General features: G+C 47.0%; 1 protein-coding gene across 6 annotated transcripts; it reads left to right on the top strand.

Moving 5' to 3' along the window:
• Positions 1 to 8,509: 8,509 nt before the first annotated feature.
• On the top strand, positions 8,510 to 58,822 carry LOC121670984 (interleukin 1 receptor accessory protein). Of its 6 annotated transcripts, none has more exons than XM_042042051.1 (11): positions 8,510 to 8,634; positions 25,629 to 25,696; positions 37,290 to 37,575; positions 38,318 to 38,510; positions 40,233 to 40,398; positions 41,325 to 41,396; positions 42,555 to 42,684; positions 43,598 to 43,746; positions 46,296 to 46,445; positions 47,302 to 47,445; positions 57,542 to 58,822. In XM_042042051.1, the coding sequence occupies exons 2-11, from the start codon at positions 25,630 to 25,632 to the stop codon at positions 58,264 to 58,266; spliced, it is 2,082 nt and encodes a 693-aa protein (XP_041897985.1). In that variant the 5' UTR covers positions 8,510 to 8,634; position 25,629; the 3' UTR covers positions 58,267 to 58,822. The 6 variants fall into 6 exon arrangements, with proteins under 6 accessions (XP_041897985.1, XP_041897983.1, XP_041897987.1 ...); XM_042042049.1 differs by having other exon boundaries at positions 37,254 to 37,575; XM_042042053.1 differs by lacking the exon at positions 57,542 to 58,822 and adding an exon at positions 50,102 to 54,771 and having other exon boundaries at positions 37,254 to 37,575.
• Positions 58,823 to 62,579: the final 3,757 nt, after the last annotated feature.

The raw sequence follows: 62,579 nt of genomic DNA, 5'->3' as shown, positions 1-62,579 counted from the left end.
TGAGCACCAAAGAAGTAGTAAAAAAGGTCTGTAAAAGTATCTTGCCGTTCCTATGAGGACATGCTTATGTGTGAGCACCTCAGTGTAGTATTCAAACACGTATAATGGAATATATAGTGCAATACGTCCAAAGATTTATATCAAGGTGTTGGAAATGGCTGAAGGTCAAGGGCATACCAAAAGCAATGGAATTAATTATTAATGCAAGACAGAAGAAAATAAGCCAGAGACAGCTGCATGAAGTGATTTGGGAGACAGATTAAAAATATAAAAAGGGAAGCCAGTGGGAGGCAACACTGGGAAATGATCAACATGCACCACAATATTGGTCCCATCGGCTGAAACCAGCTCCCTCCATGTTCTGATTGATGAAATACACCAGAGTCCGATATTTTTTCTTGCCTAAATGACCAGCTCTAATCATGAGCTCTACACATTGCTGCTTTCTTCATCATTCAGCTGGTCAGGAAAGAAAAGATAATTACAGAATGTTTGTTTAGTAATTGTCTGCTTCTATTTTGGAGTTTGCTTCTGGTGCTAACGAATGCGACTCCATTATGTCATTTATCATGTGAACAGTCAGGTTGAGGAACATTTTAAATCAGGAACTATTTTGGTTTGCATGAGAAATAACCCCACAGAACAACTGACAGCATGTGTGAGCAGAAAAATTCCATGCCTGAAAAGGATAGGTGAGGTGATTTCACCGGATAAAAAGCTTAAGGAAATATCTCTTCACCAGCAGAGCAGTGTTCATGGAGAAGGGAAGAGTTGTAGCCCCATATTTTTCCTCACAATGAAGTCCAGATTTGAATTTATTTACCTGGCTTGCTAGGTAATGTTTGTTTTCCATTACCTTTTCTCCTATCACCCTTTGCAAGGGAGAGCTTTCATTTCATTGGATGTGTTAAAAATTGTACTTTAAACCTGACTTAAGTACAGGTAACACAGGTTTTAATTACATCTGAGGTGTGGCAAGAGCAGAAAAGTGGAGCTAAAGGGAAGAACCAACCAGATATTACCCACAGATATATCTGGAAAGTGATGGGGAGTCACAGCTTTCTATAAACAGCTCCCTCCCTATGTTTATATCCAAAACATTAAATTTCCTGTTATACTGTAACACCAGGTACCTGACTTCTTCCTGACTTAATGCAGCCCAACTCAATGCACTTGTCCATTAGGGTGGGATCCCACACATATTCCCCATCCTATGGACAGGTGTAATTCTTGGTGAACCTGAACATGGTGGCTTGGGCTCAGTCAAAAGGCTACTGGGAGCACACAACCGTGTGAGAACAAACTGGAAATTTCCTCCAAGCATATTCTTCATCCTCAATTTGCGAGCTCATTTCACAACTGTGGGTTGAGAAACCTGTCTGAAGTGACTGGCCAAAGAAAAAAAACATCCCTTTAATAGGGTATCCTCCCAGTAATAGTGGAACAGAAGTTGTTTGACAATACTTTGGGTAATGTCTTGAAGACTGTAGATGACTAATAATAGCAGTGCCTTTTTTTCCAGAAATATGAAAGTCACAAAAATGATGGTTTAGAGGGACCAAAACTATTTATAAACTGAAGAAGAATTCAGTGAAGAGTTTTGACTAAAAAGGAGTGGAGGGGAGAATTTTAATGTGCTTGAAATAGAAATGAAATCTTAAGGAAAAAAATGCAAATCTGAAGTATTTTAAGTGGTTTTAAAAAAAGTTGAGTGGCTCAAACATGAAAGGACACCTTTTGTTTCAGATCAGATTAAGATTTTATGTTTACCAGGATGAACAACCTTGATTTGAAACGTCCTCTAACTTCAGCCTTCTAAAGATGGGCAGAGGACTCCAGTTCACCCAGGATCTTTCATCCATGCTACATACAGAGAAAGAGTAATACAGAGAATGTTAACTGAAAAAAATTAAAAGTTCTCAGGAGCATTGACTTACATCATGGGGTTTATTGTTCATTTCCTTTTGGCCAATTACTCTCTTCAGAAGTGTCTCCCGCATATTATGAAGACTAAGTGTTAAACCTGGGAGGTCGTTTCACTTGCAGCCTGTCGAGAACATCTTTACATTGCTGGTTAACGACTTGTGAACTTCATTGTCAGATGCTGCTCTGCGACTTTGCATCTCCCAGCTGATGGCTCCGTGCCATGAGCCGAGCAATTGCCGGGGTTCGAGGGCGCCTCTCGCCCTTGTGAAATTCGAGTTCATTCTTTTTCTGCTCCCCGCGCTTTCTTCCTGCAAATTTATGACTTGCTAACAAATGCGTTGCTCTTGATTCCCTCCTCTTCAGTGATCTTTAAGATCTCTCATTTCATAAGGAAGAGGCAGGTGGGTGATCTGCTTCCAAAAAAAAGAAGTTTCCATAAGCATGACTTGTGGAGTAAGGCTGCTTGTATATCCATCCAATTTCCATTGACTTAATTCAGTCTTTTTTTGTCAAATTGCATAGCAGTAATTAACTGCCCTAACCAAAGTGTTTTCCTCAAGATGCCCACATTCCTGTGAGAGCTGAAGGTTTTACCCACACAACCAGGCAGCAGCCTTTCATCATTCTTCATATAAATTGAATACTTCCTCTGCTTGCCTTTACAGCTGTTGTCTGAACACCATCTACAAAACTAATGAAATACTCCTGTGGCTCACCCATTCCTTCAAAAACCTTTGTCCAAGCTTGTTACATCCTGGGAGGTTAATATTTTTTGCACCTTTGCAGTGGCAGAGGGCTGCATTGTGCTGATCTGGCACCTGGGAGTCAATAGGAGTAGGAGGAATTACAGCACATTCCTAGTAATTGTGCAAATGCAAATATATTACTCCAAAATCCTCTCTAATGTAAATCCAGTGAGGTCAATAGAGGTAGGGCAAAACTGGCCATTCTGCTTCGTCTGTTATCCTCAGGATATAAGGATTGATAGCAGCTATTAAGAGAAAGGAGCTCTCAAATGTCTGGAAATACACCTGGGAAAAGAGCTGCAAGGATGCCAGAAATCACTCTTGGTGAAGATGGGTATTCTGCCTAACCAGAACAATCAGCACTGCCAAACACCTCCACCAGTGTGAACTGCTACATCTCCATTAGCAGGGCTGATTAACAGCAGCAGAGAGTCCTGCCCTTTGGTTAAAAAGAGCCAGCCTGTTACGGAGGAATTCCTGATTTTGGCAAGTAACAGCATCTCCCTACATCAAGGTCTTGCTAACCTGCAGCTGCGCTTTCCAGCGATTGTGTAAGGTTTTCTGCAGTTTCTTGAGTTTCTTCCTAAAATCTTCTGTTGCTTGTGCAACATTTTTATGAGCTACACAAAAGAATTGTTTTCCTTAAGAAGTGCGTAACATATGCACAGATAAACTCAGAGTCTAAAGGTTAATATTGCTTCATCACCGCTGAAGTGAAATCAAAGATTTCAAAAGTCATTCTGCAGAATGATCTTGCATCTTTAGGGGAAAATAAACTGTTATTGACTATAATAATAATATTTTGGAATATGCTAATGGAATTTTTTTTTCATTTACCTTGATGCTCTCTTTTTTCCCATAACCACTGCAGTTCATCATCAGACAGTTATCCAGAGAAGTTGGGTTTTGTTCAGAAAAAAAGACTGTTGCAAAATTATTAAAGCATCAAAACATCGGTACAAACTTACGTCAAGACAGGAGGAGCTCTTACAAATAAGTATGATAAAAATACACTGTATTAAGCCTTTTCTTGCTTTCTTAAGATCTTTTAATTGGCTCCATTTAGCCAGGAAAGACAGTGTGTTAATTCAGTGCCTTTTCCCTTCTGCAATGGTGTCAGCAAACCATCAGCCAGAGAAGCCAGGAGTCTGAAATCATCTCCAGAGACCACTCCCTGTAGAAATACCCATCAGTAGGGAATTGCCTCGATGCCAAGGCTGTATTCAGCCTATCTAGCTTTATTAATCTGCTGACAGCCTGCTGCTTCTCACTGGCATCACTGGGCAAGCGAGGTAAACTGCAGCCTAATTAATGGCCAGGCTAGAGGCTTTCTTCAAAGACTGTCTGAGACAGATGCTGGCCTTGCCCAACAGAAATGCCAACCCAGTTTTAGTGTTCCTGCAACCTCTATGGTCAGGCAATTTATACAAATTTGGTGTGTTTGAATGCATTGTGCAAAAGGATGTTCAGGCATCCTAAACACAAACGGTGTCCAACGTGCATGTACTTGTGGGTCAGATACCTGCCAAAAGCCAAAGCCTTTAGCAGGATGAGAAGATATTCCTCTCCATCACTGATTTGAAATAGCTTTAGTTTTATGAAACACAGACTCATAGGACTGGAAATATCTCCGGCCTTAGGCTGTATCAAAACATGTGTGATGGAGATTTAAAGGGACTTGGATGCAAGTCATGTAAGGTCAAGTTTCCATTTAAGAACCATTTGCATTAGCAGTCCTACCACCGTGGTAACACAGGGGAAGAGACAGTAATGGTATTTAGCACATTAACATGGACAAAAGCTATTTGCTACATCCTCAGGAATAAACACAGACGAACTCATAACAAAGCTGTGCTTCCAATCCCTCCTCATTGTGCAGGGCTCTTATAGAGGTTCACACAAAAGGCTTCACTGGGTAGTGAGATTTGAGATCTGGTTTGGACACAGTCAGTACAGCAGAGAATACACAATCTGTGTCAGTCAGGCTCACCTGACACATACAGTTGTGACTCCTCATGCATTTTGGTGAACAAGCAGTTCATACCTGTCTGAAAGCCATGCTTGCCTGCTCAGCCAGGCACAGGTTCCTTGCTGGAAAATGGTCTCAGCAGAAAATGTTCAGCCCCATGTGTGGGTAACATCAGCTGCCTTGACAGAAGCAGATGGAAGGTCCATGTGCTGCTATGTCAGAAATGTCTGTCATTCTCCTGTTTTCCCTGTGTCCTGTATCTTAGGTTATCAGGCATGCTTCTCTCAATGCCAGTTAAAAGGTAGGTGTCAAACAGAGAAGGCACGTTCATTTATAACTACACAGACTATAATTATATGTAGTCTAGGGCTTATTTCCTGAACTAGGAAGGAGGAAAAATGGGTTAGGTGGGTGTGAATAACAAGCAAGAACATATCTTTTAGAGGTTATGAGACTACCTTGATCTCCCAGTATCAGAAATGCTGGCTAAGAACAAACAAATGAGAAAACCCTGTGCAGGCTGAGAGTTGGGACAAAAACAAGGGAATTTGGAACTGACAAGGGAATAGTAACAAGTTTCTGATCGAGGCTGGGAACTTAGTATTGCAAGCAAAAATGGAGGAGAAATATGAGGTCACCACTACAGCTTATTTGCAGAAAGATAAATGCAATCTTGGGATTACCAGGTGAGGTATTTCAGTGAGAAATGGGGACTTTAATGTCATTGTATGAAGCATTAGTGAGACCTCCTCCCATTTAATACTCTAACTACTTTTGGTAATCCATATGAACTTTAAGATTAATTGAAACCACAGCAGATGGAGGGAAGAGGTCTGAGGTGAACTGAGAGTCATTTAGGAAAGAAGATTGAAAAGCCAGTCCTGTGTAGCTCAGCGAGAAAGGGAGATGAGAGCCATCTCCATAAAAATACCTGAGTAAGGAGAAGTGAGCAAAAGAGCTACTGAAATGAGAGCCAGTGCTGGTGCCAGAACATGTGGGAAAAGGCTCCTGACCAGCAGGGACATGGACAGCCTGGGAGAATCTCACAGAGGAGTAACAGGAAAAAACACAAAATTGTTTTAAGTCCGAGCATGGTCCTTTCATGAAAAGGACCATAAACAACATTATTCCTGGCACAGCAGACAGCTGGGCTCTGTGATCCAGGATCCTCCTGTGCTTGTAACTTTAAATTGCCGAACGGGACTAGAACAGCAGCAAAACAAAGCCTTTGGCCACTTGTTACTGGAGGTCTGTGGAATATTTTCACAGCTCTTGCAATGCCAGAAGCTCCAGTGTCCTGGCTCAACACCAACACATTCCTCTGCTACTTAAGTCCCCCCTGTGGTTTCACTTAGTAATGCTACTCTTTGCTGCCTGTCCAAAAATTGTGGAACAATGCTGCCTTTTTGAGCTTAAAAATGTTTTCATTTTACTGAATTGCTCTTCAAAACGTAGTATAATTCACTCTAGGGTGTAACTGTGTTGCATTTCAACCTGCACAGAAATAGCATGTGCAAGTGTGGAGAGAGGATGGGAGAAAAAATAGCAATACAAAAATATCCTTATGACAGCACTGAGCCCAAGTGAGCAATATTGCCCTTATTTTACAGTAGGAAATTGTTGATTCTTTTAATCCATAAACAGAAGGGGTTGAAACATTTCCCATGAAAACAAAATAAGCAGGTCTAGGGCTTTGCTATCAGCTGTAGCTTTTAACCAGTCTCTGGAAACTTGGTCTTGAATCTTATTTTATAAGCCTTTCAATGAAGTCTAAAGCCGAATTCCGGCTTTTCATCAAAATCAGAGGAAATTAATGACCGTGGCCTAAAGACCCTAATTTGCACTGGCAGGCTTGGGGTTTGGAACCGTATGAATTTCCCAGGGTGTGTGTTAACCTTCATTACCAGTATTGCAACAGTGCCTGTATCCTCCCAAACAAGAATAATGACATGTCCTATCCCAGATCTGTATCTATGGATGGCAGATACTTTGCAGAACAAGGAATCATTATTATTATTATTTAATTCTTATAACAATCACCAGAAGAGATGAGCTACTCCCACAGCTGCATTAAGTATCATGACTAAAATATGCAACCATTTTGTTATTTCATCTTCTATGGGAAAAGTGGACTGTCGTATTTCAACAGATGATTTTAAGCACATATTTCTCAGTAAGTATGTTGGAAAATACAGCTCATAAAATGTGCCTTGCTATTCCAATTTTGTCTATATTCAGTAATGCAGCCAAGTTACACAGATACCTAAAGTAGCTCCAGACAAGATTAAGTCCTGGAGCAGTGCAGGTAGCATGGAGCAAAATATGCACTAATCTGCCCTTCGAGTGGGGTAAATTAGTCTTCACAGAGCTCTGCCTTAACAAGTTACTTTAATATTTGGATGGAATTGTGTTAGAGATGGCTTGAGTAGAGCTGATTCTAAGCACAAGCCAAATAGGCAGATTTTCAAGGGCATTCACCACCAGGACACAAAAGCTGCTGAGATAAGAAACTTTCTGCCTAATTTTGCTGTGCCAGAACCCTGGGAAGGGAAGGAGAGAGAGGTACAGGAGGAAGAGTTTTCCTGCTGGAGCTGCGGGAACAGCACTGGCTTCCCACCACAGCCCCTTCACAGCCAGTGGCGCAGCCAGGCTGCAGCTCCTCTTCCTCAGGGTGGGAGGGAGCTTTAGATGTGCCCTCTTTGGTGAGCTGGAGGGGCTACTGAGGGCAGGGACCCCCTTTCACAGCAGCCATGTGTGTGGCGGTGCCTCATGTGGCAGAGGGATGGGGAGCTGGGTGCTAACAATGGCTATGATGCCTTGGTCAGACCCTGCTCCTCAGGACAGGTTTGTTACAGAGGAGCTTCATGGGGTGGGGTGAAATTTGGCCTCCTAGATATCCTGGGATCACCTTCTGAGGATAACAACTGAGGTGTTGAACTCAGTCCAGGTGTTGCAGCCAATAGTGCTAAGAAGTGCTGCAGCACTTTGAGCAGACAGGAGTTTCCTTAGCACTACAGGCTTTGTGTCCAGCCACTTCATTCTGCTGTCAGCCTGCCAAGATGTGATAAAAGTACCAATAAGGGCAGGTTCCTCACTGCCAGGATGGAAGAGACTCCAGGCCAACCTGAGAGGACAATGAGCTTTCCTCACGGACTGGGGCAAGGGCACTCCTAAGCTAGCAGCTGCACTGATAATCGCTGGCCACATTCTCCAGGAGCAGGTGCTAGCCCAAACCTCGGCAGGTTTTTACTCCACTCCTCAGACTCCCCGACTCTGCCCTTGCAGCCTGTTTCAGGTGCCCATTCCTCATCCATCAACAATTTCAGCCTCATCCAGGCTGCATCTGCGATACAGTAAAAACGGTGCCACTTCTCTGGGACGAGGTGGCATCAGAATGTCCAGGGAGCCCTGGGAGAAAATTAATGGGAAGGAATCGCAGCACACCAGAGGGGAGAATGGGAAACTTTATTTTCCGGGGGGGCAGGTGGCCCGCAAAGCGCGCAGGGGCTGCGGCAGCGGCAGGGCTGTGTGCGCCAGCCCGCTCCACTCAGAAAGAGGCAGCGGGCCGGCTCCGAGGGCTCCGGGCCAGCTCCGAGGGCTCCGGGCGCCTCTCGGCCCCCGGCAGCTAGCGCCGGCAGGACGGCTCCGGCCAGGAGAGGGAGCCGTGGCCCCGCGCACCCCGCCTCGCACCCCGCCTCGCACCCCGCCTCCCCCGGCCGGAGCCGCCAGCTGCGGGAGGGACGGAGCCGTGCCTTCCCCGGCACCGCGCCCGGCGGCTCCGACCCCGCTGCCCCGCAGTGACCGCCGCGGGCGGTGGGACCGCCCCGAGCGCGCACGGAGCGCGGCCGCGGGGAAAGGGGCGGGCGGGGCGGAGCGGAGCCCGGGGGCGCGGATCGGGGACGACGGCGAGAAGGCAGAAGAGGAGGAAGAAGAGGGGGAAGAAGAGGAGAACGCGGCGCGCCGGGCACAGCTGTACGCTCCGCTCGTCCTCAGGTGAGCCGCGCTGCGCGGGGCTGCGCGGGGGACGCCCGTGTTCCTATAGGCGTGGGCGGGGGCAGGGACAAGGGACAAGGGAGCCTGTCCCGCCCCGCCCCGCCCGTGAACTTCCCGCACGCGAAGGGAAAGTTTGAGTCGGAGGAGGCGGATTCCAGCTCCGGCGCGGGGTGCGCGGGCGGAGACGGGCGGCGGCAGCGCGCAGCCGGCAGCGGCCCCCGCTCCTCGGCTGGCACGGGGGGGAGATAGGAGAGAAAGAAGAGAAACCGCTCGGGAGAGCCCGAGGAGCAGCGCCCGGCGGCCACGGGCGAGGGAAGACGGGTGGGCACGGTGAGAGCGAGCGTGCGAGGCCGGGGCTGCGGGAGCGGAGCGGGGGCGGCAGCGGACGCGGTGGTGCCGGTGTCGCCGCGGGACCGGGGACCCCCGCGGACCTCGGGGACCTCGGGGACCCTCGGCGATCCCTCGGTGTGCGGGGGCCGAGCCGAGCTGCGGGACCGCGGGTTTGTCTCCGCTTCTCCTGCAGCCGCGCTGGCCGTGCCCCCGGTCCCCGACATGCGGAGGGGTTTGCTTTAATTCGCTCCCCTGGCCATGGAGATCTGTGTATTCCTGGCTGGAGCGCTACAGGCACTGAGAAATGCAACTTTAATTTTCACCCGTATTGCAAATTCGTGAGCCTCTGATACCTGCTCTCTGCTGTCAAAGGGTCTCTGAAATGGAAGTGGGGAGAGGAAGGGATCAGGCTTCAGCCGTAGCAGGGAAATAAAGTGGAAGAGACATGTCCAAGAAAATAGACTGGAAGCGATTAGATGCTGGCAGCAAGATGGCCTTTGCTGTGCTTGTTGGGGGCAGCTGCCCCCTTACGTGAAACAGTTTGGGGGGGTATCTGGAGGGAAACTGGATGGTAGGAGTTGTTTCCTGAAAAAGAAGGGGAAAAAGGAAACCATCAGGGCTTCACTGCTTTTCTGTGCCAATGTCGCTTTTCCCTGTTACAGTGGCAGTGCTTGTTCCTCGCTCTGGGCTGGTTTCTTGGAGTGTGCCTGTACAGTGCTTGGCACAACAGAACCCTGATCTTGGGGCCTTAGGATGTCACAGTAAACTGGATTATAAATGCCCTCTCACATGCACACACTCTCTTTTCCTCCTGACCTCTGTTTTGTGAATAGCTGGTTATAATGCTTGGATAAAATTCTGGTTGGCTTTACAGATCTTTTTTTTCTTATAAAATGATGGATTTTGTTCCATGCATTCAGTTTTTTGTCCTAGGAAAGGCTTTTCACTTCTGGATTTGGGAGATTGCAGCAAGCTCCTTATATTTTAAAAAACCCTATCTCCTTTGTAATTAAAAAGTATTATTTTCCTGACACTCCATTTTTAACCATGCCCCTCTCGGGCATGCAGAACTGTCACCCAACATATGCTTCCATACTTAGAAGGATTGTGAGCTGTTATTTATTAACTGTACTGTGGAGAGTCTATATCTCATAACTTAGAGGGTCATTTATAACAGGTTGTATTTGGCAGCTCTGGAAGATTTACTTGCTGTCTTGTATTCCTTGCAGGAAAGGCATCCCTTGTTTTCATGGAGAGCATCACTCCAACCCCACAGGCTCTCAGGTGGGCAGGCTTGATGCTGGAAAGGGTCCTGCTTTCTGTCTCCATTGCCTGCCTGTGGTGAGCAGGAGAGGCCAAGCAGAGAGGATTAAACTCAAATACCCAGATACTCTTCTTCCCTGGAAGTAGGCATGGTGTTGTTGCTGGGATCACCTTGTCTGGAGGAGCAGTTAAGGATGTAGGATAATGAGGGACATGGAGAGTAAGCCTGTGAGGACTTGGGGTGGTGGAAGGCTGCAGGGCACTGCAGTGACCGGGAAATGTTGAGCTGGGAAGGTGGTGCTGGAGGAAGGAAGCTGCTGCATGGAGCTGAAGGAAGGGCTGTGGGGTGAGAGGTTATGTTTCTCACTCAATGCCTCCATGCAGGGCTTGCATGGGGCAGGGCTGCATCCACACAGCCCTGGGATTGCTTTCCACGTCTCTGCTTCTAGCTTGAGTTCAAAGTGTCTGCATATGATATGATGCTTGCTGCTGTCTGTCCATGCCTCCCCAGAGTCCAGAAGGTCCTCTGATCCCTCCACAGTGTGGAAGGAAAGCTTGTGTCTGAACACTTCTGGGCTCTCCCCTTCCAGACTCTGTTGATTTGTGCAGGTATTGTGCATTTGAGCATGAATGCATGAGCACATGCAGTGGGGATGAGTACTGCCCTGTTCTGGGCTCCAGCAGCCTCATCCCCTGGGTCAGGTAGCACTATCCCAAAAACACCTGACGCCCCAAAGCACGCATAGATAAGAGAGACTTCAGAGGGTAGGGAGAGTGGTGTGGCAGTAGGTTGGATGGTGCCTGGATACTAGGAGGTGTGGGAAATGCCTCCTTGCTGGCTTCAGAGCTGTAATTTTAAGCTCTGAAATAAGCATATAGGAAGAATGAGGCAGAGGGATTTTGTCCCAGCCTTATTCCTTTAAGACCTGCATGAGCTCTAGGGAGGAAGCATTGTACTCCTTCAGAATAAGAGGCCAACATTTGTGGTTTTATTCCTTCTTCTCACTTACGTTTTGATTTCTCTGTTGATTATTTTGGCAGGCACATGATCCATATTTCTTTCCCCATCTGTCCTGGGTCCCATCTCTTGTCAAGTGTCCTCCCATTTCAGCAAGACTCTGACTTGCAAAAACTTGCCACAAAGCCCTTGTGGCTAGTGGTGTGGAAGAGAAGGTGCCCCAGCTTGGCTCTCAGGTTGCATTAGCCAGGTGGACAGTTAGGAAGATGATATCAGCATGTGAATGCATTCATATCTTTTTTTTTTTTATTTTTTTATTTTTTTTTTTTTTATCATCCAGTAACGGGGAGTGCTTTGGGAATAAAAATAGAAATAGGGAAAAGCCTATATAAGCTGAAATCTGTGAACAGCGCCACGTTATCTTGGAGCTGAAACACGTTCTACAGCAGAGCTCACAGTTCAGACATTGCCTGCTCTCCTCATTCCTCCCCTCGCTTTCTCTTGACACAGCTCATGGATTTCGCTGCCCCTGTGAGCAGAGCCTGTCTCCTCTGTGCTGCCAGGCTGATGCAGCCTGGCCAGTGGCATCTCTGTACCCAGTGAGTGAGAGCTGGAGCTTCTCTGGTTGGGCGAAGTGGGACAGATACAAAGGCAGAAGGAAGGCAGAGCTGCCTGTCGGGTGTGCCATGCTTGAGCTGACCCTTCTCCACAGCCTGCGTGTGCTCGGGGGCTGTGTGCAGGTGGGGCTCTTGCATCCACGGTTTGTAGCTGCTTTGTTCTGCTCCACCGTCAGTGTGGCTGAGATTCACTGCTCAACTGGAACAAAGCAGCTTCTTTTGGGAGGTATTTTAGGATTTCTCCCCCCCACACCAGTGCTTTTGCCAGGCAGAGGGCTAATCTGACGTTTCTTAGCCACAGCGCTGGTCCGTGTGGGGCTTTTGCACGCAGCTGAGCCAGATGAGCTCAGAGAGTGCAGGAAGGGAACTGATTTGGGGAAATTACTTCAAATGGTGCCTACGCTTTAGGGAATTTCGATCTTGGCCAGAGTGTTTACTGTGTTCAGCCTCAGAGGTTCCAATAAGACACATGCACAGAACATGATATTCATAAACTCGGAGTCTTATTTTGCAGAAAATGCAGGAAAATGAGTGTATAAGTGTATGTATTTTGTTAGAGGGTTCTCTAAAATTAGTTGCTTGTTAAACAGTATTTTCACTACAAGTGAGGAATCATGTCTTTAGTCAGTCCTTTGTCAATTTAACAACTCTCAGTTTCATCAAATGGGAATATATCCCCAGGAATTCCTCTGACACAGGTTTCCCCTGAGTCTGGATGATTATCCAATTACAATTTAAAGAAAATTACAGCAGGGATAATTGGCTAAAGATAGAAGTATCTGAGAGCATTAGGGAAAGAGAAGGAGAGAGTGTGAGAGAGTGAGAGCTTCACTTTCTCATATGAATAAATGAGAATTATTTCAGTCCTTAACTTTTGCAGTGAGTGGATTCAAGGTCCCTGGTGTCTGGATCTCCCTCCTTCTTCTCTCCCTCCTCTTCTCTCCCTCCCTCTTCTCTGTCTTGTTATGTGTCGACTTGATATTTATATGAAAAAGTTACATTGATTCTTATGGAGTCTTTTTACATTTACATGTGTTAACAGAAAGAGACTGTTAACTTAAACGCTCTATTTGCAGCAGAGAGTATGAGATTTCCATGTATCCTGGGCTCATTCAGGGAAGTGGTAGGTGGCTCCTTCTCCTGGGAGCACTAGGAAGGTGCCAGAGAGCCATTAGTTTGGAAATCCCACGCAGAGTAGGGCCATCAAGAGCTACCAGCTCTTCCCATCTCTCTCTAGGTGCCCACAGAAGGAGACCCATTACCGTGCCTGGCAGGAGCACTGGATGCTCCAGCACTCCTGTCCCATGTCCATCATGGGAATTGAGACCCCTGAGATGCCATGGCCAAGTCTCCAGTCGGTTCAGAAGCATTTGAGGCTGTCTTCAGGCCCACTCACTCTTTTTTTTCGTTGCTAACAGCTTGTTTAGGCAAGGCTGGGCAAGCTCTGCTGTTTAACCCTTGCAGTGTTGGCTGTGGCCACGGGTCAGGGGCTCTCTGGGTGCAGGTCCATGGTGCAGGTCCGAGGCTGGAGTTGGACTCCCCATGCAGCTCCCTGGACAGCTTTGCTGTGCTGCAGCTGAAACATGATGCAACGTGAATCATGCACTTACACAAACACTTAGGAAACCTCTTCAGCTTTACTAAGCTGAGGTGTTATCAGAATTAGAAGAGGGTTTTGAAAAAAGAGTAAAGAAAAAAAGAGTAAGTTTTAATACCTCTCTGTTTATCTGGGAAAGCTGCTGGGTTTGCTTTTGTTTGTTTCTTTTCCTCACAGTTTTGTTTAACCCCTTGCGTGACTGAAATAAAAGTGGAGTATCTTGCCTCTCTTAGGCCTGATGCTGCTCATTTAGAGGGATGTGAGATTTTTCCAGTGTTCCAAGGATGATTCTTAGGTATTTGATCAATTTGTGTGTAAAAGCTTGCAAAACTGTGACTTAAATGTTTATCCTTAGTGCTGACAGGATGCTGTGGAGTTGTTTAACTGTATATTTGTAACAATTATGCTGCTTGGCGAGAAAGACATGTTTTCCTCTCAGAGGGAATTTTTGTTGGTTTTTGGTTTTGGCCTTTTTCTGCCTGTGAGTTGTGGTTATGCTTGCCTTTCTTTATCATTTTACTTTTTGTCTTAAATGTAAATAAAGAGCTAATTACAGTTAATCTCGGTGCAAAGGAATGAAATTTTGAAGAGTGAAAAATAACTCCCATCTGTTGGATTTGCAGTAACGTTTTGGGGTTTGCCTTCTACTTGGAAAGATGCCAAAACTTATCTTGCTCAATTTAAGGTTTTCTTTGCACTATTTAAACTGGATTTTTAATAATTTATAAAAACAAACAGAAATGGAAATAGCTTTTCAAATTGTGTTTGGCCGTGTTCTTTATGTGGTCGTTGCTAAAATGTGAACAGCTCTAGCTGAAACGAGTTTAAATCCCACCGCCAAATTCTATAGGAACAGGTTGAAGACCTTCTGGAAAAGCATCTATTTTTTGTAGTAGTATATTGCATTTCTCTGTTTCCTGCCTGCTGCGGCTCCATGTGCCCAACTAACCGGTCCCAAAACGACTTGTTCCAAGGGAACTGTTGCTTAAGTAGTTACTATATAAGACAGGCTCAGAACCCCAGTTTTTTTGTGGTGGATATGTGTTTCTTTTAGCCCCATCAGCTCCACTGACTGCTGAGCTCAGGGAATTAATCCATACTTTGCACTCATATGTTATCTTTCATCTCAGCATCTCTAAGCACTTTAGAGACTTTTAAGATGCACTGCTGTGGTGTGAGGTGGGGGGAGGCTGTTCTAAATGCGGCTGGGGAAACAGAGGCACAGATTTCAGAAGCCTCTACTAATGCACTCGGTTCAGGGGACAGCCGTTTAGAAGTTTTCTAATGCCTGATTATCAGGGAGGTACTACAGTTTTTCATGCACTGCATTTGATGATTGATGCCTACATATGGGTTTCATGTGCATTAGCCAGAAACTCATATTTCTACCCTAAACTAGAGAAACTAGAGATTTTTTTAAAATCTTCAACCTTAGAGACTTACAGGAGCCTAGTAAATGGCAGTGTAAGGATATGATATAACTAATTTCTAGTTATTTTTTTTCAGTGCAAGGAGTCCAAATTTCTAGTTATTTTTCTCAGGTTAGTCCTGTTGCAAGAAGTAAAACCTCACCTCCCTCCCACCATAGTAACATCCAGGGCCCCACCTACATGAATTTATTAGCAGTCTGTTGAGTCAAAGCTCTGAGATATGTAAAAAAAGTACTTGTTTTGACAGTAAGACCCATGCAAATTCACTCTAATACAAATAATGGGATTTGTTCTGTTGAGAAATAGCCCCTCTTCCTTCAAGCACAGATACCTCCCAGTCCTTGTTTTTAAGAGGGATCTGGTTAGTGGGAGGAGGATACTGCTGCCCAGCTGGCAGGCTGTGGGGGTCTTGAGGGCACCCCTCCTCTCTGAATGAGCATGGATGGGCTGCTGGATCCCAAAATGTTTTGTTCTAGCAAATTGTGTTGGTTGCATTTGAGCTGATGTATTGGCGTGACTGAAGGGCAGAACTCAGACTCCACTGGAATAACATCCCTGTGGACTGGGATGGTATTTCCTCCATATCCATTCTCCTGAAAAAATTGCCACAGTTTCAGTGCATTTACCTTTCTCCTCCTTCCTTGTCCTCTCTCATGTTGCTCGGTGGAATTTAGGGAGGCCGTTTGTCTCCTTGGGAGGCTTCGCACATACAGACTCCCTGACCCCAGGCCATGGAGAGATAGAAACACTTTTCTCCAGGCTGGTTGTGTCATCCTTTTCTCCCATTGCACAGGGGAGCTGTACCTTGCATTTCATAGTCAGGAGGGTAATGTTTCCCTCTTATAAACTTTTTTTCCCCTCTTATCTGACAGGTTCAATGACTCTGTAGTTGCTGACATGAAGTGTCAAAGAGCAGGAGGGAAACTCAACCAAACTGTGTTGGTTTGCACAGCCTGGTTTTTGGTGGCGGGGGGCCACAGAGGTGGCTTCTGTGGGAGGCTGCTAGAGGCTTCCACCATGTCCAGCAGAGCCAATCCCTGATGGACGTGCTGCTGGCCAAGGCTGGGCCAGTTGGAGAGGTTGGTGGTGCCTCTGTGATAACATGTTTGGGAGGAGGATCAAGACAAAGTGGGGCACATGCAGTTTTAATTCCAGCCAGAGAAGAGAAGGAGGTGAGAACATGTGAGGGAAAACAACCTGGCGACACCAAGGTCAGTGGAGAAGGAGGGGCAGGAGGTGCTCCAGGCACTGGAGCTGAGGTTCCTCTGCAGGCCGTGGTGAGGACCATGGTGAAGCAGCTGTGCCCCTGCAGCCCGTGGGGATCCACGGGGGATGCAGAGATCCACCCACAGCCCGTGGGGATCCACGGGGGATGCAGAGATCCACCCACAGCCCGTGGGGGAGGTGCCCACACCTGGAGGAGGCTGTGATCCAGTGGGAGACCCAGTGGGAGACCCAGTGGAGAGAGAGGGCCCCTGCTTCCAGGCTGGAACAGCCTGTCCCTGGGGGACTGCACCCCGTGGATAGAGAGACCCATGGCACAGCAGGTTTGGGAGGGCTGTGTGCCCGTAGGAGGGGCTCAGGCTGCAGCAGGTGCGGTGTGGCTGCTGCTCCTGAGAGTGGAGCCACATTAGAGAAGTTCATGGAGAACTGTCTCCCGTGGGAGAGACCCCACGGTGCAGCAGGGGAGGGACTCCTCTCCCAGAGCAGCAGGAGAAAATCTCGGTGATGAACTGACCAAACCCCCATGCCCTGTCTCCCTGCACTGTCAGTGGGAAGGAGGGAGAGCTTGGAGGAAGAAAGGTGTTTTTTAAGGGCTTGTTTTACTTCTCATTATCCTCCTCTGACTCTGTTAGCAATAAATTCACTATGTACTTCTAAGCTGAGCCTGTTTTGCCCTTGGAGTGTTTTTTCCCAGTCCTTATCTCAACTCATGAACCCTTCATTAATTTTTCTCTCCTCTGCCCAGCTGTAGCAGGGGAGGGTGAGCGAGTGGCTTTTATGGGTGCCTGGCGTTGGGCCAGTGTCAAACTACGACACCCAACTTTCCAAAGACACTCAGTGATTACTTCCTCTCAAAGCAAAGAGGTGAGCCAGCCCAGGGCTGGGGTCCGCACAGATTTGAGAATATGAAGGCATCCACTTCCTGGCACTGAAAGTGCTCAGAAGTGAAAATTTCAGAGGCTTCTCAGATTTTTGGCCCTTTGCAGCGGGACTTTAGTGCATAGCAGTATTTCCTTGTGTCTCTGCTCCTTGTAGCCTTTGGAAATGTCAGCAGTGCATGTATTGCCTTTTGTTTGTCATTCAGCTGAAGAAATGAATTCATTGCCCTTGTGAGATCAATCATATTCTCCCCAAATAATTAATATTGATGACAATCACAGCATACTGCTGCCTTCAGCTCTGTCTCAGCATTCCCACTGTGTAGGTGCTGTGGGTCACAGAGCAGACTTTCTCAAAGGAGGCTCCTGGACTTCAAATTTCAGGGTGCTGTTCTTTGAAGATTGAATTTCAAGCTGCACTGAGGGGGCCACTGCAGGCAGAGCCTGAGAAGTTCCCTGTGATGGTGCAACAGAATATTTGCAGAGGGAAATGTTAGAGACATGCAAAAGCAATAGATGGGGGGAAGGATTGTCTCATTTCTGTTTCTCTTTTCCTCCTTTTTTGTGTGTGTACACAGCTTTTTCTAGTCCCCTTTGCAGAATGCAGCCATCCTGTGCTGACCAGAAAGGGACAGGTATGCAAAAGAAAGCTGCTCTGATAGTCACCAGGAGGACCGAGTGGGTGGGTTGGGAATGTGGAGGGCTGGAAGAATATCAGGAGAACTGTTTTTAAGTGGGGTGCTGTCCTGGGGGAGGCTGGTAGCTCCTGGCCTTTCTATTTTTATATTGCTTTAAATCGATTGATGTGTAAAGCACACTTGGAGCAGCCTGTCTGAGCTGCCTGACAGGGATTGAGGCATCTTGATGTCTTACTCTTGTTTGCTTTTACTTATAAGGTTAAATGGGATTAAATTAACATGATTAATATAAGTACCAGGTGTGGAAATGCTGTGTGGCCCAAACTTGAAAAACTCCTCTGATTTGATTTTACCCTTGAATATGTTGCTCATCCCAGGATACCCAGAGTCACTTGAGGAGATCATTCTCTTATGCATTAGGAAGAGCTGGGGCTTCCTCGCTGGCAGCAGCATGGGTAAACCTGATAGTGGTGCTGGAGACACTGCAGCTGCCTGAGGAATTTGTGGCACCAGAGGAAAGCAGATTGTTGGGAGGGGAAGACAGTGATGATGTGCTCTGGAGCGTGGTGGTGCTTGGAGGATTTATGCCTGTTGTGTCTCTCTCTGGAGGAACAGGAAGGGAAAGATGTTGTCTGAATATATAGCAGCTATCCTGGGAATCTGGTCCTCAAGCCCGTAGTGATGTAAGGGGGGGGAGATGAAGTGAAGGAGCAGGTATGTAGCTGGCAGCAAGGGCTTGAACTTAAGGAAAAAAGCTTTTGGAGTGTTTTTTACTCTGAGAGCCTGTTCCAGGTGGTGCTGAGCAGGCCTGGGTGCAGCCCCTGGTGTGACAGGGAGGATGCGGAGTGGGACTGCAGGGCACTGGCTGGACCGGGCTGGGCTTGCAAGGAGACATCTCTTCTGGGAAAGCTGTTCTGGGGTTTGAGAGTCCTGGACCTGTCCTGAAAAAGGCATTAAGCCCATCAGAAAACCTGCTTGAAGCTGCATTGTATTCTCTGGATTTAGAGACTTGTGCTGAGCGAGCTTGAGGCTGCTGCTGTGCAGTCTGTTGCACAGTGTGGATGTGCTGCTGTGTCCACTGGGGCAGTGGGACAACCTCCTAGGGAGGGTAGTGGAGCTGCTTACGCTGTAAAACCATTAAAAAGGTCAGTAGGCAGAATGAGTATTTAAATGCTCGTTGTCAGATGTCTCCAAGTGCTCCATGACAGTTAATTGGAGCTTTTCCAGTGAGGGAGGGATCTATCTCCCTTTGGATTCCTTAAGTCTTCTCTGGTCTTTGAGCCATGCTGATTGCAGATTTCTTTTTTTCTGTGTAAAGATTAGTTTGTCAGTTTATTTTGTGGTAGCACAATATGTGCATGTTTCTCAGAACTCTCCTTTCACTATTAACAGAGCTGTCCAAAATAGAAGCATTGTGTCTGGCTTCATGGAAGATCTCAGCTCTCTTTGAAGCACTGTTGGGAACTTTTCATTCCCTGGCTATTCACACTCAAAAAATAGACTATCTTAGCTGGATACCTTTTGCTTGAGCACAGAAGTGCTCTTGTAGCTTAGTGTTTGAACTGCTCAGTGGCCAGCATGGATCCATTTGTAATCCATGCTGTTTGATTTTATAGCTGTGGCTCTACCTGCCCCTCTCCAGCCCACTCCACAGATCTCTAGGCAGTAGTCCCAGCTGCTTATTTGACTTGTCCAGGTGTGCATATTTTTTAGAGGTGACAGGGAGCTCATTTATTTTCTGTGTATGAAATGCAGTGTGCTCTGCCTGTTAAATTGGTGGCAGAGTATAATCAGTGGCACCCTGGATTCCAGCAGAGCAGTGTGCAAGATCTGTAGCATTTCTGCTTTTCCGAGTCCTTAGAGGACCCCAGGAGAACTGCAAAGGGAAGCAGGGGATGCCAAATCTCTTCAGGTACATTTTCAAGCCCCCCCTCCACTTCTCTCTGCATGCCTAGATTGCACTTTTTTTCTTTTGAGAGGGAGAAAAAAGGCTTCTTCCTCTGAATTCTCATTGTTAGCATTAAATCTGTTGAGCCGAAAGGGTGCCAGGAAATGGTATCTAAATGCCAATAGCAACTCACAAATTCCCTGCCTGGAAATCTCACCTCCATGTCCCAAACATTGGCACTGGCAGAGGCAAATCTTGCACTACCAAGGAAGCTCCCAGGAATGACTCACTGTGAGTGAAAGTCTCCACACTTCTCCCCGAGCCTCTGAGCTTGAGGGGAGGCTGCTGCCAGCTCTGCCCTCAGGAGCTCTTGGTGCTCTTGGAAGGGCAGTCTTGCTTCTGCAATTTGTGCTGCTCCGTTGAAGGAGAAATGGCTTGGGATCACCTCCCATGGTGACTCTAGAGCATCACACTGCTGAGCTTGTTCATCTCCATGTTGGGGATTTCATAAAAAGTAATTATTAAAAAGCCATCAGGCTGCAGCCCTTGGCCTGGATGTGCAGGTAGGAAGCCAGGGAGGGGCTGTGGTGGGTAACAAGCAAATGGAGCCACCTTGGATGCCTGGTGTCATGTCCTTGGCTGGCAGTGAGCTGGTTGAGCTGCTGATTAAGGAGACTATTTCCAGATTTCCTTGTTGTGTGTTTGGTTTTGGTTTGTTTTTTCTTCCTTCAGGGTACTCAGTAGCCCTGGGTGTAAAGCTGTGTGTGAGCACTGTAACTGCCCAGTGCTGGGAGCCAGTGCTTCCAGGTTCTGTGTGCCAATGGCCAAGTCTGGCCAAGCAAGCCAGAAAATCCTTTGTACTAGTGACAGGAGACACCTCTCACCAGGGCAACTTTCCATCTGATTCCCACTAGTTTAATTTTTTTTTTCCCCTCTGCAAAAGCAGGTGTGTAATATCTGCTGTGATTCTAGCCGGTGAAAAGCTTTCAGGCTGCTCAAATTTCAGCATTTCCTTTGGTTCTGATGACATAAATTACTTTTGTAATAGAAACATTTCAGAACAGATTTCTTTCAGCCCTCTCTGCTGTCAGGCGTGCAGTGGCCTGGTGACCTGGCAGCTACCCTGGCACAGGTGGGACTCCAGCACTGATTTTGCAGGTCCCTGCCTTGGATGTGTCACCAGCAGATACAGTGACTGGGTCACACCTATGGCTCTTGTGATATCCCTGATAGCAGGGCAGCTTCAGCCCTGCTTATTCCTGCTGAAATGTGCCTGGGAGCTGCTGCCAAGACAAATTGGGCTCCCTGCCCTCAGGAGAGATGCGAATGTTTTTTCTGAGGACAGCACTGGGGGCCCTCTGGTCAATGTGCCTGTGTTTGAAGTGATGAGTGTGGTGTAGCATGCATGAGAGCAGGGAGAGTGCTGCGTGCTGCTTACGGTGCTCATCGTCAGCCTGCTGCTGGATTCCTCCCTGCTCCGTTCCTGGGAGCCATCTGCAGATGAAAATTGTAACGAATGTGGTTATTCCTCCTGGGGAGTAAAGGCTGGACTTCCAAAACCCATGGCCTGTCTTTCTGCCCAGGTCTCCAGAGATTTCGGTGTCACATTTGGTTCCTCTGGAGGGCTGTCCCTGGGACTGACCAGTTCTCTGCAGGAGAGGCTCCCCTTTGGGCAGGACAGAGTGGGACAGTGCCAGGCAGTGCCCACGTGGCCTCTGGGGGAGAAGTAGGGTAAGAGAGACACTGTGCAAACCCTGGATAAGTGGCACCAAGATGGTTTATGCTACAGTAATTCCTCCTTTTGTCTGACTTACTCCTGCGCATGCTGAAAAGCAAAAGTGTTTCCTGGAGGGCTGAAGGGCCTTTTCCCATTTTCCATTAGTGTTTTTGCTGTTACTTTTCTGCAGCTGCTTTTTCAGGCTGCCCTTTTCTGCCTTTTGGATTCTTTGAATTTACTTGAACTTTACGTCTGGTTTTTTCCCCATAAGAAAACCCAGCAAACTCATCGAGCAGCCTTCTCTAAAGCTGCTGTGTGATGATGCAGGGACCCAGGGCTCGTGGGCACGCTGTGACTGGGAGCAGAGAGCTGTGCCCCTTTCCTGGGCACCAGCTCTGCTCTGCAGCCCATCAATCAACCTTCATCTCCGAGTCCGTGTGGCATAGAACCAAAGCATTTCCTAAGCTAGCCCACTCTGGATTTTGCTAGCCTTCCTGTGTCTGCATCCTATTTTTTGGGGCTCTCAAATTCTTTTGAGTTGGGACAGAATTACAGAAGGAAAATAGCGTGTAAAACCTGCTTTGGCTGAAGTTATTTATTTCCTCTTTCAGAAACTGCTTTATTTTAAATGCCCTTTCAGTCAGAGCACTTAGTGGCAAGGTTCTGAAGAGCGCTTTTGTTCTGCAGGCCATAGTGTGAGTTCTCAGTGAAAAGCAAAAAACCTATCAGCTCTCCCTAGAGGCCTATGGTTAGGAGGGACAAAGGCGTTTTTCTTGGAAAATGCAGCATTGTTCTGAGGAATTGGTACAGTGTCTTTGAGAATAGGTGTGCAGTACTTCGACTGAGTGCAGTTCTCTTCGTTAAGTACTTGACGTCTGTCTTTTGTTTTATAATTGTTTGGAAAGTGCGTGGGCTTTGTGGGGTCCATGCTGCTAGAGGCAGGAGGAATGATGCCTTGCTAAGGTCTGTTTGGCAAGGATGTTTTATTAAGGGCTGTTTTATATGAAAATATTAATGTTGTTTCTGACATAAAAACCACTTTTGACCAGTATCAAATGAAAAAACCAAACCTTTCCACCCGCTTAGCTTTTAAGAGCAGGAGACACTTCCATGATTGTGTTTTTCGCCATCCCACTTTTCTTTGCTCCTCGGTAGACAGAAGGTTAAAGTTTGAAGAAAAAAGTGCTCAGGAAGGAAAAGGGAACAATTTCTGATTTGAAAGAAAGTGAACATTTCAAGTTAAGTTATTTAAAAAAAAATTCTAGCAAGGGCTGTGATGGATCATTTTCCCTAACCACTCTATGAATTATTATCAAAATGTTAATTTATGGAGACATTAAGAACACCTCAGAGTATATTGGTCTCGTGAGAAGTTCCTGGAGTGCTGAGGATGTATCAGAGCTCTCCAGCTGCCTTCTGGCTGCTCTGATTGCCTGCTTCCTAGCTGCAGTGTGATTTCTGAGCTGGTAAGCTCTCCTGCTCACTGATTTTATTCCTGGCTCCCTTTAGCATTTCCTTTTACTTTTATTTGCACTGGGTGGATGCAGTTGGGTGGAGCGCTCTGCTGCAGCCTGGGTTTGCACTCCCTGGCCTCTGGCTCATTTGGTTGCAGCCACAGACGCTGGCATTTTGTTGCAGTGCTACGGAATTGCACAAGAAGTTCATCAGACAGCACTGGAATTGCATTACAGCAGGAAAAATGGCAACATGCTCTGTCCTGTTACGAAACACAGAAGCAGGTTGCTGGGAAAGGCTGAGAAAACTCTTCCAGTTCCTGGCAAGACCAGAGTGGGTTGTAGTCCTGTGATGTCAGGTTCTTAAGGGCATTACAAAACCCACCCCTCTCTGCAACAGAATGCAATGCTCTTCTCCTGTGTCACCACAGGACTGCTGTGGGAAGACCTTTTTATTAGGGGGATATCACAGCTTTGGGGCTATTTGGTTTTGGGGTTTTTTTTGAGTAATCATGTGTCACAGGAATGGAGCTGGACTGGCAAATGCTGGCATGGTCAGGGCATCCAGGAGGTTGTGATGCCTCCCCTTGACCAGCCCTTGACTCTGTGCGTGTCCCTTCCATGGCCCCTTGCATTTTGTATAGAGTGAGAGCAGCCAGGGCTGTGGTCAACTGTGTCCCTTTTCTGTAATGGAGAAATTGCTGTAATCTGACAGGCTCAGTGTCCATCTGTCTCCACTGCTAAGATCTCTGGAACGCCTGGAATGAACCAGAAGTAAATCACTCTGTGTGTAAGGCTTCTGATTTTATAGCTGGGTAGAGCAAGAAAAAAAGGATTTTCCCACTAGCAGACAGAGCATGGAAATCTTGGATACCTTGCTCACGGGAACAGAAACCTGGTGGCTCTGGGAGACAGTTGAAAGGAGCATGTTCCTGTGAGCATAGCTAATGGATGTAAATATTAGCTCGCTGCAGAGTTCATGTATCACCGAGTGAAATGTAGTAGTTTATTTTGGCCTCAGGCCACACAAATGGCCTTGCTCAATACAAGGGAAGCTCATCCAAAGTCAGTAGTTGTTCCTGCTTGCTTCAGGGCTGAATTCAGTCTTATCTGAGTGAAATGCAGGAGAGACTCACTGGAAAATAAGGGTGAGTTAGGACACGCTGTGCATTTTAGCTAATGACAAATGGAGAGGAAACCATGAGGGATCTTTATTATGGGAATGATTCCCCACCACTGTTTACACACCCTCTCTTCAAGCATCTCAATTACCAAAAGTTCCTAAATTCCTACCAGAGGTGCAGCATGTTGGATCTCTCTGTCCAATCTGATGGTGTAAAGATGTTTTATCTTTCTTCAGCATTTCCAAGGAGTAGGAGTACTTAATGTTGTTTCTTCCCTATGGAGTCTTAAAGTAACATTGGGAGCTGGTTGTAGGTGGCAATAGAGAGGGGTTTGATAAGCAGCTGGCATTTTAATTTGGAGGAGGGTGGTAAGGGATGGTCAACTCTCTCAGCTGGACCCCAGGGGAAAAAAATCTCACTTTCTTTCCTGCTTCTTGACCATTTTTGAAAGCCTGATGGCTTCAGAGGCAGTGTGCAGCCCTTCCCATGGGCTGTGCAGGGAAGAACAGGCATGCTTCAGATTTCCTTTGTCTCTTTGAGATGAGCCCAGCAGAGGGAAGGCATCGCACAAAGGCTTTTCAGATGTAAGCACTGAAAAGGAGGGATTCAATATCCGCTGCTGGGTTTTGAGTAGTGTAGTTCACGTGTCGCATTCTTGTTAATCTCTGCAATCTGTACAATCTTAGGTGTTCTCTGCTTATGCTCAAAGCCCTTCTGTGTACTGCATGTATTCTGGACAGGTTTTTGAGGGACATGTTTAAGGGAGCTCTGTGGCTTCTCCCCCCACACTTTTAACACACCCTGATGGAGCAGGTTTCTCTGTCATCTCATGAGCACATTCCTGACAGTATCACCATGCTCTCTCCTGCATCTGCCTGGCAGAGCTGAGATGCTTTGATGAAGTTCAGCCTTTTAACCATCTCTTCTCCCTTTGTGATCTGACAGCACCCAGGAATATCAAATGTGACCTTAACCCCTTTAATGAGAGCATCCAGTAGATGTCAGTTTTCATGACTACCAGCTTATAAATTGCTGAAAGACCTAGAAACAGAGGGAAATTTAATTCCAGTGAGTGAGCAGCTCTGAGAGCCGAATGCCAAATACTGGAGCGGGCAGCCAGTGAAACTCTGGCAGTGTACATTTATCTCAAATTACAGGAAATTGTGTTCTGTAGTGGGAATGGAAAAGTTTGGGATTGTTTTTTGCTGTCTCTGCTGCTTAGAAAGTGTAAGCTTTTGTTTAGATTATTTCTGAAAAGCGTACAAACCTGGCTCTTGTTTACTCCTGCAAGTTCCAAGGAGGGTTTGACTGGGAAGAGCTGGTGAGGCCTTGTCTTGCCTCCACTGCCTGCAGGAACAGGCTGAAGCAGTCTCTGGCAGCCAGCCCCTTTGCAGGTCACTGGCAGCAGACCCTGCCAATTTGGACTGCGCTGGTGTGGCCGTCCTGTCAAATTGTCGAACACGTGCTCAGTGTAGATGTGCCACAGCCACTGCGAGTGCTCTCTGCACTTGTTCTTAGAGATGAGCAGAAGGAGGTCTTGGCAAAGGACCTTCTTTAGGGAGTCAAAGCTTGGGATTTCTGGCCTACAAGTGTCCATTTAACTCCTTGTGCTCCTGGATGTAGACTATTCGGGTGACTTAAGTCAGTGAGCTGGGCTGTCTTCTTCAGAGCCATCACCTCCCCAGCTTGTCGAGCTGCCTGCAGGCTGCCACGTGGGTGCTGTTGTTAAGGAATCTTAATGAAATAAAACAGGGACATGCCAGAATTAAAGGATCACTGGGTGGGTGGAGGGATAAGCACATATATTCAGAGTTAAAAACATGGCCTGCAGTGGTAAAAGTGTCAAATAACCAGGTCTGTGTGCTTTGTCTCCCAGGATGAAGATGGTCAGTATCCTGCTGGTTTCACTCTGGCTGTCCATGGTCACCCTCGGCAGAGGCTCAGGTAAGGACATGGCATGTGATGGACCTGCCCACTTACTGTGCAGAGAGGAAAGCTATCTGCAGTGAGCTTTAAGCATTTGCAGTATTTCTGGATTAAATGGTTGTGTGTAAAATACTTTAGCAAAATGCACGAACACAATGTTAGTTCTGGTTGGGTGTTGTGCAGTGCTCTGTGTAGAGACGACCAGTGTGGTGTGAACAGGTGCCTTAGCAAATAGCAGCATCACCTCGACCTAAAAGTGCTTTGCAAACTCATTCTGTGCCCTTGGTCAGTATCGTTACTGCCCTTCTGTGAGGGACGAAACCAGGGCTCGGCCCATGGAGCTGCCTTGTCACTGAGTTGCTGGAAGAGCCCGGGCTTGAACCTGAACTCTGTTATTCCTGGTTGGATCTGAAGGGGACTGAGATTCAGCTCTCCAATTCTGACTCGTGTCTCAGCAATGCAAGGGGAGAGGGGAACTTCTAGAGTAAGAGGAGCTCTGATACCCATCTCACTGACTCACTTTCCTGACAGGAAATATGTTGTCATGCTCGAAGCTCCTCTGGCACTCGTTCAGCCCGGCTCTTGTGAAGAGGCAGATTGTGCATGTCTCGTCTCCGGACTTCCTATTTGGGGGTGGAAGGAGACAGCATGATTTGCAGGAGGCGAGTGGAAGGGGGGAGGGAAGAAAGAACAGGAGCTGGTTTTATGGGGGAAATGTTCAGAAATAAAGGCTGTGCAGGGGTTTGACAAGTCCCCCCATGAACCCTTGTCCCTCTGCAGTGCTGGCAAACAAGCAGTTACAATATACCCCGAGCAGATGAACAGCTCTTGTGTCGTTCTCTCTTGGACCACACTGAATTATTGTGGCCGGATTCACAACGTGCACTCTGGCAAGGTTCATTTCAGTGCAGTGGCTGAAGCCTGGGAGGTTCTTCTCCTTGGGCTGCCCAAGGGCTGCAGGCACTCACAGTAGGCTGTGATCTTCAGCAGGGGATGTCCCATCCTGGCTAACAGGGGCTGGGTAGAAGTGGTGAGCAAAGGGGAAACAGCAAAGGAAAAAGAATACACAGCCTAGGTCTCCTTCACTAAGCCCTAGGTAGTAGGAGTGCCTGGGGAAGGCATGGATCTCTGCTGCTCGCTGGGAAAATCCCTGCTTTGCTTGTGCTTCTGGACGAGCTGTTCTGCTCTCCACCAACGCAACATCCTCCTCCTGCTGAGGCAGCATTACAGCACCCCACGTGCAGTCATCTTGGGCTTTTGCAGAAATGAGAGGTAGGTGCAATTGAATCAGGATTGCCCAGGAAATGTTACAGCAACTCTAAAAGCTGACGCAGTCGGCTGGGAGGATGCTGATTTCACTCAGCTGGAATGAGCACCCTGGCATTTGGGTCACACAGGCTCATGCCAATTGATCTGGCAGAACCAGAACCCTCCATGCATTTCTGCAGGGTATTTGGTACTTTTAAAATATTTCTCCTTTAGCAGAGATTTGCTGTACAGGGTGGTCAGAACCCTTGTAAAGTGCTGCAAGGATGTGAGTCAGGGGGTGATACATGAGTCTCGTGATCAGTTAAAATACACTTCTCCTGCAAATCCACTGCAGGTCTGTGAGTGTCAGACACACTCTTCAGTTCAAAGCTTCCTTTTTGGGCCATGGACTTCATAAACCGGTTTTGGCTGTCAGAATGTCCTTTGTTATTCATGATGGGCTTGGATGGCTGTACTTGGATGGAGGGGCAGCCGTCTGTGCAGCCCTCTGTTTCACTGCGGGGGTTTCCTGGGACTGGCACCAAAAGGAGACTGGAGCTGGTTTCACCCTTGCAAAGTCATAAATACAGAGCAGTTTGGGAGACTGGCCCTGTTCTGGGAATGTTACAGCATTTGCACTTGCTTTTCCTTCTCGAAGCAGGGAGTGTAGGTAGGAGGATCAGAGCTGAGCTTATCTGGAGTGAATGCAGAAGGGCTGTGCACAGTCTACAGCTGCCCTGGTGGTCCCCTAACACCAAGCACGGCCATGGAGATGGGTAGCTCTCACTGGGGAACCTGGCTCCTGGGATATTTAACATGTGTAACATGGTAGGGATTTGTCATTTCAGCTGAGTCCTTTTCGTGCTTTGACTATTAAGTCATGTATTGCTGTATTGTTGGGACCAGCTCTCTCTCCAGCCAAGTTCTGTTGTGGTTTGCTGCCACTTTTCCTGCCTCTGCCATCCTTCCCAGTGGAGCAGTCTGGTCAGCAGCACTGACCACGGACTGCCTAAGCCAGGGGTACCGACTCTACTGAGTCCCAAGCTCTGTGAGGAGTCCCAAGAGGAAGTGAGGAACCAACACTTGCTAAATTTTGGCTCTAAAATGCCAGCACTGCTCTGGCTGCACGTGGTCTTTCCATCCAGTTCAGTCACTATGGCTGTCAATATCTCTGGCAGTGTGTCAGAAAGCTTTAGCATTGTGCTTCACCCTGCTTCCTACTGGAGAGACAAACTCATAAACTTTATTTCCCCTCCAGATTTTGCCTACAACACTGTGGCTCTAAACATCTGTTCTCTGGGCTCTGCTGTTTCTGCTGCGTATGGAGACGGGTGCTGAAACAAAATCAGTTGCTGAAAGGGAGGTGCAAGCTGTACGAGGGAAGAAATGTGATCTGAGTAGTGTAGAGTAAAAGATGTAGAGCCTGAGACTGAATTGGTGCCTGAGTCTTCTATTCGCTCATGCTGAACGGGTGGGCAAATCATTCCTAGTCTTGAGAATATACATGATCTGCAGTGTATGGGCTTGAATTCCTTGCTCGTGACCTTCGGGTCACTGTTTGCAGTGGTATTCAAGGTCTTCTGCTCTCCTTGCCTAGCTAAGCCATCCTTAAGATGGAACTCATGTTGTAGGATGCTTAATGAACCCAGATGTTCTGATAGCCAGAGAAGGATAACAAAAACTGCTGGACCCAGGTCTGGTCTTACAATGGTTTCTTTGGCACTGCTGAAGTCATATGAATATACACTGGCTTAAAAGAGATAAAAAACCAGTCGGATAAAGAACATAACAGCCAGTTGGAATACAGAATAATGTTATCTTCCTACTTCTGAACAAAGCCGGCCAGTGTTAGACACGGACTTATTTATAAGATGTAGCTGTAATTGTGCTTCTTGTTCCATTTTTTTCTCTCTGCTAACCAGGCTGCTCTCTCACCCTCCAAGAGTTCTCAGCTTTTCTAGGGTGAGGGCTGGGGAGATGACCGTGGTTGGGAATATTGTTTTAGCAAATTGCAAAAGCAGAAGAATATTGGTGCCAGGAGAGGAGGAGCAGCCTCATGCTGATTATCCAACAGACCCACATAGTGTGAGCAGGTACCTGCTGTGCATAAATAGCCCTTTGGTGGGGGGAATTGTCATGTTTGCATAGGAAATGCCTCTGTAGCTCCCTTGGGGGCTATCAGACAGACTGTGTGGTAGGATGAGCCCAGGACTGGGCCAGAATGATACTCCAGCATGGCAGGTAGTGGCTGGAAGGCAGCCAGGAGCTTCTGTCCTGGGAGCTTTATTTCAGGTTTTGCTGTTACTTGCTGGATTGTGAACATGTCTATTTACACTCCCCCATATCAGAGGCTTTCAGCTACTTTGGTTTTGTTTGCTCTGGAGTTGGCTCCAAAGTGCTAGATGTCACCAATGCTTCTGGATTCAGGTGGTGGCTGGAGCAGGGGAGTTCTGACTGCAGTGAGAAAGAAACAGAGGTCTGGCTCCAGAGGTCAGAGCCACTGCCTGCACTGTCTCTCCCGAGAGTTGAACTGCACTGTGTGTCTCTCATGCTTAGCAGAGAGGCAGAACAGTTACTTTTGGCCAGGGGAAATTTGCAGATTAATAAATTACTGTCTGTAAAACACTTTGAAGATGGAGAGCCCTGTGTAGCTCCTCAGGATTATAACTATATGGCTCTTACTCTACTGATGGGGTTCCAGTGGCTTTATTTTCATTATGATTTGTGACAGCCCCAGAAGCTGAGAAGCTTATTTTAGTGTGTAAAGTCAAAAGAAAAATAGATTAAACTGTATTATTGTTTTCTAAAGAGACTAAATCCCTCCCCCACCATCATCTCCTGGGATTTCCTGACTTCCTCCTACTCTTCCAATCTCAGCTTCTTGCTGTCCTAATTTAGGACATGATTTTATAACCATCCATACCTATCTGTGAGCTACTGTGGCTGTAGAAGTTTATGGTGCTTGGGGGCACGAAGTCATTTGACACTGAGGGTGTTAAAAGGTGCGCAGCCCTGGAGTGGATGGAGATAAAACCCGTGGTGCAGAGCTGACCTGGATGCAGACGTGTCTCCGCAGCCGCCGGCCTCCCTCCACACCAGCCAGAGCTGTGCCCGCTGAGGAGATAAAACCTCTTGTCTGCTTCTTGTCAGCTGAGGAAATGGGTTGTGAGGGGTGAGCTCTGTGCCGGCGTCATCGTGGTGTGCCCTATCTGCATTGAAGTGTGTGCAGGAAAGCAGCCCTTTTTGGGTGTGTTGCTGCTATGGTATTGAACAGTCACTTTGCTCCTCTGTGTGTGTCACGTAGGGCATCAGGGAGCTGTCATGTCCCCTTCCAGAGCCATAGTCGTGCTCTCACTGTGAGACGTTCTGTGGCACCCAGGTGACTCTGCCGGACTCTTGGACCCTTACAGTGCATTTTACCGCCTGCGGAGTTTTTTCAGTTACCATCCTCGGGCAGCTGCTGCAGCATCTTTGTAATGCAGACGTCCCTGTGGGATGGACAGGGAAGAATTGCTGACTGTATTTTAAAGCAGGCAACAGAGCACCTGGCTAAGTGCAGTAGCTGGGCTGCAGGTATTAGCTAAGCAAGCCTGTTGGCAGAGCCAGGAGTTCAGCCTGGACCTTGTCAAGTCCCAGCATGATGTCCCAGGCACACAGAAGAGCCCCTGCCAGCTTGAGCACAGCTCAGCATGATGCTAATCAGGTAAGCCCCCTTTTCATGCTGCCTCTCCGACAGATGACTTTTGCAATGGGGTGTTCAATTTCCTGTATCTCTCCTCTTCCTATGCTGCTCTGCTTTGCTTCACGCAACAATTTTCTCAATGAAGCGGGATGGAAAGTAGCTGTTTGCTCTTCTTATCCTTCAGGGAAGCAGTTCATGCCCCTACCTTTATCGTTTGGATCTCAAATTTAAAGAAAGCCTCCAGGAAAATATGTCAAGCTTGCTAGAGAAATCTGAATATAATTTTTTTTTTTTTTTTTGGCCCAGTTGCTGGAGGTAACCAAAATACTCTGTGCCACATGCAGTAAACAGCTTTATGCACAGATAGAGAGTGAAGTCACAAAGCTTACTGTGGAGGAGTTCTGAGAGACACAAATAACAACTACCCCATGTTACAGGCTGTGCTTGATGAGATAAGGAGATTCAGAGTCAGAAGCTCTGGGCTCCATTATGAAATCATGGTTTTTTGGATGTCTTGCTTTGGCTGCTTCCCCCAAAGTCAACAGTTTATGCAGTCAGCTTGCTTGTTTTTCATGACTTCGGCAGAGACAGGTTGTCACACCTGTTTAAATTAGACATTCGGGGCCTAAAGTTAATCAGCCACAATGCACAAGTGCTTTTTGAAACTGAGCCATTTTGCAACAGGAAGTCATTTTCCTTCTCCTTTTCTCAGCTGTCCTACCTATTTAAATGATAAAAGCACTTGGGAAGAGAGAGAGACTCCATCCTAGTGTGCAGCATCCAGATGAGCTGCTTCTGGGGGGGCATCACAGCTCAGTGGCAACACAGGATGAATATGATGAGACTTGGGAGAAGTGTAAAACCATGTCACCAGTGTCATCCCAGCAGAACTGCATGGATGAGGCTGGGCTGTGTAGGAAGTTTGTGCCAGGACCACTTCCACCTCCTTGCTCTGCTGGAGAGGCTGTGGGAGGAAGGCAGTGAGGTTATGAGAGGCCTCTTTGGATGCGTTTCCACTGGAAGGCAGATTATAATTTTCTGCAGAGTTGGCACAGCTTCTAGGCTGAGCCTCCAAGGCAGCACTGAGCTACAACCAGTTTTGAGGAGTTCTGTGACCACCGTCACTGCTGCAGAAGTAGTGAGAGCAAATGGTGAGAGCCAGCTGATCTTGGCTGGGTCTAACCCAACTCCTGCATCATTCCCACCCATCTCGGTGTGTTTGGGTCTGTGTCTCTTCTCCCAGTTAAGGGCAGAGCTTCTCATTTGTTTTGTTCCATGCTTCTCTCCCTTTGCCATGCTGTATGGTCAGATGGGATACTACTGAGCAGAGAACACAGCCAGGGAGCAGGGGGTGGTCTCCTGCAGGGTGGAAAGGAAGGATGCAGACTCAGTGGGGAGAGTGGGTGCTCCTGGCACCAGTGTAAATGGGAGACGCACCCACGCGTGGTGCTGGGCACAGCTGGTGCCTCCTGTGCTCACAGCACAGCTCTTGCATTTGGCCCGGCTTCCTCTGCTTCCATCTAACTGACTGAGCGTGAAAGATGGTGGTGAGGAAAATTTTTTTAAGGTAGTAATGATTAATTCTTGCTTAATTGCTTTGCATGATCAGCTTTTTCTGCCTTATTGATGCTGATTCGTGCACCATGATAACGGGCTGGCCTTGCTGTTCCCCCCGGGTAGAGGCTGACTCATACCAGCTTTGCTTTAAGGTAATGCAGCAGGGCCAGATGAAGAAAGTAGGAAGCTGTTGAGATATGGCTTGGCAGCCCCAAAAAACCAACTGTGTCCTGGTTCACAGCAAAAGATGTGTGGCCAGGAGGTCAAGGGAGGTGATTCTGCCCCTCTACTCTGGTGAGACCCCACCTGCAGTGGTATGTTCAACTCTGGGGTCCCCAACATACAAGGGACATGAATCAGTAGGAGTGAGTCCAGAGGAGGTCATGAAGTTGATCAGAGAGACCTGGAGCACCTCTCCTATGAAGACAGGCTGAGAGAGTTGGGGCTGCTCAGCCTGGAAAAGAAAAGGCTCTGAGGAGACCTTAGAGCCCTTCCAGTACAGAAAGAGGCTACAGGAAAGCTGGAGAAGGACTTTCCACAAGGGCACGTCATGATGGGACAAGGGAGAATGACCTTTAGCTTAGGGAGGGTGGGTTTAGATTTGATATTAGGAAGAAATTCTTTGCTGTAAGGGTGGTGAGGATACCCAGAAAAGTTGTGGATGCCCTATCCCTGGAAGTGTTCAAGGCCAGGTAAGATGGGTCTTTCAGCAACATGGTCTAGAGGGAGATGTCTGTGCACCCACACCAGGGGTGTTGGAACTGGGTGATTTTTAAGGTTCCTTCCAACCCAAATCATCCTATGATAGTACAGCCCCATCTGATGCCTCAGCTGAAGTGGTGTGAAGGGCAGGGATCATTCAGCTGGCAGCACTGATGGCTTCGTGTCCTGCTGCCACTGCACGGTCCCAGTCTGTATGCAAGGCAGGCCCCTGAAGGCACATGAAATCAAGGTGGGCATCCTTATCCTCACACTTCTGCCCTGCCTGAAGTTTCTCTTCCAGTTCTGATTGTTTCCTTCTACCATGCTGCCTCCCTCTAGCCTATATGATCCTCACTCCTTTTCCTAAGCAGGGCTGTGTGAAGAGGACCATTTCTTGCCTTTTTCCTGCAGTGTCTGTCCTGGGTAGGTATTATGGGTCATAGACTGCCTCACTGTGTAGTTGCAGAGCATTCAGCGGTAAGAGGGGTCAAGGCATCTGCAGTGCTCCTGATTGGTACTGAGAACAAGGTGGCTTCTTTCCAAATAATTTTGTAGAGGCATTTCTAGGAAGCTGCATTTGTGGGATGGTGTATTTTTAGAGAATTTTACTGTGTCCCTCAGGTGTGTGTGTAGTGCTCCATTTGCTGCAGCACAGAAAAGACGGAGTTGGATATAGCTCCATTTCCTCACTAGTTTCCATTTGTTAGCAAACCTTTGGAGTCACAGCATGAATGCTGATCCCACTTGATTTAATCAGGAGCTGCTCTTAACTCCAGCAGCTGGTTTGTGTGGGAAACATTTCAAGAGAGAAGAAACTCGCTTCTGAGGCTTAGCCAGTGAAAACAAGTGTGAGTTGCTGCAAATGAGCACAGCACCATAGAAGTTAGTACTGTTTCTCACAATTAGAGCTGGATCCTTGCATCTTCTCTCTGCAGTGCTCCTTCAAATATTGTTACTGGAATCAGGATATATCAATGTGTGTGTATATATTTTTTTTTTTTTCCACAGTGGAACTGCTTTATGCCAGTGAAGGGTCAGTCATGCCATATATATTTTTTTTCACAGTGGAACTGCTTTATGCCAGTGAAGGGTTAGTCATGCCATTTTTTTTCAGGCCATCTCCAGTTTAGACTGACATACAAGTAAGTGGCATGCTGATGTTAGCAGCAAGTAGGGTCTGAGTATCCATAGAGCTTAAAATAGTGGAAGGAGCACAAAACGTTGTGGGGAACTGTTGGACGCAAATAAAATTATAATGTGAGTATCCCCTCTACTTTATGCATGTGTGTGGACATGTTGCCCCATCTGCTGGGGTCTGCTGCGGAAGTGCCACCACAGCAAGGTTGCTGTTGTCACAGGGAGAAGAGCACTGTCACAGCTGAGGAGGAAGAGGCTCACAAAGGTGTATGTGAGGGGTGCCCTGCAGTTCTCACACATTTTATCAGGCAGAGCCCGGCTATCTCGGGCGTGAAACACCCCAAAATGTAGAAATAGCAGTATAACTGTCAGCATGGCACAGGGGGGAGGGAAGCTGTGCAAAGCACCACTGTCCTCGCTGTTTTATGTGTTAAGGACATCTTGCTGCAGTCTGTGGTGTTCCTGCCATCTCTGCTGAGTGATGGGTCATGGCATTGGCCCCTGAGCCCGCGGAGTCATGCTGGGTGGCTTTGCCCTGGCAGCCAGGAGGAGTCCTTGCCTTGGGAGGGAGGCACAGCCTGGGATCTCTCACTGCACGGCTGCTCCTGTGCTCTGGGTGCAGATGTTCATGACCAGCAGTTATGTGCTGTGTCTGGGGTTCAGCTCAGAGCCTGCAGCACCCCAGGGCAGGGCACATGTGGGGAGCCTTAGCACCACCCGTTTGCTGTGACAGTGTCCCTGAAGCCAGGCCAACTCTGAGACAAACTCTCCAGGTACAGCACTTACAGTAAAACTGCAACAGGCCCCTCTTCCAAAGCCAAGAAGACAAGGTCTGGGCATTGTTCTAGAGAAATGTAGGAAGAAAAAGAATAAAATAGTTGTATTTATTTTCAATAACTCATTCAGGTTGAACGGGTAAGTAGTTTTACAGTGCTGATTTATGGGCTGTTGCAAAATGCAAGAGCTGCTCATGATTGCAAATTTCATTGATTTTGACTCCAAGAATTTCAGTACAGTAATGTTTTATATAGTTTTCTCCTCTCCCCACTCCTGCCATTTGAAGTAATAACAATGATTTGCCTTTATGCAGCCCAAGAGCAGACACAAGTCAGGTGGTGGGAAGAGAACCTGGGCATCCTGATTTACAGACCCAGGTCTGCTCCTTTCAGAGGGGAAGCCTTTCTTTACAGAAAAAATGCCCTGTCTCCATGAGCAAAACCACTACAGCAACAATCCATGCTTTCTCATGCAGTTAGCAGGCAGTCTCTGCAGGCTCATTTGTCTTATTACCACTCTAAGGACACTTGACCATGCCTAATCCATGGCCCCACCAGCATAAAGCAGCGTGCTGGTTCCAGTTGGCCCTGATCGTGGTGCTGATGGGTCGTTATGCCCCTTCCCATGGTGTAAGGCTTCCAACAGTGGTTTGGTCTTTCAAAATGAGCCTTGGCTCTGGCTGTGGTAGCAGCCATGGTGTGTGATGCTGTGCACTTTTGAAAGATCTATATGTTTTTAGATGATGAGCACTCTCCAGCTATTTGGGTTTGGGGTTCCTATGAACAAATGCTTGTGTTCTGGGTAGCTTCACTGCCTCTTCCTAGCCCAATTCGTTCTCTTCCTGCAGAAGTAGCACTCCGTCATATGGGTGTTTGGCATACTGCAGGAGGAGCAGTGCAGCTTGCATTTGCATTTATGTGTAAACCCGCCAGAAAACATTTCTATTCTTACTGGCCCAGATTCCTCCTGCCCATGACTAACCATTGCTGAGCCACAGGAGTTAGCATCATTGCCTTTAAGTGCTGCAGGCCTGTCTTCTCAAAGGTTTATCTCTGCTTTTTTTTAATTAAGTATGAATTTGGGGGCAAGCTACATCCCGCTGTCTATTTAGGGAAGAATAAATGCCAGAAATCCTGCTTTGGGCATGTGAAGTCAGTTCAGAAGAATTCAGAAGAATTGGTCTCAAAGAGCATATTGTATTCTACTTCTCTCAGTCTGAGTTCTTCTAGTATGTGCAAATGTGAGAGGCTTTGCAGTGTTGTCTCTGGTGAGCCTGTGTGTGATGTGCTGAGACACTGCTCCCAAGGACTGCTGCAGGCAGCACACCCCTCTCCTGTTTGACTCATTTCGGGTTCTCAGACGTCAGGCTGCCCTAGCAAATGCCTCCCAGCAGCTACAAGAGAGGGACTGGGAAGTGTGCCATGCTGTGCTCTGCCTCGTCAGTGTGGGGAGACAGGAGGTGCAGTGACAGCAGCTCCTCCGTGTGTCTCAGTTGGCTCCAACAGTGCAGGTTGCTCTCAGGTTTGCTGACACCCTGGTACTGTGCTTTGCTTGCACTGAGTCTCTGCCTGCCTGGACATCCTGATGGGTAGGAGGAATGGAGTGGAGTCCTCAGAAGAGAAATGGGTTTAGACTGTGCTTTTTGTCATGAAACTGTTTGCTAATGACAAGAATATTTTTTCTAAAAAGTAATTAGAAAAAAAAAAAGGCTCTGTACAGCTTTTTCTCTTGCTGGCCAGTTTCTATGTCAGTCCAAGTCTGCTGTGAGCCATGCTGAGCCACTGCCTGTTGTTGAACTGTGCTTGGGGTTTGCACCTGGGCACTGCCTGGGAATACAAGAGAACTTGCTGCTACCTCCTCCATACCGTCCCTTCTGCTCCTCAGCCTCCATTCCTAAACTTTGCTATCAAGAGTCTCTCTGTGTCACTTACTAGTGCTTGTGCTCATTGTGTTATCCTGGTGTGCACAGGTGTCACATGAATCCATCACAGTCCTCACTTCTGGAACCCACAGTGTAGCTTCTTCTGCCAGGGAAAGTGACCCACAGCTCTAAGGGAGGGTTGATGTTTGAGGTTTTTTTTTCTCTTCCTATTTCAGCACATCTATTTTCATCTTCCCTATCACTGTGTATGGATGCACACACACCTCTGGCATTATTGTCATCCAAATTTTATCTTCCCACATAAGACTTTTTTTGTGGTAAATTTTCTTGGAGCTCTCTAGGAAGTCTAGTTTTATGCAGGACTATCCTATTCTATTGTCCTGATGTGAGATGAATAGCTTGGCAGAAACGTAGGTGTACAAATGAAAACAGAAGTTTCCAGTTCTCTAGAAATGAACACAGTGTTCTTGCTCTGTTTTATAAAAGCCCAGTTTGCTTTCATTGAAAACACTATGGTTTTGCCTCTGATTTTAATGGGGGCAGGACCAAGGGCTGTGGGGAGCATGGGCAGAACTGTTTTCCTCCCACAGAGTTGCAACTAAGGCACCTTGTTCTTCCGGCTGCAGAGCGCTGCGATGACTGGGGTGTGGACACCATGAAGCAGATCCAGATTTATGATGGGGAACCTGCCAAGATCAAATGCCCACTTTTTGAGACCTTCTTGAAGTACAACTATAGCACAGCCCACTCTGCTGGCTTAACCCTGATCTGGTACAGGATCGCGCAGGACCGGGATCTGGAGGAGCCCATTAATTACCGTCTACCGGACAATCACATCAGTAAGGATAAAGACACCCTTTGGTTCTGGCCTGCTCTTCTCAATGACACTGGGAATTACACCTGCATGCTCAGGTAGGTTGTGGGTGCAGCTTCTGTACCTCTTCAGTGCAATCAAAGGACTTTAGTGGAGGTGGGGAAACAATTCTGTTAGCACCAGATCTTTCTGTAGGGAGACAACCATTTACATAAGCATTAATAGGAAAAGAATGTTACAATTATAAGACCGCTCAGTGCTGAGCCAATTTACATGGCAATAATGCTTGGAGCCTTGCAGACGTTAATGAGCGTGCCTCTCCTTGCTGCAAGTGTCCGTGAAAATATTATTGCTGAGCCCATGGCAAAATCCACAGGCGCTCACCATTAAGAAGTGATCTGCAAGTCTAGAGTAAAAATAGCTTCAGATGCAGGGGTAATGTTTTGACTGCACACTAATTTGGCAAAGATTCATGAGATTCAGACTTCGAGGAAATTAAAAGTGTCTAACTGTGGTGCAAAACGAACATAGCATCTGCTATGCACAAGAGCTCTTTTTGATCTTCCTCACGTTGTCTTTTGTCTGTGTCTTTGACCTTATGATCTGCTTTAGCAGCAGGGGAGTGGATGTTGCTTGTTAGTCATCTTTATAGGCTTTTCTGAGCTTGTGTGGCCACCTCTGGTGGGGTTTTCTTTCCCATTTATAAATGAGTTAACTAAGGCTGTACATACCTCATCAGCACTATGACGCTCATTATTGCAGATGTAATTTTTATTTCACTCCACTGCTGTAGGAGTAAACAAGTTTCAACTAATCAGCCCTGTTCTCATCCACCCTTAGGAACACAACCTACTGCAGCAAAGTTGCATTTCCCTTGGAGGTTGTTCCAAAAGATGAGCACTCTTGTGTGAGCCATTCCATAAAACCTCCTGAGGAGATGTTCTACTTGGAGCACGCCAATCAGAAGATCACATGTCCAGATATTGATGGGTTTTACCCTGCCAGCGTGACACCAACTGTCAAGTGGTACCTGGTAAGAAGGACGTACTTGGGCGGCGGGGGGATGCAGTGGTGTGTGTGAAAAAGCAGTGGTTGGCATGACAGTCATGGAGCTGCATTTCAGAGTCTCCCCAGTGACAATGCTGTTAATGAAGCTTTACTAATTTCAAGAGCTTTGCTTCCATTGAGTTCAAGGGTAAAACTGCTCTTGGAAAGGAACTGAGAGCTAACACTGAAGCTTTTTTGACCAGCGCGCACAAGTGAAAAATACTCCTAGGAGGGATTTAGGTGGCTCAGTTCAGTTATGGGCAGTGTGCCTGACCTGCTGTGTGAGCCTCTCAATTCCCTGTAAAGGAAACTGTCATTCATATTCCCTCTTCTTTAAAAAAACCTACCTATTAATGAAAATTGCATCCTTTCCAAAATCCTCTGAGGTCAGCAAGTGAAGTTGTACATCAGGCTCTGCAAGGACAACGGGTATCCTGTTTGACACAGTTCAGCAAACCTCTTTTCTAAAGACTGAGACATCTCTACTCCACCCTTCATACTTTTCTGATGATCAGACTGTCTCCAGCCATCCTCAGGCTCTTGCCTACAGAATTACTGCTCAATTTTATTAAATTTGATCTCACCCATTCTCTCTAGGTGGATGCCTTTAGTCAGTAGAGAATAAGAAGTCTCAGGGGATGTAAAGTCAGAGAGATATGGGAATAAATTCTTTAATAACATCCTATAAAGTGCTTTTCTATTTCTAGGTAGAACATTTTGTATAAGTGAATTTACTAATAAAGGAAGTTGTCAACAAATGTATCTGCTGATTAAAAAAAAATTTAAAAAGACCCAAAAGAAAAACCCCACCTCTAAAACTGTGCAGGAAAAACTTCCTCTTGTATCAAGAGGGGCTGTTTCACTCCAGTAGTTTAAATGCTTTACTTGTATTGTTCATTGAAATTCACATCTCGGCAATCAATTAGCAGAATGAAACAAAAAGCCCCTTGGAAGTAATTTTTCAGGCAGCAAGTCATCCCATGCCTAATAAAAATCATTAAAAATGGTATATGACCCCTGTCTTAAACTACCCCATTAGGATGTATCTGATTTGGAAATGTACCATTCAAAAATAATCTCTTAGAAAATGTGCACATCCTTGGGCTTTATGACAGTCAAGATGTTATCTGCATAACCTCTTTCTGAAAAGGGATCTCCGGCTTGGTATTTTGGCAGAGTTTTTCTGTCTCACCTGACAGAAAGAGAGGAGTTATTAAGGTTTATGTACTACTGATTCTCGTTTGCTATTTGCAAACTCTGGGGCCTCATCCTCTGCTGAATTCAGCCAGGAGAGCTTGATTAGTCCCAAAAGATGGACATCAACAGGGTACATGTCCTTTAGTTTAGTATCCATTTGTGAATATGTCATCGTTTTCTTCTTGTCACTTTTTACTTTTATTCTTCACTCTGCTGAGGTGCTCACTTTGATTGCCAAGGTACTTCTGGATCAGAGATCTCTTTTTTATAAAACTGTCTGTGTTTAAAGTGGGATAAAGCTGTTAGGGTGATCTGCTTCATCACTTCATTTTCAAGGTGAACATAGCAGTCTATATTCCAGCATGCTCAAAGTTCATGGTATTTAGGTCTGACCTACATCATGATCCCAAGTGTCATATTAACAGTTTAAAATCAGATCTTTGTAGTAGCATTTAAGCTGGTATCTGTACTTTTAAATCCCAAACTCAAGTGTTTTTCTGCCTGACTCCAGAACTGCAACTCGGTGGATAACTTCTATGAGAGATATCCCCAAGGGCCCAAGCTTGTCATTGGCATTGTCCGCAGTGCATATAAAGGGAATTACACTTGTATTGTGACATTCAAGGACCATGGAAGAACCTATAATCTCACCAGAACCATAAAGATGAAGGTGGTGGGTAAGAATGACTTTAAAATGAGTAAAATGCATGTGGATAACTGCAGAAGTGGTAAAAACAGTTGGAAGAGTTTGTTGCAGGATCCATTTGTGGTTGTATTCAATCTGCATTACCCAACTGACCTGGTGTATTTTTTCTTGCTGGGGTCAGACTTGTGTGACTGCCCAGAACATACTGCAGTAGAGGTCTCCCCCACCACCATGTCAAATACCCCAAACACAGAGAGTGGCCAGGCTCAGGCTGTTGAGGTTCAGCCCATGAGATGGCCAGGGGTACCCTCTGCTGGCATGTGAATGCATAACCTTGGCACTCCTGCTCGTGGTCTCCCGTGCCCTTTGCTTGTCATTGTTTGTGGGATTGTCACTTTATAGCCAACTTGTCTCGATCTTCTTGGAACCTCAAAGCCATTTTTGCTGGGGTTGAGACTGTTAATCAGCCAGGTAGAGCTCCAGGTACCCACTGCTTGGATGCGTCTGTCCCACACCTGCCAGGGAATTGTAGAGTTGAAAAACCTAGTGAGCTGTAGGATACATCCTGAGTTCCATGGGAACATCTGATTTAAGAGATGAAATAAATATATGTGACAGGAAATGATGTTTTTATTTTGTTTTTTAGAAGCAGCAGTAAAAAGAAACTGGTGCAGGTTATGCCTTGAGGGAAATGAGAAGGGTATGGAGCTCTTCTGATGTGAGAGGCCCAAACTAGCTTACCTAAACTTTGGAGGATCCTCAAAATCTGGATCTGGCCCTCAGTTTGGGGACTAGGATTAGATTTGTGTATGCATGGAACTCTGCAGCAGAAATGCATCAGGAGTTAGATTTGGGAATGTGCTGTGTGGTGTGAGGGCATTGGGAGTGAGGCTGCAAGGATTCCAGGTTTTCATGAAGTGTGGGTCCCCATGGGGGGCTCTCTGTTGTCTCCTGCAGGATCTCCGAACAAGGCCTTGCCACCACAGTTCACCTCTCCAAATGAGAAAGTTTTGTACGAACTGGAAGCAGGTAAAGTCCAACACTCGCAGCCTGACAGTGAGACAGGGAGACCCAGCCAGGCACGAAGCTCTCCCCTGCCCCTGCATCCCCGCTGCTTTCCCTCGCAGAGCACACGAGCTGCCATGAGTTGCCTGGTAGACAGTGTGGGATGCCAGTTCTTGATGCCAGAATAGGAGAGCACAGCTTTAAAAGTTGATTTTTTGCAAGCACAAATAAAGACAGATATTCAGGCACGGAGATACAGAGCTGCAGCTGCAGAAGCAGATGAAATGGGGACACCCAGCTGCTTAGAAGAATTCCTGTAGGACCTTGTCTCAGCCCTGGCCCTGGCTGTGGTTTGCTCCCATCCTCCCTCATTCACCCCTAGAGTGGCTTCAGCCTTCTAGCCAATTCTTGCTCATCTCTCCCTTTCTTTGGCTGATGACTTCCTAATTAATGACAGCTCTCCTTCTGCTGACCTCGCAGCACTGGGTAGTGGGGTACCACACCCTTTCCCTCACCCCTTCCCCCACACCATCAGTTTTGCCTAATAGCTTTTTGGAGCAATTCCCTATATCAAATGGATTGTGTCCCATTACATTGCTGTAATAAATGTGGTGCCAATGATGATGATTAGCACCAGAGTCTTCACTTTAAAGAACAGCTCTTTTGGCTCACAAGGTCAGATTTCATCCATAGTCCTCTGTAAGATAAAATCACTTACAGGCTGATCACAAAGATATTCACACTCCCAAGTCTGATCTTAAGCAGAAGTCAAATTCCAGAAGTATTTCCAAACAAAAATGCTTTTATGGAGCTTGATCCTTCACTTTATGGCATCTGTCCCCTGTGCAGTGGGTTTGATTAACACTGCCCAGCTTTCCAAGGATGTGGTTGGCATGGAGCATGTCCCTTTGGGTGGGTCACTTGGTGCAGTCAAGGAATTTGTAACACATTTGAGAAGGCAGGATATTTTTTTCTATTTATCTATCTGTCACAAATCATCATGTCCAGGGATGTTAAGCTGTTATTACAGTTTATGTCAGAAAGTGGATGTTGGCCTCATTCCTTCCTGCAGGGAGGCAGAGCTCAGGCTGGTTAGGTTTTGGACAGCACAAAAGTAAGCCTGGTGCTGTTCCTGCTCTGCAATACCTTTTTTCCTAGGAGATGATGGTCCTTTCTTTGCAGGTGATGACCTTATCCTGCCCTGTGAGGTTTTCTTCACATTCCTGAAGGACTCCCGGACTGAGGTGTGGTGGACCATAGATGGGAAAAACACAGATGACATCACAGACCCCAAGATAAAAGTCACACAAAGGTAACACGTAATGTGAACCTTCATTTGTATCTCTGGGTCCTGTGTGGGTATAGGCATGTGACAGTCCTAATAGAGTGTGGAGTCTCCCTGTTAATCAGAAGCCCCTGTGTTTGCACCATGCTGTGATGAGCAGCAGGAGCTCCAAGGAGGGGGCCTCCTGTGTCATATCTTATGGATTAGTTTGAGGGAGCTTTGTTAACCAGTTCTCATCATCGTTTGTTCAGGTCCTGGTAGTGATGCCAATAGGTGGTGCTGTTGTGGGACTCAGAAAACAGGGGCAGACAATGCTATTTAGAGGAGTGTTCCCAAATAGCAAAAGGGATAAAAGTGTTTCAGAAAAACAGAAGCTGAAAACAAAAATGTAATATTAAACATAGTATTGATTAGGAAGAATAGAGGTTCAATCACATAAATAACTCAAATGAGGATCAAAGTCCCGTTTGCTGGATGCTGAATTACAAGTGGAAGGCAGTCACTGCCCCAGTTGATTTGCAAACCAGTGTAGAAAAAGGAAAGGCAAAAGGAAATACTGTATCCCCATTTTGCAGATGGTCAATTCAGGCAGAGAGAGACAAAGTGACTCATCCAGGACTGCACAGAGAATGTGACGTGAGCTCTGAATCTTGAGTTCATGAGATCTTCTTGTTTATAGGCAAGAACTTCCATTTCCTCTAAAAGGCAATGTGGCACAGCTGCAATGAGAAAATTATGAGTGGTAAAATAAATATTAAGGAAAATCAGATAAAGGAATAGCTGCAGCTGTATTAAAGGCTGAAGTGTATATTGATTTATAAATATCATTTTATGTGTTTTGGACTTTTTAAAGAAAGAGGTTATATCAGGGAAAGGAATATCTGTCGCTAAAAGCTTGCTGCACTTTCACATGTGTAATGCTCTAGTTTTTCTCTTACAGTGAAATTACTAGAGATTTCGAAGACAAAACTCTGATAAGGACTCTAACAGTTGCAAAAGCCACAGCAGAGGACCTGAAGCGGAACTACACTTGCTATGCCAGGAATGCCAAAGGCGAGGAGCACAGCCAGGCTGTAGTGCGCATGAAAGGTACGGCACCTGCAGAGCAGGGCTGTGCACGGAGGGGTGCTCAGGGGGGCTCTTGCTCCTGCCTTGAGGCTTGCCCTGCAAAACAGTAAGGGAGCAAAGAATTCCATCAGGCCTTTTTGTCTCACACAGTCTGTTCTGTGGGCTCTGCTGCTTTATTGCTGTCATACTGCTCCTCTTCTTGGAGGCAAGGGAACAAAGGGCCCTTCCATAGGCAAGTGCCTGGGGAGAGAGAGGGGTGGACAGAGCTGTTGTCCTCTCCCCATCCATGTACCGCAGCTGAAGCAGAGCTGAGGGGACAGGCAGCTTGAAATTATTTCAGGTTACTTGATTGCATGATACAATAGCTAGTTGGCATCCTGCAGAAGACAGACTGCACTCGCTGGCATTGCTCAGGGAGTGAGACAGTCACACCATGATGCTCTGTGGTTTTATTCCTTGCTGTCATGATCTTGCAATCTAGATACAGCCACCTCAGCATGGATGGTACAGACTGATTCAGCTCTCTTCTGTGGGGCTTTTCCTACATCTTTTTTTCATCACAGATTTTGTTCTTGTTTCCCAGACCCACCTCCCAGTAATAAAAGCTATGTGAGGCTTTCTGATTAAGGTGGATTTTTCTGCCTCCTTATCAACCTCATCTAGAGCTTCAACACATGCTTTTACTCTAAGTCAGACCTCCCCTCTCCCACAAGAAGTGATGCCATGCCTTGCGTAGCTCACGCCAGACACCTTCTTCCCTCTACTCTGCATTACAAGCACAGGAAGGCTCATGGGAAGGCTCACTGGAAGATCTTTTTCTTCTTGGTACTTGTCCTCCTTTTTTAGTCTCATTCCTCTGAGACAAACCTTTTCTGGATTGTTAGGAAGGAACAATAGACCAAACACATAACTGAGAAAGGCTGAAACCATCTGCCAGTGTGTTCATACTCCATATGTAATTCTTCTGGGGTGATAATATTTGTACATGTAGCAGAAGTGAATCTGAAATACTCACGTTCTTTCTCTATATAACAGTGCCTAAATACTGGTTTCTAGTGAACTGATCCTCTCTCTTCCTCCCCACATCTGTTCTTGGTTAGTTGACTGGGTTTGCTCTGAGCAGACATGGTTATCCATCACTCCTTCTTCCTGCTCTTGCAGCAGCAAAATCCAAGAACCATAGAACTCTAGCAGCAGCTAGAGAACCTTAGGCTAAGCTCTCTGCAGCCCATCCCACTGTACATCCCGTGAGAGCATCAGGCATGCCAGAACCTAACCCCTCAGCACCTGCCTTCCAGTTTTTAGCAAGTGGCTCTATATGTTGGCTCTAATTCTTTCATTACATTAGGTCATGTACATTTCTTGCTTTTTCCTGGATGATGTCCCTCTCCTTCTCATGTACTTCTGCTGCTCATCACCTAATGAACATTGATAAATTCCTTCCATTTTCGATTTTGTAATTCAGTTTTATTAGAAACGTATTAAATATTGGAATGTGGTGGTGTTTCCACTCCCTTTTGTTCTTTTATTGTGCAGTTTGTCAGTGTGCACATCAACTGCCACCAACAGAGTTGCCCAGGGACACAGTTAGAAATTTTCTGTTCTTAGTACAAAGAAACAGCAGTGGTGTGACAGACAGTGTATAAGTTGGAGGGGGTCTGTGATATTCTGGCTTGATGCCCACAGGTTGTCCTGTTTGTTTGCAAGCATTTCAGTTTTTCTGTAAGGAACTCTGATTCTTCTTTCATTGTAGAAAACAGTCAGGCCATGGCTAATTATATCCTGGGTGTCAGTCTGGGACAAGCCACAAGACCTGTGTCTGTTTGATAGGGAGGGAGCATGGTAACCATTGCTTTTATTTTGATGCAGATGCTTTACCTGGATCTCTTAGAAGTCAGAGCAGTTGTGTGTGAGAAAGAAACAAGCCTGACACTGCATAAAATTCCTGGGAAGCAGGGAAGAAAGTAGATTACACACTATCTGAGAACAGGAAAGGCGTCCCGTTTTCTTTGAAGCCTGCAGACCTTGAGGAAACGAACAAACTGTCAGGCCGACGGATTTATGACAGGCCTGCAACGGGGTTGTGTGCGAAGGGCTGAGCAGAGATTCTCACACTGAGTGTATAAGTACTGTCTTAACTCTGCAATAAACAGATTCATTTTGCTCTCAGCTTGTGAGTCTCACATTCATACGCTGACTGTTGTGTTGCCCCAAGAGTTTGCTGATACTGCTGAGAAGGTCATGTTCCTCTTCTGGCTTTGGACTGTGCAGGTTTCTTCCACCAACAGGTCATTCTACCACTGGCTGCTCCCAGGGCCTCGCTCAGAGGCAGAAGTCCAGCCTGTGCTATGGATTTGCTCTGCCAGCATAACCAGACCTAATAACCCAGAATGGGGCTCCAGGGTGGCCAGCCATCATGAAAAGCCTTGGCCATCTTACCCTGAAGGGTCACCTTGGCACCTGGCTGTTCCTCTGTGGTGTTTGGCTGTGTGTGACACAAGTTTGTTCCTGCCTAGCTGAAGGCCCAACCTGTTCTTTAAACCTGACCCCCTGTTTATTTTTGTCCTCAGTTGTAGCACCCAAGTACACCGTGGAGCTGGCCTGTGGTCTGGGGGCAACCATCCTGCTTGTTGTGGTGCTCATAGTCATCTATCATGTGTATTGGCTTGAAATGGTCCTCTTCTATCGGGCTCATTTTGGGACAGATGAAACCATTCTAGGTAAGGATTTAAAGAGCTTTCATTTATTCATCCTGCTGCAGGCCAGGCCCTTTGTTTTCATACAGGATTTTTCCTGTAAGCTATTTTTAACCCTCTTCACAGCATAATGATGTTTTGACCTTCCATTTCTCTACCTACATGCAGTTGTGTGGGTCATTTTAGAGCAAGAGGAATCTGGCTTTTGGCTCAGGGGAAAGGAGGAAGAAATTCTCTCTATTCTCTGCAGAGCTGGAGCATAGACATGGCAGGTTCCCAGAGCACTGCCCTGCTGATCTAGCTGTGTCACCCAAGCTAGATTGTCAGCATAAGTCATCAGGTTTCAGTATGTCCCGGGTTTCCCTGGTGACTCTATCTAAGGATTCATGATCTGATCCAGAGTGATCTGCTTTAAAATGTGGGAAGGCATCCAAAAGGGTGGATGTGGAAATCACCGTTCTGTCCTCAGTTCTTCCACAGCTTCCCTGTGTTACTGGGAGTTCATTGCTAGGGACTCTGAGGTGAGATTTCCTCCTCTGGAGGAGGAGGAGGGTGTTTGAGCCCTTGCAGCTTGTGATGTGAACCTGCCACGGGGGTGCGGCAGCTCTCAGAGGGTGTAGGCAGGGTGCAAGTCTCTGTCTGGTGGGACTGCTCATGTGGATAAACAGCAACTAGAGGGAGCAAAGTCAAAGATGTCAAAAGACAAAAGATGCCTGGACAGAACGGGTTGGTCTGTGGAAATCTACATGCCTTAACCTGCAGTGCCTGGGCTCCAAGTGAGCCTTCCTAGCTGCTTCTCTTGCAAGTCAGAGGCCCGGCATGGGCAGTGTCACAGGTGTCCCTTCTGCCGTTTGTGTCTCCCTGTGCTCCCGCTGCCCAGACGGGAAGGAGTACGATGTGTACGTGTCCTACGCGCGCAATGCGGAGGAGGAGGAATTTGTGCTGCTGACACTGCGGGGAGTCCTGGAGAACGAGTTTGGGTACAAGCTGTGTATCTTCGACAGAGACAGCCTCCCTGGGGGAAGTGAGTATCTCACAGGGGCTGTGCTCCATGCACCTCCTCTCTTTATTGTTCTTTGAGTTATTGATCATTGATTGCAACAAGCCTATCCAGATGATTTCTTGGATTTTTTTCCCCATCACTGTTAATGTACTCTTTTTGGTGTCTTCTGATGTTTTGGCTTCCATGACAGTGTTGCGGATGCTCCAGGCCATGAAAAGGGCTGCTGTGGGCAAATGATGGTGGTGGTTGGTTGTTTCAGTTGCTCTTTCGAGGAGTGATGTGCAGGAATGTCAGCATGGGGGACCGGACAACTGACCTTCATGCAAGCCCTCTGAGCTGCCTTAAAAAAATGGGATAAAGTCAAAGCTAGAAGAAAAGAGGCAGGAGAAGTGTTATACTGGATCAGACTGGTAGCTCACAGAGGGTAGTGGTGAATGCTTGTAAAAACCAGGAGTGTCTGCCTCAGGAAGGAGTGGAAGGTGCCAAAATCAGTGAGAAGATAATGTGCATCCCATTCATCCTCATTAATTAGGGAGTTTGTGTCTAATATGGCATACAATTAAGCTACTATTATTCAAAAGTACTATGTTGCAGGTAGTGAGACTCATCTCTTCAGTAAGATCAAGTCTTTTTCACTGTTTTGAGATAAATCATACAAGGTTCTGGACATAGTGTCTGCTGCAGGGAGGTAGGGAATCACCAAGAATGGAAGTTTGTGAAACTCTCCAGATACACATACCTTCACACAAGTTCCCCAGCAAGGGCACAAATCTAGGCAACACTCTTGATTTTCAGTTGAAAATCAGGCTGAGTTGGCTGTATGATCCTGATGCCTATTAAAAGTTCAAAGTCTGAATTTCTGCCAGTGCAGACCACCCCACTTTGAAGTCATGGGCTTTGGCTCAGGACCCCACTGGTGACAACACCTGTGCTGAGAAAGTCCATTGAGGTCCCTTTTGAGTAGGAACAGGAGGGGCAGCTGGGTTCTCAGCCCGCTGCCTGACGAAGGGAGCAGAATCAGTCTGGGTTCTGTTATCTTTGTCTCCCAGATGGTTGCCGGTATCTAGGAGCACCTTGAAGTTTGAGGGTAAATAAATATATATGTCTCAGTGAGACAGCTGCAATCCTGGTGCTGTTCCTTCTCGAAGAGAGCCTGAATGACATGGCAGGGCACCCTCCAGGCTCAATTTGCTTCATGCCAGCGTCAGGCTCAGAGCAGCTTTGCTCTGAGCCATTTTCACCAGATGTCCATCTCCCTCCTGTTCCCTCTGCTGTGTCATGCCCTGTTCATTTTGGAGGGTGTCATTTTCCTCCCAGCACAGCTCTCCTGGACTCTCTGTCCTTCACCCTTACCCCCAAACATTCCCCTCTGTGCCCCCCTCAGTCCCTGCCAGCCTCAAGCCGGCGCCAGCCCTGCGGAGCGCTGCCGGAGTGGTTTGTCACTGCGCTGCCGTCTGCGATGCTGCTGGGGCTTCCCCGGTGCTTCTTAGCCAGGATTTGACTAATCTCCTTCTCAGGAAAACACGGCGGGCCAGGCAATAGCTTTTGGCAGCTAGTGTCATGCCTCCAGAGTGTGCATCTGAGTCATGGGTAGAGTTATGTTGTCCTTGATGAAGAAACAGTGGGAGATGGATTATCCTGCAAGTTAGCTGACAGAAACGAATCAAATGTGCTTGACAGCTAAATGAAGTTGTCTGTCAGCATTATTTTACTCTCCATCGTAATTTCTGACCAGTCAAGAGTGTTCCCTTATCAGAGGAAGTGTGGGCGATCCTGCAACAGAGAGTACAAGTGCTGGGATTCACACTTAAAAGGGATTTTCACATTAATTGCAGGAAGGTGGCCAAGGACAGTCTACCTGCAGGTGTTAGAAAATTAAAGAGGAGCCACAATTACCGTGATGTGTCTCCAGCTCAAAGGGTGTCATTTTTGGGACACTTCACTAAAAGTCCTCAGAGTCAGTTCTAAAAATGCTCTAATCTGCTTTCATAGATGAAAGCAGCAGGAACAGACTGATGAGTGACAGGAGTTAGGATGGTAGCATTACCAAAGCAAATTATCCCATGAGGACACTCCGGGATGATGTAGATACTTACTTTGTGTGGGGAAACTGTGGCAAGAGGAGTGAAGGGAGTATCCAGAGTCATTTTGGACATCTGCCAGAGGAGGATGTAAGCATAGACATTGAGGCTTCCTGAAGCCTCTTCAGGGTGACTCTTTCCCTAGAGTTCATGTGTTGTTCAGCTGGCAATTTCCCTGCTTTGCTCCAGAGAGCCTCTTTTTCCCCTCTCACTAGAAGGAAGCTAAATCTGAGCCTGAGATTAGCAGCCCTCTTGGCCACAAGGCATGCTCATTGTACTGGGTGGTGTCACTGGTGTGTAGTACAGTGACTTTTAGGTGTAGCTCTCTTGGTTATCTCTGTTAGCATGGGAAGGAGGAAATGCATCGACAGGTAGTCTGGAGCTGATGGAGAAGATGTCACTGTATGGGGTGGTGGGAACCAGCCCTGATCTAGGAGGTCCCACCTGGAGTCACTTGCAGGGTTGGGAAGCACCAGTGTAGTCTAGAGAGGGCCTCCAAGGGATTTTATTGTCCCTTTCCAGAGGCACCTGGTGTCACAGCAGCAGCTCAGATGTTCTTGGACATCACTAACCACCTCAATGTTTCTTTCTCCCAGTTGTCACAGACGAAACCCTGAGCTTCATCCAGAAAAGTCGACGTCTGCTTGTTGTCCTGAGCCCCAACTACGTGTTGCAGGGGACACAGGCCCTGCTGGAGCTCAAGGCTGGCCTAGAGAATATGGCCTCCAAGGGCAACATCAAAGTCATTCTAGTGCAGTACAAAGCCATCAAGAAGAGCAAAGTGAAGGAGCTGAAGCAGGCCAAGGCAGCCTTGAATGTCATTAAATGGAAAGGCGAGAAATCCAAGTTCCCAAAGGGCAGGTTCTGGAAGCAGCTGCAGGTGGAAATGCCAGTGAAAAAAATTAGCCGGAGTTTAAGCCTTGATGGGTTGATGCATATCCCTGAAAAATGTTTGACACAATCAGAAAACAAACCAAAACACACCCCAAACATCCACAAGTTAGGCCAGGGGTGGGGAGGAACTCAGGGTTTTTTCCGTGAAGGACCATGTCCCGAGCATTTCAGAGGATAGTCATGTTTTCCCTGCAGCTTTGATATTGCTCTGTCAGTAGGGAGACCAAAGATGCGAACACCTCCTCTCTGCAAATGTATGTCCTTGTTATCAACCACACAAGCCCTGGGCTTAAGGTCTAAGTTTGCTATCCAGGTGCAATGCATCCAGTACCTTGTGATAGCATGGCCAGTACTGCTAGATCCAGTTCCTATGGGACCTTCATGAGCATCCAGGACAGAGCTTCTTTCCTCTCCTGAGTGACTTCACTCCTTTCTGGTCCTCAGTCCCTGCTGCAGAGGCTGAGGACCAGTTTGCAAGGTGTCTCCAGTGTAGAGCGTTTCCTGCCTGTCCCAGGTCTGTAGTCCCAATCACTTGTGGGATCACAGACTTCTGCTGCACTGCAGGGAGCGTAGACTCTTGAGGCTCCTCATCTTTGCTCCCTACATTTCCTTTGAAGCAGATGCATCCAGGTAGTTTGGCAATGGGAAACGGCTGTTAGAGAAGCATTAAAAAAACCCCACAACTCTACTGGGTGCCATTTCTGTTCTAGCACATCTATTAACAAGTGGTCAGTCTCTGGGACTGTGCAGTCTCACAAGTACTCCAGATCCTTCAGGGCTGCTTGTAATCCAGGGAAATCTCTCATGAGTACAGGCCATGGAGCATGTCTGAGAGATGTTTCTTTGTAAACTCAGGGACTTCACAAGCACTACAAGGAACCCCAATGTACTACTGAACCTGCCTACTGTCTCTGCCACTGGCTGGGGGAAAGCGTCGTGCAAGGTGCTTCCAAGGTCTTTGGGATGACAATGGATATAAGTCCAACTCACCAGGACACCCTACAAACTCATTTGAACTTACTAAAAACTACTAGTTCTGTCCATGTAGGCAAGACTATGAGGACAGGCTGAGAAAACTGGGGATGTTCTCCCTGGAGAAGGCTCCTGGGGGACCTTATTGTGGCCTTTCGATACTTAAGAGAGGCTTATAAGAAAAGTGGGGACCGACTTTTTAGTAGGGCCTTTTGCAATGGGACAAGGAGTAATGGTTTTAAACTAAAAGAGGGTAGATTCAGACTATGTCTTCCTTTACAATGAGGGTGGTAGAAGACTGGCACAAGTTGCTCAGAGAGGTGGTGGATGCTCCATCCCTGGAAACAGTCAAGGCAAGGTTGGACAAAGCTGTGAGCAACCTGATCCAGTTGAGTATGTTCCTGCTTATTGCAGGGGCGGTTGCCCTTTAAAGGTTCTTCCCAACCCAAATTGTTCTATAATTTTATGAAGACTCTGTCCTCTCTGCCTGGTTGTGAACAACGTTGCCATTTCTAATTCAGGGCTTAGGTTTAAACTATCTTTGGCTTTACAAAGCAAGTCTCCCCCCATCTCATTTCCAGCCCAGAACTGGAGAACAGAGGGTGTATCTCAGCTTTTGCAACATTCACACAAAATGGAAACACAAAAACCAGCTGTGTAGCTGTCCTTGCTTCAGCAGGAGAGGGCGTGGTGAGTTAACCCCCATCACACAGTTCCTGCTGAGGAGGGAAGTTTCCTTTCCCTTGTAGGACAAACCAAAGCACAGTAAGTGCTTTTGACTGGCATTGACATGTGCTATGGTTCACAATGTTTTCAAGTAAAACTACATGCTCGGGGGCTGTCTCCATACCCCTGTAGTTCCCAGTGCAAGGACCTGCCCACTTAATTGTGGAGTTCAGCATTACACACACCAAGTGCGTGCTTATTTTTATTGATGGTGGTTGCTCCTGAGTCACCTTTGACTCATGCAGTTGCTCTGTTGGTGTCCAGTGGGTGAAGCATAAGCATTCATAATGGCACTATAAAAGCACTACAATTTGGAGTCTATGCACTATTCACCCAGCTGAGCTGGGAGCTTTGCAGGCGTCCCAGTAAAAAGCTCTGCCTTAAAGGTGTGGTACTGAATCCTGGTGTCAGGGAAACCTTTTGCCCTTAGCATTTTATGATTAATAATGTTATTCCAGGGCTGCAGGGAGCTACAGCCCCCCCTGCCCTTGGTCGGGTGCTGTATGTCGTGTTTAGGAATGGTACTGCACAATTCAGTGCTCCCCATGAATCCATGTGCCCCTCATTTTCGCCATCTCCCTCCCACTGCAGAGGGCAGGAGAGGAGAATTGGAGGCTCAAAAGGTAAAGATCCTGCTGTGAGAAAAGAAAAATTTACTGGAAACAGCAATGAGATAAGAAAATGAACAGTAACAGCAACAATACGGATGACAGAGGGTACAGGAAGTAAATGATTCACATGGAAAAAACCCCAGCAATAGACAATACCTGGCTGCTCCCTCTGCCATGCTGTGCTGGCCCAGAAGGGACCCTTTCTCCCTAAAAGAGACCCTCTTCCCCCCACCCCCCCCCTGCAAATGTGAGGTGGTGTAGAGTAACTTCGGTGTCCTGGACACTGCAAAAACTAACCCTGTCCTGGCCGGAACCAGGACACTGTACAAACATGGAACAGATAGGGCTTCTTTCTTACTGTCCTCTTCATCCTCCCCACCCCATGTAAGCTTTGATTTAAGCAGGTAAAAATTGCAGTCAGCTTCACTGAAGGCAGTGGAGCTCCTCATCTGCTCAGAGGTGCTTAAAAGTTCTGTTATGAGCTTTTCTACTGTGGTTGTCTTTGGAGGGACAGAGCTGCTTCCCACACTCCAGAAAACGTCATTTATAAGAGGTAGCACCCGAACCCATGCTCAGCTTTGTGAACCCATTGCAACCGTGTCATTTTGCCCGGCTTCACCTTTTTGTTTGTGTTTTAAGCATCTCTGTAATCAGCTGCCAGACCTGCAGGCAGAGGGAAGGCCCTGAGACCAAAGCGGAGCTGTGTTAGATTGCCACATGATTTTTAAAAAATTGACTCCAAAATACTCATAAATTGAATTGACATCCCAGACCGCACTACATCACGTCTCACTTTTGGCTCAGTTACCAAGAGAACTTCTACGACAGCTGGTGAGGGGTCAGTAGCTCTGACCAAGGAAGCTGTGACCGGTCCGGAGAGATGGTCCCAAAAGGAATCGCCTTCCCGAGGCCTGGTGTCTCCTCTCAGCTGCTGGCTAGGAGGGCCCGTGCAGAGGCTGTCAGCTCTTCAGTGGTTGTCAGCTCGTGATTTCAGCTCAGCTCTGCAGGGCAGCCCCCAGGCCAGACCAGAGAGAGAGACGAGACGCCCCTGTAGCTGTTCCGCATGAAAGCAGCTTTATTGGTCCATACTCCGGAGAAGGGGAGCCAGGGACGGGCTCTCTCTGCCCTCGCAGGGGCAGGGGGCTGGCTTTATAGGGATACAGGGGTGGGTATCAGGGGGTAAGGGCCAATGGGTTACAAAGGATCTGCATAGGGTCTCCCAGAGGATTCTGGGTTTGTCTTCTTGCCATAACTAAGAGTAGCTCCCTTTCCAGGGGAGTTCTGCTGGGAGGTTTAGGCAATCTCCTTATCTCAGCAGACGTCTCTCCAGGGCAGTGTCTGGGCATACCCCACAAATTTCTGCTGATGTTTTAGTAAATCTGATCATTTTAGGAAGGTAAATCCACCTCATGTATTTTTTCTGCTTTTATTGAAAGAGTTTTCCAAATAATTAATAGACCTGGACTTTCTCAGGCATACACTGCAGTAGCCTTTGGTGTCATTGCAACCCCAGAACAGGATTACTGAGAGACATCAGCAGAGCACCCACAAGGCGAAAGGTGTGATGGTTTGGAACGGGCCTGAGAGGTCAGAGGGAGCAGTGTGGAAGGAATAGTCCTGGAGCAGGTTCCACTCACCTGTGAGCTTTACCACTGGCTTTGCTGGGATCTGTCAGGCCAGGGGTAAAGCCCAGTCCCAACTGTAAAGCAGATCTGCAAGCACCTCAGATACGCCTGTCGTTTCATTCTATGCCACAAGCGGTTTCCATTGTGGGATTCTGTCACAGCATCTGTCTGAATCAGTTGATTCATTTGAGTTTCTGTGCTCTAACCTAACATTTATCAATATGCAGCTTATGACAAGTTTGTCATTGTTATTTCATGGGGCAACAGCGTGGCACAAATTGGAAAAAATATCTTCCTTCCTCGTGCTGTTTGATGTCGTACAGCTGTTCCAGAGTTTTCCCTTTTCTGTATGTTTTTGCCTTTGTGTGATTTGGTCTGTGAAGTGTCAGTATTATTTTATTTTGCTTTTCAATAAAACATTTTCATTTTTGCATTTCAGTCCTTGTGCATTTCTCATAAGTACCATCTTCCCATTACATCTGCGAAATGCTGTTAAAGAAAGATGATTGTGTGTAGTCCAGGCGTCAAGACCATTTGGGGCTCCTCCTTGGAATGGGACATTTTCCTGGCTGCTTCATGCAGTGCCTGCAGAGGCACCTGAGCACCAGAGCCATCCAAGCAGAAACACAGTGACACACAGCATTCAGATGTCTCACAGCAGTGGACACACACACAGAGAAAGTCTCTGATCTGAAGCATGCTCACTTGGCAATCACAAGACAGAAAGATGGGAAGGAAGCATAATCTCTTTGCTTTAAAGATCAAATCAGAATCTTAGAAATCTGCCCAAACCACAGTAATCAAACTCACTCAGGCTACTTTGCCCATCACCTTCTAGGTTCAGTTGGCTTCATATTTTCTCATCCAAGTCACTTTCTTGCCCATTTCCCATGTTTGCCTGCCAGCAGGTAAGTTGAGAGCCCAGCACTTCCAGACCACTAGCAAAATGAGTACCTGTGACAGTCTATGGATTTGAGGTCTGTGGTTATGGGATCTGTGACCATAATCCTTACAATCTCTGTTACACCTTTGGGGTGCATTGGGGAGACACAAGCAAACCAGTAGAAATACGTAGTGTCTTCTGCAAGCATTTAGTAAAGATGGAAAGTTTTTTAGTATAAAGCAGATAACCAAGAGTGTTGAACCCCCAGGTCCCTGCAGTGTTACTGCTGCCTGTCCCATCCAGTGCTGTTTCACTGGGAGGGAAGATCCTACCTGCACACTGTGAAGTGTCTGCTCATGAGCTGGGTAAACATTGCAAACTGAACATCCCTAGGTATCCTGGTCAGCCAAGTCTAAATGCATCCCATTCTCAGAAATCAAATATATCTTTGGAAATTTGAGCGTTTTCCCCACCAAAAAAAAAAGTCTCAAAAAAGTCTCAAAAAGTATTTTAAATTCAAAATTGATAAAAGAAAACCAGCACTGTCACCTCAATCAAAACATTTCATTTCAGTAACATCAGAGTCATTCATGTTAATTGAACCTGGGCTTTTTGAGCAGGCAGGTAGAATAGATGACCTCCCAGGGGCAGCTCCTGCTTACATTTTGCTGTGGTTCTGTGATTCCAGTTTCAAAAAGAAAGACCTTTCAAACCAGCAAAAGAACTTTTTCTTTCACAAACTGTTGAAGCCTGGCTGTTTTCAAAATAGATTTCAATCAGTTGTAGAGAAGTTTGAATGAGGTCTAGACTTAGTAAACTGGAGATTGCTGCCAATTTTTTATGCCTTTGAAATAGGGTGATAAAAACATGTGATGGTGGTAAGTGACAATCCTGACAGAACTGACTGTCATCTACTTTTGGTTTCAATGAACCAGTGTTTTCCTGTGTGTGTTGGGGTAAAAATCCCCCCCAACTTCATATACAAGAAAAAAAACTCTCAAAATAATTTGATTTTAATTCCAGTATTTTGTTAACAGTGCTGTACTTTCTCCATTAGGATATTACTGTATGATCATTTTTCCTATCTTGGTCTCCAAATAATCTAGTGACAATGAGTTTTACAGCTGGTCATACTTCTTTGAAAAATATTGCTCTGTACAATATTAAAATAAGGTGCATCCAGTGCACCTTCTGCTGTGAGATAAGAGACAGCCAAGTGCTTGGCAGAATAAGAGGCATTGCCATTGCAGGGAAGGAGCAGTATTTTTATTCATATAAAAGACCAGTTTTCCACTGTCAGGGAGAGAGGAGAGTCTTCAGCCTGAGGAATGAAGGCTTTAGCAGTGTGAAATGGAAGGGAAGCAGAAGAGCTCTTTGAAAGACATTCCTAGAGGTAGATTTTTCACTCTGAATGTGCAAGAGCTCTTACTCTAATGATCCTTGTCCTGCTTGAACACCAGCTTGTCCTTGGGTCCCCTCTCATCTCAGGCACCAGCACTTAGTAAGTGTATGTGTTTTTAAAAGTTTTTACGGTTTTATTACTCAGCTTTTGTTAATTTGCTCTCTGCCACAGCCCTATAATTCCCATTCTTTCCACTGCTCACCCTTTAGCCACAACACCTTCAATATGCTTTCTGCATCCTGAACCACAGGTAGAAGTCCAAGGACATCCTTCAGGTTTGCTGCTTTTCAAAATTTGTAATAAAAGAGATGCTGCTCTTGCCTGGCACCATTCCAGCTAAGCTTCTTGCTGAGCTTTACAACTTGCAATTAATCCCAAGAAATGCTTTGAAGGACAGTATTTCCAACCCCCATGATGCCATGGGCAGCTGGTGGAGGGGTTTAAGGCTGACATTTTTGCTTTCTAAATTTGGAGGTTTCTACTTAAAAGATGAGAGAGCATGACAGGGGGAGGTGGGTCAGCCCCTGCAGTTCGATCTGTGGCAGGATGAGATGATTGCTTTGATCCCCTGATGCAAAGGGCTGCTCAAGCTGTGTGCAGGTGGTTCCCAAATAAGAGCCACCCTTTATCAAACGCCTCCACTTCCCTGGGCAGGACTGATGCTGTGCAGGGCAGAAGTCAGAGTACAGTCATGGCATATCCTGGCTTCTCATTTACTGCCTCAGCCATCTCAAAAACCCACTGCACAGCAAAAATGCTGCCAACAGGAGTGTGGGCAAGTCAAAAGTTACAGGGCTTGTGCCACGTTTCCCTCTGTGGGAAGAGGGATCTGTGCAGGTATGCCACCAAGCAGCTTCCTTAGCTTTTCTCTCCCCGCTCCCTTCTCCTTGTGCACCCCAATTCCTCTGCCCTTGTCCTCTTAGATACCACTGAAGCCGTGTTTGACTTCATCCAGAGGAGCCGCAGGATGATCGTGGTCCTGAGTCCCGATTACTTGACGGAGAAGAGCATCAGCCTCCTGGAGTTCAAGCTGGGCATCATGTGCCAGAATGCCATAGCCACCAAGCTCATCGTGGTGGAGTACAGGCCGCTGCAGTGCACCCACCCCAGCATCCTCCAGCTGAAGGAATCTGTCTCCTTCGTCACCTGGAAGGGGGAGAAGTCCAAGCGCTCCGGCTCCCAGTTCTGGAAGGCATTGCGGCTTGCGCTGCCTCTGCGCAGCCTGAGCGCCAGCACTGGCTGGAATGAGAGCTGCTCCTCCCAGTCGGACATCAGCCTGGACCCCGTCCAGAGGAGAAGGAGCCGCTTGAAAGGGCAGCCCGACCCACGGGGTGCCACACCTGTGACTCTCACTCACGGCGGGACGGCCTCGGCCTCCGAGTCAAAGGCCAAACACCGAGCCAAGCGCTTCCTGACGTGCCGGTGTTGTGGGACCTACTGCAATGGCAGCAGCAGACTCAAGCACAAGCACCAGGCCGTGGCTGAGCCCAGGTGGGACAGTCATCTCTGCAACCCGGGCTCGGGCAGGCCCCCGGCACAGGGGCTTCAGGGCAGGGGTCGAGCCGAGCCCCCACCGGCACAGGCCCCCGCTCTTGCCCTCTGCCATTACAGTGACCTGTCAAACAACAATGACTTCTACGTGCTCTAACCCATAGGCTGAAGCGCTGCTGGTGCTGGGCCAGTGGAAGAAACTCGCTGCAGCCTCAGACAGGATGTTTTTACCATGCCATAGGCACGGTGCCATGAAGTGTCAGTCCCATGCCTCCATGGAGGACTGCAGCAGTATCACTGCTGGTGACCTGGGCCAGGGACCTGCAGCCATGCACAGAGCAGCAGCTGGGGGCTTCCTGCCCGGGTGCTTCTCCTGAATTTAAATTGCAAAGTGGAGCTGAAAACATGTTTCTCTGGCGTTGCTTTTCCCACACCATGGCTGTGTTTGTGGCAGGGCTGCTGCTGGCGTCGGATGTGGGAGGGCAGGTCCCCAGCTGGGGCCCGGGAGGGAGGGAGTGGGGAGAAGCCATCCTGCTGGCAGTAACCTCTGGAGAAAGGGGAGCAATCCTGCATTTTGCAAAGGCTAAAGCTTTGCTAATGAGGGTAACGGGAGCCCCTGCCACTGCAGTTATCCACTGTGGTCTAAAAGAACTTGCTCAACAGTTTTAAGACAAGCCCTTCCTCTCTAAATAAAATTGATTTCTTTAACCTGCTGTTGTAAAAAGTTCCATAGGAACTGGTAAATGCTGGAGCACTGTTCACCAGGCAGTGCCGAGGGATACGGTTTGCCCAAGCTGGCTGGGGTCCCCTCCTGTTTCCAGAGCTTGCAGTGTGCTCCTGGGCTTGGTCCCCATCCTGGCTTCACCGTTATGATGAATTTGTTCTGTCAGTTGAGTGGCCTTCCACGCAGCAGGAAAGAAAACCATTAAAAATCTAGGGAAATGTGATAAAAAAAATTCTCTGAGTAGTCAATGAGCTCAGGGATAGGAGCAAGACCTCAAAGGCTCACAGAAAACCTCCGGCGCTGAAGCCGAGGGGTCAAAACTCAACCACACTTCATTAAATAACCAAAAGAGCCTTTGAACAGTCTCCCTGGGGCTGCTGTTTCATCAGTCCATCGAGCTGGCTGTCAGCAGTGTTTCCTACTCTTCTCCTGCAATGAAAACTTCATTTGTCTCATTCCACATTGTGTAAGGATTTCTCTCCCCACCGAGGAAGGGTGCTAATCCTGGGAGTCAGCTGCTCACCTTCAGCTGATGCTCTGGCATGACAGACCTGGTAATACACTGCATTTGTTTTCTTTCCCTGAGACCAAAAAAGGTCTCCTTCACCACTCTGCTCAGTCTCGTAATTGCCTATCAGGTTGACAGGTAATTATTTTTCTTCTGCCTTGAAAGTATGATTTGAGCCCTTGGGGTACAGGGTCTGGTAGCCCCCAGGACCCTTATCTGATGGCCTCAGGTGAACTTGCTGGAGCTGTGAGGAAGGAGGGGGCCATATCTCACCCATTTTAATAGTGCTGAAGTCCCGTTATAATTCACGTATCACTTTCCTTCCCTCAGCAGACCCTCTTCCTCAGTATTGCCCTGACTTTTTTGATCCTTTCCTTCTGAGATCAAGCACAGCTGACAGCTCTCCTGTTACAAGTCTCTGTGAGCTGAATCCTAACAGCCCGCTGCAACAGACTGAGAAATAGAAACCAAAAAACCTGGTGCTGAGTCAATCTAAATAAAACAAGGGCGATAAACCCCTACCAGCTCATAGGAGTTAAAAATTCAGACTCTCGAGAAGTTTCCAGGTGTGGATTTCTCTCTAATTTCCATCAGACACATTGTAACTTGCTCAGAAAAGCTTTGTCCATATGTGGCTATTCCCAGTGATCAGAGGAGAAGCAGGAATGAGATATTTGGAAGGCAAGCTGATACATTGCAGGATGCTTTGTGAGACACAATCAAAATACCATTAAATGGTTAAATGATTCCAGTTGCTTACAATTAGATGTGGGATGGTACTGTCAGTGAGTCTGGTAATGCTGAAAAGTGCAGCTACAAAACATAAATAATTTGTAATCAATCAGCCTCCAGAGTCAACATACTTGTTATTTGTTGGCATTTAAACAGCTCTTATTTACAGACTTTGCCCTTATTTGAGTGTGATATTGTCTCGGTTGACTACAACAGTGCAAAGATAGAGGAAACAACAGCTGGAGCTCCTCACAGATGCACAGAATGGCCAAATGCAGCCTTTTGGGGCAAACTGTCATCTCTTCATGAAAGAACAAATGCAAACTAGTAATGACCATTGTTTTTCCTTATGCTTCAACAGAGCCAGTGCAATTTTACCACTCCTTTTCTGACCTATCAAATGGAGCCAGGGTCTTGTTTGCTTTCACCACAAATACCGAGACATGGTGGGTTCCAGTGTGTGCAGAGACCCTGTCCCTCAAGGCCAAGGTCCCAGAGGCCGAAGGCACATCTCATTGGAGGGGTGTCTGAGCAAGGACATGGGGAACAAACCCCAGAACCAATTCTGCTGTGTTTGTCTCTCATGCTAAGGAAGTCGTTAGAAATACCCTAAGTCCCAGCTTGATGTCCTACTTTAGGACCAGAGCAAACTCTTTGCAGGGTTGAATTCTGCTCTCTGAAAATCTGTTAAAATCTGTTCATGTCCCATCTGACACTGACTGATGCAGATGGACTGTAGTCCTTCATCCCACATAGTTCTTTCAAAAGAACAGTTCAGCAGGAGCAGAGTTAGTATATATGTAGAATTTCTACTATATCCTAGTGTAAAAACATTTGTACAATGTTGACTATCCTACCTATGGCATGCAGTGGTAGAAAGCTACCAGGTCATGATGTGCAGAGCCATTTCTACGATATTTGCACTGCTACCTAGAGGTTTTTAAACTGTGGAAGGCTGGTGCTGTCAGGAAGACGCTGAGCATGGGTAACTAAACAGTTAGGGGACACAGACAAGTCACTCAATCCATCTCAGCATCAACCTGTCTTCACTTTAGTGACTGCAAAGGTCTGGTAGCTAGGAGGTGTCTCCCTAGCAAGTGCCACTGGACATGTCAATAGTGGGCTGCTCCTCACATCTGAAATGTTGGATGAATCACTAACCTGCAAGAACTAAAAGAAACTTTCTTTCTAACATAAAACAGAATTTTATTCTCATGTCTTACACTAGATGCTGATCTCAGAGCATCTGATCTAAGTGTATTTATAGCAGACATTTTCCCAAACAATGACAAGATTGTGAAGGAACCAACAGATGCCAGAAATAGGAAAAAAAATGCTTCAAACCTTTAATCCTTGCTCCACATTTATATTTTTTCTTCCATGATTGATTCACCAGCAATATCTGTGAAGGGCAGCACCACCTGTAAGACAGTGTTTGCCCTGTGGGACACACCCAGCCTAGGAGTATAACCCAGAGCCATGTCAAGCAGGGGAGGGCAGACCATATGAGGGTGCACAGGTGCTCCCTGCTCACCACCCAGGCATTTGGCCTCACCTGGCATCCAGAAAAATGTGGTGCTGTTCTGGAAATGCACAAGTTAAAACATTATGGACTGAGCAGGGAGGAACAGGAATGATCCTGCAGCTGCCTGTCCAAATCCACGTGAAAGAAGTGCTGGGGTTTGACTGTTGTTCACATGGGTGTTCACACTGGATACCATCACTGGTCATGCTGGGAAAAGGCTGTGGCTCTAAAGTGACATCATAAATGCACCGTGCAGGCTCCTTTTGCAAAGTTGTTAATGACACAGAAATGCTGCAGAATGGTTTACAGAGGACATAGCACCAGACACAGTAATGGCCAGACATCAGGGGACACAACATTTACACTGGTATGCCTGTAATCAGGCTAATGATTTGTGCTTCACTAAAATGTATGTGCCACAAAGTCATTTGGCTTGAAAACATCAGAGTTTTCCAACTCGTCAGTATTTGTTCAAGTGAATAATCAGTCTCAGCCTTAATATTGTGCCTGATGGTTGTGTAACCTGGGTTTTGCTTCCAGATGGTTCTACTCCTCTGCTGCAACAAAGAGACTTTTCAGGTATTTTTCTGTCTGTGGGAGTATTTGCACGCTATTGCCAAATCATCTGAAAATCCACTGTCCATGAAAGGATTGTTTTCCAGCAGGTTTTCTTCCTTTTCTTTGCTATTAATAATTTTCAGACCACAGGTGGCAGATTGTCTCTCCTTTTTGTTGCCCTGGCTGCACAAGGAAGTGAAGTCCCTGACCTGCAGTTACTCACTGCTTCCCACTGACCCTTTTCTTCCTCCCACTGCATCTCAGTGGGAAATTGGACTGGATTGCTTGTTGCCTCCAACACCTTTCCCAAGGAGGTGCTAGGGCTGAGGTGTCTCCTGGCATTCCACTGGCATGATTTTGGATGAATTTTTTTGTTACTTTGCCTGCTTGGGGCCAGTTCATCAGGCAAGGCAGATCACGTTG

Source organism: Corvus kubaryi, unplaced genomic scaffold, assembly GCF_017639235.1.
Source record: "Corvus kubaryi isolate FWS band 111438036 unplaced genomic scaffold, C.kubaryi_AGA036_p1.0 37397, whole genome shotgun sequence".
Classification (NCBI taxonomy): domain Eukaryota; kingdom Metazoa; phylum Chordata; class Aves; order Passeriformes; family Corvidae; genus Corvus; species Corvus kubaryi.
The sequence above is the reverse complement of the archived record's forward strand: the minus strand, read 5'-3'. Positions and strand labels throughout refer to the sequence as shown.

Bases quoted from the DNA above. Each gene is read 5' to 3' on its own strand.
- LOC121670984 (XM_042042049.1), top strand. From the start codon at position 25,630: ATGAAGATGGTCAGTATCCTGCTGGTTTCACTCTGGCTGTCCATGGTC. The intron at 38,511-40,232 runs GTAAGAAGGACG...GCCTGACTCCAG, and splicing joins CAACTGTCAAGTGGTACCTG to AACTGCAACTCGGTGGATAA. The intron at 46,446-47,301 runs GTAAGGATTTAA...CCCGCTGCCCAG, and splicing joins GACAGATGAAACCATTCTAG to ACGGGAAGGAGTACGATGTG.